This window comes from Heteronotia binoei, chromosome 15 (assembly GCF_032191835.1).
Source record: "Heteronotia binoei isolate CCM8104 ecotype False Entrance Well chromosome 15, APGP_CSIRO_Hbin_v1, whole genome shotgun sequence".
NCBI classification, from domain to species: Eukaryota; Metazoa; Chordata; class Lepidosauria; order Squamata; family Gekkonidae; genus Heteronotia; species Heteronotia binoei.
In genome coordinates, this window is record NC_083237.1 from 30646193 (window position 1) to 30717286 (window position 71094).

At 45.6% G+C, this 71094-nt stretch overlaps 2 protein-coding genes across 3 annotated transcripts; one reads left to right on the forward strand and one right to left on the reverse strand.

Moving 5' to 3' along the window:
- Positions 1-10731: 10731 nt before the first annotated feature.
- On the forward strand, positions 10732-33957 carry LOC132583351 (zinc finger and SCAN domain-containing protein 16-like). The gene is made up of 5 exons (XM_060255011.1): positions 10732-10852; positions 12780-13613; positions 16675-16801; positions 30692-30781; positions 33497-33957. The coding sequence occupies exons 2-5, from the start codon at positions 12825-12827 to the stop codon at positions 33955-33957; spliced, it is 1467 nt and encodes a 488-aa protein (XP_060110994.1). The 5' UTR covers positions 10732-10852; positions 12780-12824.
- A 5303-nt stretch (positions 33958-39260) lies between these two features.
- On the reverse strand, positions 39261-45630 carry LOC132584344 (zinc finger protein 500-like). Of its 2 annotated transcripts, none has more exons than XM_060256209.1 (3): positions 44634-45630; positions 42413-42614; positions 39261-40475 (listed from the first exon to the last, which is right to left on the reverse strand). In XM_060256209.1, exons 1-3 carry the CDS (start codon positions 45486-45488, stop codon positions 39829-39831), a joined length of 1704 nt encoding a protein of 567 aa, XP_060112192.1. In that variant the 5' UTR covers positions 45489-45630; the 3' UTR covers positions 39261-39828. The 2 variants fall into 2 exon arrangements, with proteins under 2 accessions (XP_060112192.1, XP_060112191.1); XM_060256208.1 differs by having other exon boundaries at positions 39261-40472; positions 44634-45619.
- Positions 45631-71094: the final 25464 nt, after the last annotated feature.

Sequence of the window (71094 nt, forward strand, 5' to 3'; positions counted from 1 at the left end):
CAGGGGATGAGGAGGGGGCGGAGCTCAGCCAATAGAAGGAAAAGGGGTTTTGATATGTAGCTCCTGTGCAATTGAACAAGCCTGGCAAAGCTATGACACAGAAGGAAGCAAGAGAGGAGAAGAAAGCAGACTTGCTCATGGGCCTGATAGGAACCCTCTGGGGGCCTGATTCAGCCCCTGGGCCGCATGTTTGACACCCCTGATCTAACTTGACCGGCCAGGCTGAACTTGTCAGATCTCAGAAGCTAAGCAGGAATCAGCCCTGGTTAGTATTTGGATGGGATACCACCAAGGAAGTCCATGGTTGGGGCACAGAGGTAAGGAATGGCAAACCAACTCTGAATGTCTCTTGCCTTGAAAACCACATTTGGAGTCACTATAAGTCAGTTGCAATGTGAGGGTAAAAAAATAAAATGAAAACCATTTAACTTATAGGGAAATTTCCCAGTGGGCCACTGTGTCAAGTCGGCTGATTCAATAACGAGACCTTCTTGATAAAAAGTTTCTAGTTTATTGATATCATTGTTCTCGACTACTCAGAGAGATTAAAAGACTGGAGACCATACAGTAAAGTGTAATCATATAAGGTATACTTCAAAGGGATTCTTTAGGGAGGGGGTACTATGCAGGGCACATTCACACATTGATGTTACAATTTCGTTCTCAGGCCTGTTGGCCTTGGGCGAGAAACCTCCCCCGGTGCCCAGCCTGAGAAGGCACCATAATCTCTTTCACATATTCCCATTTCAAAGCAAAACTACATAACAAAGGAAGGGAGGGGGGAAAAGGAGAGCTCAAGCTAGCAGCATTGGTATAAGTGTGGCTTTTACCCAGAATGCTTCCCCCTGAACCAAAGATGGAATACAGACTTGACCAGAGTTGAAGCAGACTTGACACACTGTCCAAGAAGGCAGACAAGAGCAAGCATAACCAAGCTGTGTCAGAGCCCCAGGGGCTGCTGGGCTCAGACTTTTTATTGGCAATGGTCACTGATGTCAGTTCATTAACTATCTTTTCCGATACTTGTGCCAGATTGCAGGAAGATGTGATCTAGAGACCAGTTCTACTTTGGGAAGATATCCAGGCTCTGTCTTGCAGTTGGCAACCCTAGCACAGAGGCCAAAGCCTTCCCCTGTTGTCATCTCCCCCCCCCCACAACTGGTATTCCCCACAACCCAGTAGTTCTAGTTAGTCATTATGACTAATAACAATTAGTAGGTTTATGCTCCATACACATTTCCTTTTCCCCTTTTCAAGCCAACTAAACTAGTGACCACTGTGACATCCTGTGACAGTGAAAGCCACAGTTTAATTACTTGTTAAATTGAGATGGACCTCCTTTTGCCTACACTGAATCTATTGCCTATCAACTTCAGTGGGTGTCCCTGCGTTCTTATATTACAGTGAGAAAATTTTCTCCCTATCTGCTTTTTCCACCTCATGTGATGCAGGAGTTAGGGATGCCAGTTGGGTCTTGGGGATCCCCTGGAATTACAGCCCATCTCCAGATTAGTGTTCCCTCTAAGCCGAGTTAGCATGAGCTAGCTCACAGATTTTTTTGTCTCCAGCTCACAAGACTCTGCAGCTTAGAGGGAACATTGCAGTCCAGACTTCAGAGATCAGTTCCCCTGGAGAAAATGGATGGTTTGGAGGGTGGACTCTGTGGCACTGTACCCACCCAGGTCCTTGGCCTCCCCAGGCTCCACCTCAAATCTCCAGGAGTTTCCCAGCTCCCCTCTCCCTACTGGCAACCCTACCTCCCTATCTCCTGTCAGTGGCCAAGGGGGACCTGGCAACCCTGTCTGTGACTGGAATTCCCAAATTATTATCTGGCACAGAAAGGGAACTGTGGGGGGACCCTACATTTGAATTAGGCCTGCTGTGTTGTGCAAATATTTTTAAAACCACTTATCCCTTCTCCTAATGCCATTGTTCTGATTTAACATATCTCCTCCTGATTGCTTTAAGTCCTAGATGGGGGAAAAGACAGATACCCTATTGTGCCTGTCTTTTTCCCTTGCCAGGGCTTAACACAATTCAGACAGGGTTCATTTTGTAGGTTTGCCAACCTTCAGGTGGGACCTGGTGATCTCTTGGCATTACAACTAATCTCCAGATATCAGTTTCCCTGAAGAAAACAGCTGCTTTAGAAGGTGGACCTATGGCAGTATACCTCAGCTGAGGACCCTCGCCTCCCCAAACCCCACCCTCTCCAAATTTCTAGGAATTTCCCAACCCAGAGTTAGCAACAGTATTCATCAGGAAATTGTACCAGAGGGAGAATTATCTTGCACTGTAGCCTCAGTCCATACGTCTCCCCATGCTTTTTCAGGGCAAATAGCTCATCAGGCATTCTAGTCATGAAGCTCCCAGGTTCCGTATGCACTGTGGCCTTCAGCTGGGTGAAAAAAAACACACTTCTTCACACAACATATAACTAATGTATGAAATTAGCTGCCCCCAAATATAGTGCTGGCTACTGTCTTAATTGGAGGTGGGGATGCCAATCTCCAGGTAGGGGCAGGGGATCCCCCAGTTTGGAGGCCCTACCCCCACTTCAGGGTCATCAGAAAGGGGGGGGGGGATGTCTGCTGGGCATTCTGTTATTCCCTATGGAGACTGATTCCTACAGGGTATAATGGATAATTGATCCATGGGTATCTGGGGCTCTGGGGGGCTACCTTTTGAGGTAGAGGCACCAAATTTGCAGCATAGCATCCGGTGCCTTTCCTCAAAACACCCTCCAATTTTCAAAAAGTTTGGAGCAGGGGGTCCAATTCTATGAGCTCCCAAAGAAGGTGCCCTTATCCATTATTTCCACTGGAGGGAAGGCATTTAAAAGGTGTGCAGTTCCTTTAAATGCAATGGCCACATTTATGCTTGTCACAACCTTGCTCCTGGCTCCATCCCCAATGCCTCCTGGCTCCAGGCTCCACCCCCAAAGTCCCCAGATATTTCAGGAATTGGACTTGGAGGACAGGCCATTCAATGGCTATTAGCCATGATAGCTAAATAGAACTTCCTTATCCAGAGGCAGTGTACCTCTGAACGTTGATTTTTAGGATACAGCAGCAGTGGGTAGCTATTACTTCCTTGCCCAGTTTGTAAGCTGCCTGCCTGAGTCCATTTCATGGCAAGGCTGATTATGCAACTTGTTAATAATGGAGATAAAAATGAATTGCCTCAGAGAATGAAATGGAAGCCACAATGAAATTAATCCACAGTGGGCCTGAGATGACAATCTATCTTGCAGGCAATGAGCCTCCCAGGGGTAATTAAGCACATGCTGAAACTCAGCATCTAATAGGAGGAACGCAACCAATAAGGGGGGAAATTGAAATATTTCCAATGCAATTCATTACCTCTTGTAGATCCTGCCTCACTGAATTACAAGAAGGCCATGCAGGTTCCGTAGTATAACAAATATGTCAAGAGTTGGGCTCCAGAGAGAGTGGATATGGGTTGGTAGCAGAGCCGCTGTTTTTTGCACTGAAACAACCAAGGTTTGATCCTTGGTATTTCCCATGAAAAGAAGGTAATGTTAAAGAACTCACTGAGCATCCAAGTACTAGGCAGTGCATATATGATGCAAACCAAGGTTTATTTGAATATGTTTGCATACTGTGCTCTTATTGGAATCCCATGTAAAGCGATCAACTGTGTCCCACAATAAATAAAAAATGTATTATTCAACAATATTTCTATGTCACTGTTATACAAGCAATTGATTTATAACATGCACATACTGTACCTCAGCAGAAAGCTGTTCCATAAACCAATTGCTTAAGAGCACTTAAGCCGCAAAAGAAAATTACTGTGTCTGTAAGGGCTTAAGCACGCAATAACAATATTCTTCATGGTAGCCCTGTCTAAGTAGGACATTGAAGATTTCAATGGAACATAACAGGATTTCTCCCAAAGTGGCTACATACTTCTTTCTTCCATTTTATCCTCAAAACATCTGGATGAGATAGGTTAGATTGAAAGTGTGTGACTGGCTCAACATCACTCAACAAGCCCCCATGACAAAATGATGATCTGAACCTGGATCTCTCAGACCCTTGTCCACTGTCCAGCACTGGGAATGACAATTGCCAAGACGCAGCCATCCTTGGCTCAACAAAATCAAGCCTGATGACTGTTTCACTGAGGAAATGGTGACCGTGCTATGTCACAGAACTTCCCCTGAAGAGCCTCCATGCCGTTATGGACAAGTTGTACGTCACAAGTCCCTTTCCACCCACCCCATTTTGAACAAGTTGCCAATTATTAATTTCTTTACTGCCTCTTTGTTCCTTTGGGGGCTGTGCCTACTCATTTGTTGAGACAGCAATGTAAGAAGGTGGTATATCTTTTTATCTCACCCTTCCCTCCCTGAAACAAAATTGCTGTGAAGTAAGTAGACAGCAATTGTCCCAAGATCATCCAGTGCAGTTCATGGCAGAGTGGCAATTTAAACCTGGGTCTCTGTACTAATCCAGCCCTTTCACTCTTAATATACAACTACTGGAGAGACTTCAGACATTCACCTGGTGAATGTGGTAGGGACCAGACCTGGGCTTCAGGAGTGCAAATGCCCACTAGCATGAGAAGAATACTCTGTGCCAATTGGGCATTTCTGTGTATAAGCATGACTGGTGTGTGGGCTAAGTAGGTGGCTGCCTAGGGTGCCACCTGGCCTAGGGGTGCTCCTAGGTGCCTCCTCTCCCCATGCGCAGTGTGTGTGCTCCTTGGAGTCTGCCTTCCCCAATGAAAAGCAGGCTTCATGGAGTGCAGACGCTGCCCAGCTGGTTTTGCATTCCCCAGGTCTATTACAGACCTGGGAAACACGAAAGCGGACAGCGCCTGTGCAGTGCGCTCCTCAGAGCCCGGCAGGGATAAATTAACCAATTGTAAATACTGAAGAAGAGTCAATTACAGTTTCTAAAATTGGCTCCTGTTGAAGTTGTATGGTGACATTCATCCTTCCTACTTTACTTTAACAGAGCCATGGGGTGGGAGCCATAGCTCAGTGGTAGAGCATATTTCTTTCATGCACAAGGTCTTGTCCCTGGCACCTCCAGCCAAAAAGATCAAGTAGTATTCTCACAATTTTATTGCTCAATCTCACTTTAAAAAATTAAAATAAAAAATGAATTAAAAATGTAAATAGTTTCAAGTTTCTTCATTTATCCTACAATTCTGTTTTTAAAATTGGGGGGGGGGGTGTTAGTGGGCAGTTCATCTAGGTCACCAAAAACCCTAGCACCGGCCCTGTAAGCACAACTTGCTAGGTATCATTTAAGGTTGCCAACTTCCAGATGGGTCCCAGAGTTCTGGAGAAAATGGCAGCTTTGGAGACTGGAGTCTAGAGTACCACATCCTGGCAGTGATCCCTCCTCAAACTCTGATGTCCCCCTGACACTGCCCCCAGATCTCTAGGATTTGTATTTTAATTCTATAATTCCATTTTCTGCATTGTTTGACATATCATTTGATGCTTTATGGTGATGAACAAATTCAAGTCCAGTAGAGCCTTTAAGACCGACACATTTTTTCCAGGATGTAGGGTTTCCTGAGTCTCAAAGCTTACTTGGCAGATACTGACATGTGTTTTGACTCATAAAACCAGACCTCAGATTCAGCAGGAGCTCACAGGAGCACAGCTCCTAAACCTTTCCGACATCCCCCCTCCTCCCCACCAATTTGTCCATTGAATAGTTAGGCACAGCTGCATAACAATCCCTGGTTTAGGAGAGCAGCCAACCAGCCAGCCACCAGAAGCTTTGCCATGCTCCCAGCAGCCCTCATTAACCCCTGGAGAAGCCCATGCCACTCTTTCTCCACTTCTTATGTGATTCTGGGCGGCAGGTAGCTTGCTGGCCTTTTGCCTGGGGAAGGGGGGCGGCCCAGGAAAGTCCCAGGCCTGTGAGACCTGCTTGGGCTGGCTGGATCTCTAGCTAGCCCAAGCAGGCCTCTCTCGCCTGGTGCTCTCTTTTCTTGCATCAGGTTGCTTTTGGCTGGTGAGAACAAGACGGGGGAATGTGACTTCACTAGTTTGGCTAGATCTCTCAGTGGCCTTTGCTACTATCAGCAATAGTATCCTGTAGAACCATCTCTCAGCACTGGGACTTCAGACTGCTAAGTGGTTTGAGTCTTATCTGGGGGGCTGGTCACAGAAGGTAGTGTAGGGAGATTCCAGCTCTGCCCTGTGGCCATTGACCTGTGAGGTTCTGCAGGGTCTGACCTTATCCCCCATGCTATTCAATATCTACATGGAGCTACTGGGAGAGGCAGGGCCGGATTAACAATTAGGCCAAATAGGCATTGGCCTATGGGCCCCCATGCCTTTAGGGATCCTGGGCCAGCTTTTCCCCCACCCCCGTTTCCCCCCAGCTTGCAGCCCTCCCAGCCTGCATGCGCAGTCAGCAACTGAGCCACTCTTTGCCCAATTTGCCTAGTGAGGCTGCTGCTAGCATCATCACCAAGTTTGCCCCCTCTGCTTCTCCCCCTCAGCTTTGTCAAAGGGGCTTTTGAGAAGGTGCCTGCAGGCTGCAGCAGGGGCACTAATAATTTGCAAGGGGGCCCCCCAAGATTTCAACTGCCAAGGGGCCTCCATAGGGTTTAATCAGGCAGAGGTTATCAGGAAGTACGAGCTGCAGTGTCCCCAATATGCAGATGATACCCAACTCTACCTTCATCCCCACCTAGTTCTGAGGATGCTATCGATCAGGGCTTTTTTTTGTAGAAAAAGCCCAACAGGAACTCATTTGCATATTAGGCCATACCCGAGACATTGCCAGTGTTTAGGCTTCCCAACCCTCCCGCCCTGGCGGGGGACCCCAGGATTTCCGCCCTCTTCCCCCGCTCCCCAAAAAAACGGAAGCGGGGGGAGGGGGGAAACGGCGCCGGGGAGCATGGCGAGCTGCCTGATCCTGGAGCGGGCGAGGCTGCCGCGCCGCTGCCGCCCCCTCCCCGCCCACTGCAGCTGCTCCTCCGAGATGGGCCCAGGCTGAGCCCATCTCGGAGGAGCAGCCAAGACCAGCGCAGCCAAAACCAGAGAAGGGGAGGGCGAGGCAGGCCAGGAGCATGGCGAGCCGCGAATCCGGGCCCTTCTAGGACCCGGACTTGCGGCTCGCCACCCCCCGGCCCGCCTCCACACCCCCCTCCGCTTCCACCCCAGAGGCGGAGCGGGCGAGGCCGCTGCGCCGCTGCCGCCTCTTCTCTGCTCGCCGTGGCTGCTTCTCCAAGATGGGCTCAGGCTGAGCCCATCCCGGAGGAGCAGCCACGGTGAGCGGAGAAGAGGCGGCAGCGGCGGGGCGGCTTGCCACACTCCCCGGCGCCATTTCCCCCCCTCCCCCCTAGCTCCACCCCAGTGTCTCCTGGCTCTACCCCCAAAGACGGCTGGCTCCACCCCCAAAGTCCCCAGATATTTCTGGGGTTGGACTTGGCAACCCTACCAGTGTTTCACACATTTTTTTAAAAGCCCAGCAGGAATTCATTTGCATATTAGGCCACAACCCCCTGACTCCAAGCCAGCTGGAACTGCGTTCCTGTGCATCCTGCTCAAAAAAAGCTCTGCTATTGATGTTCTCGTGTTTTAACAATTTATTGATAGCATATGGTTACAAAACTTAATTATTTCTTAATTATTTCAGTACTAACCCATATGACATTTCAATCCCCCCTCCCTCCAATGTTGACTTCCCGAAGTTATAAATTCAAGTTCAATACTAAAGGTACTACTGACTGATCAAAATTCAATGTATATATTTTCTTTTTTCTTTTTCTTTTTTCCCCCTCAATAATGCTAAAAAATTGTCCAATGTCTTTTTACATTCCACTCTTTCTCCATATATCCTTTAAATTTCCTCCACTCCTTGCTATTGATGTTCTGAACTGGTGTTTGGAGCCGTAATGGGCTGGATGACGGTGAGCAAGCTTCATCACAACAAGTCAGAGGTTCTCTGTGTTAACAGAAAGATAGACTGGGGCTTTGAGATGTTTCTTGCCTTGGAGGGGGTTATACTCCACTTGAAAAACCAGGTTCTCATGTTAGGAGTGCTGCTTGATAGAGCGATCACTTTAGAAAACCAGGTGGCTAAGGTGGTTTGGAGTGCTTTTGGCCAGCTTTGGCTGGTGCATCAGATGCACCGATTCCTTGTTCAGTCAGATCTAGCCACAGTGATCCATGTCTTAGCTACATCTAGACTGCACTTCTGCAATGTGCTTTACTCGGGGCTACCCTTGAAGAGTGTGTGGAAGCTACAGGTAGAGCAGCAGAATACATGTGACCCCACTACTACAGCAATTGCACTAGCTACCAATCTGCTCCCAAGCCCAATTCGAGATGTTGGTTTTGTCCTTTAAAACCCTGCATGGCTTGGGACCAGGATTTCGAAAGGACCATCTTCTCCCATATGTTCCGGTAATTCATATCACAAGGAGAGGCCCTCCTTATAGTCCCACCAATCAAAGAAACTAGTCTGGTGGGCACATGAGAGAGGGCCTTTTCAGTGGCAGCCCCACAATTATGGAACAATCTCCCCAAAAGAGGTGAGCTTGGCCTTCTCACTTTGGATCTTCAGGAAGTAGTCGATGACAGTTTTATTTTGGGCTGCATTTGACTAATTTAGTTCTTAATTGGCAGTCCTAACTGTGATTTTAAATTGTGCTTTTATGTGTTGTATAACCATTTTATTTACATTGTAAGCCTCAAAACTGGCCACCAGCTCCAGGATGATCCTGGGAGTTACAGTGCCAAAGATTAAGAGCAGGGGTGTTGAACTTATTTGTTATGAGGGCCGGATCTGACATAAATTAGACCTTGTTGGGCCAGGCCATGTAGGGTTGGGCCGAGTCATGTCAGGCCGGGTCATGTAGCAGAGATATAAATTTCTCTCGGGTCATGTAAAATTAAGTAGCAGAGATATAAATTTTACAAAGAACACAGATAAACACAAATATATATATTTTTTTAAAACTTAAAACGTCAGCACTCATGGGTCTTAAAGTTGCTTTCTTTGTATTTCTTCCATGGGATCCAAGGAACTGGGCAAAGGAAGCTCTAGCTCTTTCCTTCCTTCCCCAGGGGATTTTTTTGGGGGGGAGGGAGCCTCAGCCAATAGAAGGAAGAGAGGTTTGCCTCAGTAGCTCTGCTGTGTAATTGAGAGAGTCTGGCAAAGCATGCTATTCCTTCTTTCTTCCTCCTCAAGGGATGAGCCTCAGCCTATGGAGAAAATAGAGACTTTGCTCTGTAGCTCCTGTGCAATTGAGCAAGCCTTGCAAGCCTTCTGTTATGCAGAAGGAAGCAAGAAATAGGGAGAAGGAAGCCGATAACAACCAGTTGCTCAGGAGCCTGATAGGAGTCGTCTGGGGGCCTGATTTGGCCCCTGAACTGCGTATTTGACACCCCTGATTAAGAGAATCAGAACATCTTTGCCCCCCTGGTTATTATGAGAAACCCCAACTGACTTGCTATTTGTTATGGAAACTAAAGCACTCTTTTTTTGTGAGGATAACTCATCAGAATAAAGCTAGGGGGTTCAAAATTGGCCAGAACACCCCCCCCCCCTCCATGCTTTTTCCTTTGAGCACTATGGTTGGCTGTGGCAGGCACAACTCATCAGAAAATTAAAGGTAGGCATTTGAAAACTGGCCACCAATTTCAGGAGGATTATGGAAACTGCAGCGGAACATTCTGGCACAGATTATTTATCTCTGGGTGACCTTGAACTGGTTAGACATACCTACTTCACAGGGTTGTTGTGAGGATAAAATGGAGGAAAGAACAATGCAAGCTGCTTTGGGTCCTCCTGATTGGTGAGAAAGGTAGGTCATAATATTTATTCCAAATCTAAATTTGGCAGGGGCTACAGTCTACAAAAAAGGGTGACAGCGCTTGCTGTTGCTTCCTCTGCTATTGTCACAACTCTTTTGAGAGATGGGAGAACTGCTAATTCAGTACTATTATTTTTTTGCCATCAGATCACAGCTGATTTATGGTGACAATAGAGGGTTTTCAAGGCCAGAGACATTCAGAGGTGCCATTGCCTGCCTCTATGCAGCGACCCTGGAATTCCTCAGTGGTCTCCCATCCAAATACCGATGAGGGCTGATCCTGTTTAGCTTCCGAAACCTGACAAGATCAGTGTTCTAATGACCTTTAAATCTTGTCAGCACAGCGAACTGCAGGGTTGGTGAGTGGAGCAAGCAGGAGTGAAGCCTCAAAGGAATACATTTATTAAATAGCCATCAAACCAAATATTTTAGCTAAATAGGGTTACCGCTGGCAACTTGCCAGGTTCCCCCTGGCCATCGGTGGGGGATTGGGGAAATAGGATTGCCAGATCCAGTTGGGAAATTCTTGGAGACTTGGAGCTGGAACCAAAGGACAACAGGGACCTCAAAAAGCATTTTCTCTAGGGGAACTGATCTCTGTAGTTTGGAGATGAGCTGTAATTCCGAGGAAGGCTTCCCCAGGTAGGCTGGCATCCCTACACCAAACCAAACCATCCCAGGACTGGGTCTTGTGCAAGAATAATTCTAAAAGACAGATATTTTCCTTTTCTTTTCCTTGTTTTGGTTTTGTTGTTTAAAGGAGAGGCTATTGGAATTACCGGATCTCTCTCCAGGCTTGGATCAGCAGCCACTGTTTAAGCATGCTTGGTTGGGGTTTCATCTTTCAGTGGCTTTGCAGTGCATGAGATACTCCAAGGGTTAATATAATAGAGCTGGGGGAACGAGCAAGCCAGGTGGTGAAGGCAAGCCATGAGTAGCTCAACCTCCTTCCCGCTCCTCCTGGTTGGTTGGTGTCTCTCTGTGTGTGTTGCAGCAGGAGAATCAGCTACTTTTGGCGGAGACAATCCACAGGGTGAGTTGACAAGGTGGCGGGGAGGTGGGGGGGAGCAAAGCATCATGGGAAGAAACCTTAGCTGGAGGAGAGAGAAACAGGGGACCCAAATCCATCAAGACCAGGTGGTGTCTGTCTGTCAGCTCTTTCCCATGCTTAATTTCCCAAAGCATATATAGTTTTGTAGAAAGAGTAAGCTTTCTTTTCCTCCTCCCTCCTTTTCTTGGTCTCCCTTTTTTGAGACTAACAGTTGGGATGATGCAAACAGTCATTTTTCCTCTCAGAAAACCTGTGACATTTAGGCATAAATGAAGGCAGAACATTTTACCCTAAGGGGCGGCTAGGTAATAAAGAGATGCCCCACCCTAAAACCATTGCAGGAGAAAATAGTGTCTGTTGGAGGGGTGGATCTCATTAAGAAGCAATCCTGGAGGCAGAAAGAACCTGTCTTCTCCCAAGCCATTTCCAGGTACACAAAAGGGAGCCTTTTAAACCAGTTTGAAACTAGTTCAAATGCTATGAGTTTCCTCAAAACAACTACCAGGGTGTGGGAGCTTCAAGGCCGTTAGTCCTGTTATAGACCTAGCTCCATTATTCCTTGATTAGGGAATAATGGATTATGAATAGGGTTGCCAGGTCTGGGTTGGAAAATACCTGGAGACTTTGGGGGCAGAGCTGGGAGAGGGTGGGGTTTGGGAAGGGGAGGGTCCTCAGCATGGTGCAGTGTCATAGAGTCCACCCTTTAACGCAGCCATTTTCTTCAGGGAAGCTGATCTCTGCCAGCTGGAGATCAGTTGTAAGAGCAGATCTCCAGGCATCTCTGGGGGATGGCAATAGGGTTGCCAAGTCCAATTCAAGAAATATCTGGGGACTTTGGGGGTGGAGCCAGGATACTTTGGGGGTGGAGCCAAGATCAAGGCTGTGACAAGCATAGTTGAACTCCAAAGGGAGTTCTGGCCATCACATTTAAAGGGACTGCACATCTTTTTAAATGCCTTCCTTCCATATGAAATAATGAAGGATAGGGGCACCTTCTTTTGGGGCTCATAGAATTGGACCCCCTGGTCCAATCATTTTGAAACTTGAGGGGTATTTTGGGGAGAGGCACTAGATGCTATACTGAAATTTTGGTGCCTCTACTCCAAAAAACAGCCCCCTCAAAGCCCCAGATAAACGCAGATCAATTCTCAATGATTTTCTATGGGAATAAATCTCCATAGTAGGAGAGCGGGAAGGAGGTTGAGCTACTCAGACATTTCCCTCCCCTCCCCCCACTTTCTGACGACCCTGAAGCGGGGGGAGGGTCTCCAAACTGGGGGATCCCCTGCCCCCACCTGGGGATTGGCAACCCTAGATGGCAACCCTAACTATGAATGTCTGAAAATGGTTTCAGCATACTCTGAAAAGAGTGTTGGCACCTGTGAGAACTAGAATTGATGCCCGTCCTAGACCTATGCAAAAAGTTTCCTTTCAGCTCTCATCACCTCAGGAAGAATTGGTCTCATCAGTGAGAAATGACTGCAATTCCAAGGTAAATATGAGGGAAGTCACTCAGGTTTCTAAAAATCATAGTTAATATTTTATCATTGTTTAAATCTGTTTTTGACTAAAATGTGCATAGAAATAAAACAAAAATTCCGAAGAAAATTAGTATTTGCTCTTTGTTTTTAGATAATGCTCACTGATGTTGCATTTTGGAAGAGGTTTTTCCCTCCTGAGATGGAGAGGAGGAAAATCCAAGATGGCACTGACTACCCTTAGTTTTTGTGTTTGCCTTAATATCACTTGTCCAATTAATTTAATCAAGTCAACGATTTGTAATGACAGATCAGTAACTTTATTAACTGTCACAGACCCGATCCCTACACATGTCCCTCAGATGGTCTTTTGTGCTCACTAAATTACGTGTCCAAACTGGAGAGCCAATATATTTCCCTCTGTTTGCTAGTGAATATTGGCGGCATAGGGCACCAGAGGGTACCACTGAAGTGCCATGAGAGAGAAGATGGCCATGGAGGGTGGGGCCGAGACTGATCTGGGGACCTTCTTCCAAGTGTCTCTGGGGCAGCAAGGAATCCAAATGGAAGAGCATGCACTGGCAAGTCTCAAAAGGAGAGAGGCTCCACAGAAAGCAGGTCAAGCCTCCCATGTCCAGGTGTTGAACTGGAAAGCGTCTTCATTGGTGAAGGAGGAGCCAGAGGTACTGATGGTCCAGGGCTGGGAAGTCCAAAGCCAAGAGATGGAGCAGCCTCTTTTTTCTGGAAGGGGGGAGACACAGCTGTCGGAACTTGAACCCTGGGGTGACATGCCTGCCCTTTTGGCCTCCTTTGAACATGTGGCAATTGCCTGTCAGTGGCCCCAGGGAGAACTGGTAGCCCGCCTCTTGCCAGCCCTGAGTGGTGATGCCCGAGAGGCCTACCTCAGCTTGGGTGCTAGCGACAGACAGGATTATTGGAAAGTGAAGGCTGCCATCTTGAAGAGGGAACCCTTGACGACAGAGAAGCGGAGGCAGCGCTTCCGGCAGTTCCGATACCAGGAGGCGAGGGGTCCACAGGATGCATACAGGAGGCTTCGGGAGCTTTGCCATCACTGGTTGAATCCAGAGAGCCAGACCAAAGACCAGATCCTGGAGTTACTGATCCTGGAACAGTTCCTGACCATCTTGCCCCCAGAAATCCAGAGCCAAGTATGGGAACGAATCCCTCAGACCTGTATCCAGGCCATAGCCCTGGCTGAGAATCTTCTGGCCAGGCAGCAGGAGGCTGAGAGACAGGAGCTTCAGGTGAGGATCCCCCCTCTGCCCTGTTAATCTGAAGGGTCCTAAAGCCTGTGAAACTGTATTTGTTGTTGCCAGTCCATGACAGGAATGCCAGATATGTAATTTGGTCTCCAAGAATAGCTAGGGGGTGGGATGAGACAGATCAGGGCCACAAATTGCGGGGTGGTTTTTAACTCTTCCTATTTCACTTCCCCCTCTCAGGCTGCTTTTAGCTCCACTAGGAAAGAAAATGATCAGGCACGATTCAGTTGTTTATTTTACTTCAGTTGTTGCCCCATCTTTGTCCCGAATGGGGATCCAATGTGGATCACATCATTCTCCTCTATTTTATGCTCACAACAACCCTGTGAGATAGGTCAGGCTTCAGAATGTGTCACCGACCCAAGGTCACTCCGCAAGCTGTGATGGCAGATAGAGATCTGACTCTGGGCTGACACTCTAACCATTACACCACACTTCCTCTCAATGTCCTTTTCCTCATCAAGAGTTTCAAGCTACCTCATTTAATGAGGGAAGTATGGGGTGCAAGCTGGTAAGGGGGAGGAGTCAGCCTCCCCTCTTTCCTCGGTTCCATGACTCCAATCCAAGTCACACACATATGGCTGCTTTTAAGTCCAAATGGAGAACCAGTCATGTCTAACCCCAGCATCATCTTTGGCCCTGAGTTGAAACGGGAACAGAAAGGATGAGGAGCAGTTGCTTATGTTTATTGCTCGTATAATAATAGGAGAGGAGAAGTCAAGGTCTAGTGAATCCAACCCTATTTTCTGGTAAAGGCAGTCCTTACTAGCCCCTCCTATATCAGCCCACCACCAGGGCTTCTTGAATGCTACAATCCATGGGTGAAAACATTTGATTTTTCTGAAGGATTTAGTTTTCAGCTTGTTTAATGAACAAGTTTCTGGACCCCATGGTAAACAGGGAGGCCAGCCTGCAGGTGGGACTTAGGGAGTCACCTGGAATGACAGCTCATCTCCAGACAGCAGAGATCAGTTCCCCTGGAGGAAATGGATGCATTGGAGGGTGGATTCTGTGGCATTGTACCCGACTGAGGTCCTGTCCTCCCTAGGCTCCATCCCCAAACCTCTAAGTTTTGCCACTTGGAGCTGGCAACCGTTCCTCCATCTCCTGCTGGTGGCTGGGGAGGACCCATCAACCCTAATGGTGAAGAGGATAGGCGTAGGAGCATGTAGACAATGCCTGGAAGATCTCAAAAGCCCAGTTTGTAAAGGTGAAGGAAGAGGGCCTCAGTGTTCTTTACCGCCCCTCCCTGTATCTAGCAGAAACCAAATAAATTATGAAAATCATTTTTAAAAAAAAATCTGATAGACCCACAATCCTAATGACACTTTCCTGGGAATAATCTCCATTGAATAACATGGGTATTACTTTTGAGTAGGCTAGTGTAGCCTTGCTCCCCAAATTACTCAACATGGGTGTAAGCCAAAATGCCCTCAAAACGAGGTTGGGGAATTGTCAGGTGGACACCTGGCTTAATCAGGATCTTTGACCTGTGTATACAGGATTCCACATCCAGAAATTAATGCTTAAAAATATTAGGGACTCTAATTAAGTAAAACAATTAAAATTTATTCCAGAAAATATAGGCTTACATACAAGATAAAATAGTCATAAAATCATACATACAGTCCCAAGGAAAATAGAGAGAGAGATAGAGACAATACATGGGTAGACAAACAGGGTGATAATTACCGATCATAGTCTTCAAGAAGGCTCCAATGGCGATGATAGAGGACGGTAGAGGACGATAGAGGACGGGGGACCCAAAACTGATCAGGAATCGGGGATGGATCTAGACAGCGGAACTAGGGTACTGCTGGATGCACACGAGTAGAGTTGGGTCAGAGGTTAAATAGACTACCTTGGACCCTCAGGGGATGGGAGGTACAGGGGTTGATGACAGGTGGTCAGCTGGTACATGACCTCAGAAAAGGGGAGGCTCTGCAGTGACCATAAGGGCTGGACTAGTGCAGTAGCCAATAGCCAGTTAATTGGCAACCCCTGACTGGATGCTCATAGCTAGCCAATGAGTGGACTTGGCCTTAGTTACCTGATTGGCTGTCCAGGTAGTAATGGGCCAAGGGGGAGGCTCCAGGATGACTGTTGGGGAAAAGGATGGGGGAAATTACTGGGTGGAGGTGTGCTTAAGACTATTAAACTTATCTAAAAAGGTGACAATAGATGGCCAAATTGCTACCTAAGGTAACACCCGGTTTATACAAAGGAACTTTGCTCTGGCTGAAGATGGTCTTCCTCTTCTTCAGTGTTCTTAGCACCAGTCTTTGTCTTGAGTTCCATTAGACAAATGCTTGATTGCCTTATGCAGAAGTTGAAGCAGCTGTTGGATACGTGAGTCTCTTGCTTTGCTGTAATGGAGTCAGGAAAACAAGATGGATTCTGGTGGTGTTAGCCTTTGGTTCATGGAAACAGGCTGGAAACTGTTTGCCTGTACAGATCATGGCGGCGTGGCTTCTTCCACTGCGGCGGCCAAGACTGGGCACGCAAGGAGCAGCTGGAAGCTCATCTGTAGTTCTGGCTAACACCCATCCAGAGATGTAGAATGCTGCTGCAAAGCCTTAGAAACCGTGGGCAAAGTCCACTTTTTAGAGCAGATGTGTGCGAGTAAAAACTCCAGGCACCCTGGCAACCACACTGGTGATCACGATGTCCATGTGTATGAAAAGTAGGGGGCTTTTTCTTACATGGGAGCAGCTAGCATGCCTTCCATTGACATTTAGTTGGGCACAAGCCACCATAGCTACATATCAGAGACATACCAATAATCTCAAAAACAAGCCTTCTTGAGCACAATGGACACCCAAGGAAAACCTCTGGTAACTTCCAGAAGTGTATCCAAAGCCAGCAATGCTCAGGGCTCCTCCAGCTGTTCCAGGACTTTGGGCAGGAACTGTTATTTATTTATATCCTGCTTTTTCTGAGGACACCCAAAGCAGTTTACTGCACTCTCCCCACTTTCATTCCGACACTGCCTTCTGCCATCCCTGCTCCTTCACTCTGAACAGGTCCTTCCTTGCATTTTTAGGTCTCAGAGACGGAGAAGGACATCACTGTGAATCCTCCCAAGGCTGAGCTGCTTCCAACAGATGGTGGGCAGAGCCTCCTCTGCAGGAAGGTCAAGCAGGCAAGCGGTGGGGATGCCAGCTCCTTGGGTAAGTCTGCGAGGCTCTTCTGTTTCTTAAAACAGCTTCAGGCTGAGGCACTTCTTTCCACAGTGTCTGTGATTCTAGGCCTTTCTAGGTGCTCAAAAGGCCAAGTTGCCTTTAGCTCATAGCCTGATACTTCGGCAGGCCATAGTCAAACATGAATATGATGTCCCACCCCTGGGTAATGGGAGGTGGGAGATGTTGCATATCCTGCAACATATCCTGCTGCATACCCTGCTAAAAAATTGCTACAATTTTTTAAAATGAATCTGGACAAGATGTTTAACATGGGCTTAAGGTACCAGTAAGGCACACAGCCTGCCAGGAAACAGAGAGATGCCAGCTAGGATTCCATAAGAAATTTCAGGAAGGAAAGACAATTTGGAAATCCTCTCACCCTACTCCACAATCTTCTCTTCCAGATCTGGGTAAGGGCCTTAAACAAACTGACCAGCCCCCCTTTACTCCTCCTCTTTAACTTACTCTTACCTGCTTTCAGCATTACATTCCTCATCAGGCTGTGCTTTAAAATTTGTAATCATTTTGGTTAATTTACAAGGTCATATTTTCCTATGTATCTGCAGAGTGGGTAGAGAGCCCTACCTTGTCTGTGGGTGGTCCCATTATGCTGCTTTCATCATCTGTACAGAGACCAGCTGTTTTACTGGTAGATGGATTTTATTTTCTAATTAAATGTATAGGAAATAGGTATAAGGGTCTATCTATCCTACTACAGGTAATGGGCCAGCCCTGCCACGAGGCAAACTAGGTGATTGCCTAGGGCACTAGCCTTCTGGGGGCACTGAATTGGGCACCCCATGTGACTTGGTGACATTTTCGGGGGGGAGGGCACCAGAAGTTAGCCTTGCCTAGGATGCCAGACATTCTAAGGCCAGCCCTGCTTCCAGGAATTATTTAAGTTCTTTAAGATGAGATGTCAGGGGTAGAAATTGCTGTGACTTTATGTCAGAAGACATGTGGGTGACTTTAAACTTTACTAGTCTTCAATTTCTTTTTTAGCCCTATGAGGTAAGTACTTCAGTGCCTGGAGTTCAAAAGGAAGGAGTTACACACTCAACAAGAACATAAGATCTTTGAAGAACAAATAGCTGTACAGCAGAGCAGGTGCTGAGAGCAGATGATATCCAGGCACTAGCCAATAGAAGGAACACAATGCTGTAGAGTTTGACAATTGCAGGAGCAGTAGTAGATGCATCTCCAGAGAGGAACTGCATTTTCTCTAGTACAAAATGAGATTTTTGAACGCTAAGCACAGTACTAAGCTATTCCTGTGACAGCTGCGTAGCACTGAGAGATGTCGGTACTTATGCATTTATAGTGCTAGAAATTGATTACGTACGTAATTTTTCCAAAGTGAAGCAGAAGCTAAGCTGTATGCCGCTTTATGAAACGGGATGCCAGACTCGATGGCCCAGCAGGCTGTTCTAATGTTCTCTAGTGTTCTGGGAGAGAAAGAGACGAACAAACCCTCTGCTTGTTGCCTTTTCTCACTATGTGACCTTGGCTGGGAAAAGCACTGCAAATTAACACAGAATGCCTCCCTTATTGCAGGCCATTTGTTTGAGAATGGGGTGGGCTTATCTTTATCTAGGAGCTGACAAAGTAGCTGGAGGGGAGCCAGTACTGTAAGTTTCATCCTTTATCTGCTTATCTTTCCTCCTCCTACAAAGTGGGGTCCCTTTCCTCCTCCTACAAACCCCCCACCCAGCCTCCCAGCTCTAGGAATCTCCAGAGCTAGAAGCAAATCGCATTTTAGAAAAACAGTGGGGATACAGGAAAGAAGAGGGTAAAAAGAAAAAGTGGGCTCTGCAGCATAATTACATTTGTCGAAGAAGACGAAGATAATTCTTTAGTTCATAATGTATAGGACAGAAAATATTTTCCCTTTAATCCCCTTCATTACAATGTTTAAGGCATTATCTATAAAATACAATAATTCTTATATCTGTTGGGGTACAATTATATTCATCATCTAAGGGTTTTTTTGTGAGTATTGTGTGTGTGTGTGTGTGCCTGGGAGTCATGGCTGACTTCTGGTGACCCTAGTGGGGCTTGGAGGTTCAGAGAGGTGACTTGCTGTTGCCTGTCTCTGCGTCCCAGTCCTGGTTTTTCTTGGAGGTCTCCCATCCAAGTACTTGCCAGTGTTGGCCTTGCTTAGCTTCCAAGATCTAATGAGATGGGGCTTGCCTGGGCTATCCTGGTCAGTGGCATCATATCAGTGATTACGTTTCAAACTTCATAACTAATCTATTTTGACTGCAACACTGGTTTCATCATTAGTACATATTCAACACAACATATTTTCACCACTTCTACATATTCATAAGAAACTTTAAAAGTAGTATATTATGGTGTAAAAGAAGGTCTGTTATATATCTCATATAGAGAATCAATTTATATTCAGGATATTACATTTGGAACAGATTTTAATTCTCCTTCTGTTTCATTACCATACATTTGTATATATTTTCTCACTTTAGGTTTGTCTCCTGCTAGCATAATATATATAATACATCTTTCCTCAGATTTTGTAATAGTCCTGTTTTTCAAACAGGTTGTTAATTTTACCATTACTGTATATTCAGCAAGTTTATTTTCCCATTCTTCTAAATGTGAATAGTCTGTCTAGTTTCCATTTTGCTATGTAAATAGTTCTAGCCACTGTCACCAATCACCATGTATTTGAATAGCTCTTCTAAAAATTTTGATAATTTGTTTGGCAAAATAGCTAATAGCATGTCTTGGCATTTATTGGGAATTTAAACTTTAATATATTATGCATTTCTGGTATATTTCTTTCCAATATCTTTTTGCTTTTTTACAAGTCCACCACATCTGAAAGTTCCATCTATGCCTTAACATTTCCAGCATTTTCCTTTGTATTTATGTGCTTTCTGTATTTATGTGCTTTGCAGTTATATACCATCTGAAAAACTTTGTACCAATTTTCTCTTAGTGACTGACTGACTGTACACTTGATATCTTTCCCCCATAGTTGTTCCCATTGTTGCATAGATGTCTGTTCTCTAAAGTTTTGCATCCACTTTTTTTCACTTGTCTTCTGTTTCTAGCTGGAGTAAAATCTTATAGCCTTTGTAAATTCTTTTTGTTTTATAATCAGCTGCTCAAATTCAGTCGCATCCCTTAGGACTCCTCCTTAAGTACTCATGATCTCCTTTAGTCTTGAGAGTAATTAATAATATATCAGCCATTCAATGTTTCCACCTTAATTTTTAATATCTTGCCAAGACTTGATTTTCCCAAGTGTTTATCATCATGCTATATGTTTAAAAATAATTTTTATTTCTCCTATTCTTATCGTAAAGATCTGTTGGGGACATAAAGAGTTTGAGAAGCTCAATAAATTCCGCTGTGTAAACTATATTCTCAAAAGTCCATCTCTGATTATGTGACGTCTGTCTTGGGTTATGATCTTTTTAGTCGATTTCTTAATCCGTAAGTAACTGGGTAGCCTTCATCACGATCTGCTGATTCTAATTTTACTATTCTTTGTCTTGCAAATAACACTTTGGAGGGGCAGCTCAGCACTTTGACAGCCCTCGGGCTCTTCCCATGCCCAGAAATTAGTGGTAATAACTCTAGGGTGTCTGTGCCAGCTGTTGTTCCATTGACACAGGAAGCAGCTGTATCATACCTCTTGGCGTGAGCCTGATGAGAGCCAGTTTGGTGTAGTGGTTAAGTGTGCGGACTCTTATCTGGGAGAACCAGGTTTGATTCCTCACTCCTCCACTTGCACCTGCTAGCATGGCCTTGGGTCAGCCATAGCTCTGGCAGAGGTTGTCCTTGAAAGGGCAGCTGCTGTGAGAGTCCTCTCAGCCCCACCCACCTCACAGGGTGTCTGTTGTGGGGGAGGGAGATAAAGGAGATTGTGAGCCGCTCTGAGACTCTTGAGTGGAGGGCGGAATATAAATCCAATGTCTTCTTCTTCTTCTTCTCTATTTCCTGACTGTCAGGACTGGAACAGGGCTAATGGTGCCAGGATTGAAGTACCAGTACTCTAGCTGAAGATTTTAGGAATGCAGGTAGAAACTTGGAGGGGTCTAGATGCAATCTGAATACACACATGAAGCTGCCTTATACTGAATCAGACCATTGGTCCACTAAGGTCAGTACTGACCACTCGGACTGGCAGTGGCTCTCCAGGGTCACAGGCTGAGGTCTTTCACAGCATTCTAGTAGGGACCAGGTTAAGGATGCCAGGGATCGAGACTGGGACCTTCTGCATGCCAAGCAGATGCTCTGCCAAAAAGCCATGGCCCTGCCACTAAAGCACCCATCTGTGAGGTAGGTTAAACTGAGAAAGAGTGACTGGTCCAGGGGTCACTCAGCAAGCCTACACAGCAGGATGAGGATTTGAACCCAGGTTTCACAGATCTTAGTTTGACACTCTAACCACTGCATCATGCTGGCTTGTCATTTCTGGTCTTATGGTGGCCCCTCATGGGGTTTTCTAAGGAAGAGCCTGGCAGATATGTTTACCACTGCCTGCCTATGCATTGCAATCCTAGTTTTATTTGGTGGTCTCTCCCACCCAAGTACTAACTAGGGCCAACCATCCCTGCTTAGTTTCTGACCTCTGATAAGCTCAGGGTAGCATGGGAGGGAAGGGTTGGAGGTGGGGTGGCTCTGTATGTCAGAGAGGATATACAATCCAGTAAGACTGAAGTCAGAGAATTAAATTCCCTTTTAGAAATGCTTTGGGTTGAAATAGAGGGCCCAAAAGGAAATTTAACTATAGGAGTTTGTTATCGCCCACCAAATCAAAAGAGAGAGGATGATTATAATATGATGGAAGGCTTAAAGACAGCGGCTAAACGTAAAAACTGTGTCGTAATAGGTGATTTTAATTACCCGCAGATTGATTGGGTCAATATGTGTTCTGGTCGAGAGAAAGAGATTGAGTTTCTTTTTTTTGTTTTAACAATTTATTGATAGCATATGGTTACACAACTTAATTATTTCTTCACTATTTCAGTATTAACCCATATGACATTTCTATCCCCCCTCCCTCCAATGATGGCTTCCCCGAGGTTATAAATTCAAGTTCAATACTAAAGGTACTACTAACTGATCAAAATTCAATATATATTCTTACTACTAAAAAATTGTCCAATATCTTTTTACTTTCCACTCTTCCTCCATATATCCTTTAAATTTCCTCCACTCCCTTTTGAATATCTCTAAATCATAGTCTCTTAGTGTTCTAGTTAGTTTGTCCATTTCACACCACGATAAAACTTTCATGGTCCACTCCCATTTCTCCGGTATCTTTTCTTGCTTCCAAAGCTGCGCGTATAGTGTCCTAGCAGCTGATAGCAGGTACCAAATTAGAGTCCTATCTTCCTTTGGAAATTTTTCTAATTGTAATCCAAACAAAAACGTCTCTGCATAACTCTTAAAATCATAACCCAAAATTTTGGAGATTTCTTGTTGTATCATCTTCCAGTATTCTTTCGCTTTTTCACATGTCCACCACATATGGAAGAAAGAACCTTCATGTTTTTTACATTTCCAACATCTATCCGACATTTTCTTGCTCATCTTAGCCAATTTTTTCGGAGTCATATACCATCTATACATCATCTTAAAACAGTTCTCTTTTATACTCTGACAAGTTGATATCTTCATTGAGTTCTTTCAAAGATATTCCCATCCATCTATTTGTATTTCTCTGTTCACATTAATTGCCCATTTGACCATTTGGGACTTTACTACTTCTTCTTCTGTAGACCATTTCAATAATAACTTATATACTTTTGATATCAGTTTTTCATTATCACCAAGCAGAACCCTTTCCAATTCTGTTTGTTCTCGTCTAATTCCTTCCGATTTAATATCATTTTCCATCAAGCTTTTAATTTGTTGCATTTGAAACCAGTCATACTTGTTATTTAGCTCTTCCGAGGATTTTAATTCAATTTTGTCTCCTTGAATCTTGAGCAGTTGATTATATGACATTTTCCTTTCTTCGTCGGATTCAGCTGTTATTTTTATTACTTCTGCTGGCACTATCCACAGCGGTTTTCTCTCGTCTCCATATTTCTTGTATTTAATCCAAGTACTTAGTAAGGTATTTCTAATATAATGGTGAGAGAAAAAACCGTCCATTTTATTCTTCCCATAGTACAAGTACGCGTGCCAGCCGAATTTATTTCCGTGAGCTTCTAACCATGAAGGTTTTTCGTCTAACAGCATTATCCAATCTTTTATCCATGTCAAACAAACTGCATCATGATACAATCTTAGATCAGGAAGTTGAAAACCTCCTCTCTCTTTGGCATCCGTTAAGATCTTCATCTTTATACTTGGTTTCTTTCCGGCCCAAATAAAGTCAGAAATTTTCCTTTGCCATTTGTTAAATTGTTTTGCATCTTTTACAATCGGGATGGTTTGAAACAAATACATTATCCTTGGCAAAATATTCATTTTAATTGCAGCTATCCTGCCCAGTAAGGACAAATTAAGCCTATTCCATTTCATCAAATCTTTGTCCATCTTACACCACAGTTTTTCATAATTGTTTTTAAATAAATCAATATTCTTCATTGTTATCTCTATTCCAAGATACTTAACTTTAGTTGTGACTTCACAACCCGTCACCTTTTGTAGTTCTTTTATTTTATTTGGTTGCATGTTTTTACATAAGAATTTCGATTTCTCCTTGTTTATAAATAGTCCTGCTAATTCTCCGTACTCTTTTATCTTAGCTAGCAGCAATGGTGACACTTTTATCGGATTCTCCAATATGAACACTATATCATCTGCAAAAGCTTTGTATTTATAAGAGAATCTTCTAATTTTTAAGCCTTCTATTTCTTCATCTTTTTGAATTTGTTGTAGCAGAATTTCAAGGGTCATTATAAACAACAATGGTGATAGCGGACATCCTTGCCTTGTTCCTTTACTCACTTTCAATTCTTTGGTAAGATCTGCATTTATACACAGTTTTGCATACTGATCCATATATATTGCTCTTGTCATTTTTATAAATTGTTCCCCTAGATTAATTTTTTCCATTACCGCAAATATAAAGTCCCAATTCAAGTTGTCAAAGGCTTTCTCTGCATCGACAAAAAATAAGGCTGCTTCCTTTTCTGGATGCTTCTCATAGTATTCCACGACGTTAACAACAGCTCTTACATTGTCTCTTATTTGTCTTTTTGGAAGAAATCCGGCTTGGTCTTTGTTTATAAAATTGATCAGATATTGTTTCAATCGCTCTGCTAAGATTCTCGTATAGATCTTATAGTCATTATTCAACAAAGAGATTGGTCTATAATTCTTTATGCTTGTGGTATCTTTATCTTCTTTAGGAATCAAAGAAATTACAGCTTTCCTCCAAGTCTTTGGAATTTTCCCTTCTTCTCTTATCGTATTTAACAACTTCAACAATTTGGGTATTAATTCATCCTTAAGAGATTTGTAAAATTTTGATGTGAATCCATCTGGCCCTGGGGCCTTACCCTCTTTCATTGCTTTAATTGCTGCTTCTACCTCAATTTTCTCTATTGGGTCATTTAATGTCTTTTTCATATACTCCGTCAAAGGTGCCACCTGTATGTTTCGCAGATGCTCTTCCACTTTTTCTTTGCTTATGTTCACACCCTTGAATACATTTGCATAATATTTAAAGAATTCTCTTTTAATTCCTTCTTGATCTACTATTATTTTCCCATTTGCCATAATTTTATTTATAGTTTTCTTTTCCTTCTTTTTTTTTTAATTGCCAAGCCAAATATTTACCAGGTTTGTTCGCACTTTCAAGTGATTTATGTTTCAAATTTTTAAAATTCCATTCTAGTTCTTTTTTCAGCAAATGCTTAATTTGGGATTGTAATATCGTAATTTCTTTTATTAATTTCTTTTTCCCTGGTCTTTTTTTCAAATCCTTTTCTTTTTTATTTATTTCATTTTGTAATGCTGACAATCTTTCTTCTTTTGCTCTTTTGTCTTTATTATTCAATGTAATTAATAGTCCCCTCATTACTGCTTTGTAGGTGTCCCATACTATCGGAAATTCCATATCCTCCGTTTCGTTTATTTGGAAGAATGCTGCAGTCTCCTTTTCTAAGAATGACACAGTGTCTTTATTTTGTAGTAAATCCTCATTAATTCTCCATCTTCGTGTTTTCCTTTGCAATTTTGTAGACCAGCATATTGGGTTATGGTCCACCCAAACCTTTGGCAGAATCTCAATTTTTTTCGTTATGAGGCCCAAACTTTGGGAACCCCATAACATGTCTATTCTAGAGAAAGAATTATGTCTTGCTGAGAAAAATGTATAGTCTCTTACTTCAGGGTTGAACTTTCTCCAAATATCTTCTAAATTTTCCTGTTTAATCAACTCAAAGAAAGAATTGGGTAGCTTCCCTTCTTTATCATTCTTCTTTTGACTTGATCTGTCAAGATTATTTTGTATTGTCCCATTAAAATCGCCCATCATCAATACCTGATCATATGTCTTTTCATCCATTTGTCGATTTATATCTTTGAAAAATTTGTCTTTCGCTCCATTGGGCACATAAAGTCCTAATAGTAACGTTTTTTTCGCCTCCATCATTACCTCAACAGCAATATATCTTCCTTCTTTATCTTTAAAAATTAATTTTGGCTCAAGTTGTTCTTTGATGTAAAAAACCACCCCTCTTTTCTTTTGCTCTGCTAATGAAAAAAATTCCAACCCCAAATTTCTATTCCACAAAAATTTACTGTCTTTGCGTTGTATATGAACTTCCTGTAGACAAATTATATTACATTTTTGTTTTTTAATCCAATGAAATGTTCTTCTTCTTTTCTGTGGTGAATTTAGTCCATTTATATTCCAAGATAGTAATTTGTACTCCATTATGATGTTGATTCTTTGTTTTTTTTCAAAAAAGCTATGCATCTCTTGTTCGCTCCTTATTGTAATCCTCTTGCCGTTTTGTTCGAATCCAAGACCCTCCGGTATTATCCATCTATATCTTGTGCCCTCTGCACGCAGCTGGTCAGTTAGCCTTTTGTATTTCTTTCTATCACTGATCACTTGTCTTGGTAGCTCTTTCATTATTTTAACTCTGCTCCCTTCTATAGCCCAGGCTTTTTGATACCCTTTACTCAGAATCCTCTCTGCCTCTTCTTTTGACCTTAGTCTTATGACAATGTCTCTCGGCAGGCCTTTATTTTTCGCGTATACTGAGTTGACTCTATAGGCACCCTCCAGCATACTCTTAATTTTATCAGGGTCTTCTTCTAGGTATTCAGTGATGATGTTTGCCATAAAGCCCTTTAAATCTGCCTCTTCCTTTTCAGGTACCCCTCTCAGACGAACTTGTGTTTCCATCAACTTACAGTCATGTATTGTGACCTTCTCTTGAAGTTTTAACAAAGCAGAGGCCTGTATATCCACTTTCACCTCTACCTCCTTCACTCTGTTTTGGGTCTCTACTTTAAAACCCTCTATCTCTTTCCTAAGGTCTCCAACTTCTTTTTTAAAGTCTTTTTTCATTGCCATTTGTAATTTGTCCATTGCTTTTAACATTTTTGCCTCCAGAGCATCAAATTGGGATTGCATCTTGTCAAATGATTGGGCTCTTGCACGAGTTGTTCTTTCTACTGACATATAAAAAATCACCAAACCTCAAAAAAGTCACCAAGCAAAATTTAGCACCCAGTCCAATAGCTTAAAACAAGTTCTTTCAAATGAGACTAATTTCGTTTTCCTCCCATCTTCCTAAGCAAAGATATTGAATTTTAACAATTGTAACAGTTTTTCTCCCTTTTAAAATGGCAATCGTTCTTTCTCTATGGTAAAGTTCAAGTCCAGAGAGGTCTTTCTTGGTCTTGATCTTGGTCTCAATTCCTTCCTGGTTCAAAGGTCAGATGTCACAGCATTTGTAATCCTTATAGGCTCTGTATTATTAGCCCGTCCCTTTTATTTTCACTTCCTGGTACAGCTTACTCTGATCTCGTGTTTAAGTCTCGCAGTCTTTGAGCTTCATGAAGAAACCGCAGCCACAGAAATCCAAAACAATGTGTCTTACTTCAAATATCTTTCAAGGCTATTATTTTACAGCGTCCAATTTTCACAGGCTGAACTCTCCTCCTACTATGCCCCCCCACAACTCAGTCCGTTCAACAGTTCAGCAGTTTGTGGGCATGTATACACAACAAGTCTCTATTCTTCCTTATGCATCACCAATCACGAACTGCCAGTTCCTTTTCTTATCTTCAAATTCTTTTACTGCTGTTCACATCCAAATCCACAGAGCTCAGCTTAACAAGGTAATTTTTTTTTCAATTATGCTTTGCCTTCTTCTGTTTATAATCCACTCAATGTTTGAACTGTATTCAAAGTCTCTCAGAGTGAAGATAAGAATAGATTAATTTACCTTTTAGATATTCAGAACTCCCCGGCTGTCGTTCTCTTGCAGTTAAAATTAGTCCACTTTAGAGTGCTTGGATTCCGACAGACTTGAGTCAAATTAATGACTTTAGAATCACTGCAGATAATGGTTGACAGGTTCCACGCCAGACATCAAGAAATTAAGGAGACAGCTCCCTGCCTCTTTCAGATCGATATCAACAGCTAAAGGAAGACAAATGTCGTCTTGGATTAACCCTTATCTAGGGTTAATGGGCATAGACCCCTCTTACAGAGGTCTTTTATACCCTGAACAGTGAAACTAAAATCCCCCTTTGTTAGGGAGCTGCAGCCTGTCTTCCAGCCAAACCGGAAGCCCAAAGAGAGATTGAGTTTCTTGATGCTCTCAATGACTGTGCTATGGACCAGATGGTCTCAGAACCTACCAGGGGTGGGGCGATCCTGGATTTGGTCCTAAGTAATGCCCAAGACTTGGTGAGAGATGTAAAAGGGATTGCGCCACTTGGGAGCAGTGATCATAATGTTATTGATTTCACCGTTTGTATAAATACGGAGTTGCCCAAAAAGACCGACACAACCACGTTTAACTTTAAAAGGAGTAAATTCTCTGAGATGAAGAGGCATGTGAGGAGGAAACTGAAAGGAAACGTAAATACGGTCCAAACACTTGGGTAAGCTTGGAGACTATTTAAAACTATAATCCTAGAAGCTCAGATAAAATACATACCACAAGTTAGGAAAGGCATAAACAGGCATAAGAAAAGGCCTACATGGTTAACAAACAAAGTAATGGAAGCTGTAAAAGGTAAGAAGGACTCCTTTAAGCAGTGGAAAACCAGTCCAAGTGAGATTAGTAAAAGGGAACACAGGCTGTGGCAAATCAAATGCAAGACTGTGATCAGGCAGGCAAAAAGGGACTATGAGCAGCATATTGCAAAAAACATAAAGACCAACAATAAAAACTTCTTCAAATATATTAGAAGTAGGAAACCAGCCAGGGAGGCAGTGGGGCCCTTGGATGACCATGGGGTAAAAGGATTACTGAAGGAGGTTAGGGAAATGGCTGAGAAGCTGAATGAATTTTTTGCCTCCGTCTTCACTGTGGAAGATGAGAACTTTTTGCCCACCCCAGAACCACTAATTTTGGAAGGGGTGTTGAAAGACCTGAGTCAGATTGAGGTGACAAAAGAGGAGGTCCTACAACTGATAGACAAATTAAAAACTAATAAGTCACCGGGTCCGGATGGCATACATCCGAGAGTTCTGAAAGAACTCAAAGTTGAACTTGTGGATCTTTTGACAAAATCTGTAATCTTTCATTGAAATCTGCCTCTGTTCCTGAGGACTGGAAGGTAGCAAATGTCACCCCCATCTTTAAAAAGGGTTCCAGAGGAGATCCGGGAAATTACAGGCCAGTCAGTCTGACTTCAATACCGGGAAAGTTGGTAGAAACCATTATCAAGGACAGAATGAGCAGGCACATTGATAAACACGGGTTATTGAGGAAGACTCAGCATGGGTTCTGTAAGGGAAGATCTTGCCTCACTAACCTGTTACATTTCGTTGAGGGGGTGAACAAACATGTGGACAAAGGAGACCCGATAGATGTTGTTTACCTTGACTTCCAGAAAGCTTTTGATAAAGTTCCTCATCAAAGACTCCTTAGAAAGCTTGAGAGTCATGGAGTAAAAGGACAGGTCCTCTTGTGGATCAAAAACTGGCTGAGTAATAGGAAGCAGAGTGTGAGTATAAATGGGCAGTCTTCGCAATGGAGGACGGTAAGCAGTGGGTTGCTGCAGGGCTCGGTACTGGGTCCCATGCTCTTTAACTTGCTCATAAATGATTTAGAGTTGGGAGTGAGCAGTGAAGTGGCCAAGTTTGTGGATGACACTAAATTGTTCAGGGTGGTGAGTACCAGAGAGGATTGTGAGGAACTCCAAAGGGACCTGTTGAGGCTGGGTGAGTGGGCATAAACGTGGCAGATGCAGTTCAGTGTGGCCAAGTGCAAAGTAATGCACATTGGGGCTAAGAATCCCAGCTACAAATATGAGTTGATGGGGTGTGAACTGGCAGAGACTGACCAAGAGAAAGATCTTGGGGTCGTGGTAGATAACTCACTGAAAATGTCAAGACAGTGTGCGTTTGCAATAAAAAAGGCCATCGCCATGCTGGGAATTATTAGGAAGGGAATTGAAAACAAATTAGCCAGTATCATAATGCCCCTGTATAAATCGATGGTGCGGTCTCATTTGGAGTACTGTGTGCAGTTCTGGTCGCCGCACCTCAAAAAGGATATTATAACATTGGAGAAAGTCCAGAAAAGGGCAACTAGAATGATTAAAGGGCTGGAACACTTTCCCTATGAAGAAAGGTTGAAATGCTTGGGACTCTTTAGTTTGGAGAAACGTCGACTGCGGGGTGACATGATAGAGGTTTACAAGATAATGCATGGGATGGAGAAAGGAGAGAAAGAGGTACTTTTCTCCCTTTCTCACAATACAAGAACTCGTGGGCATTCAATGAAATTGCTGAGCAGACAGGTTACTACGGATAAAAGGAAGTACTTCTTCACCCAAAGGGTGATTAACATGTGGAATTCACTGCCACAGGAGGTGGTGGCGGCCACACGCATGGCCACCCTCAAGAGGGGTTTAGATAAAAATATGGAGCAGAGGTCCATCAGTGGCTATTAGCCACAGTGTGTGTGTGTGTATATATATATATAAAAAAATTGGCCACTGTGTGACACAGACTGTTGGACTGGATGGGCCATTGGCCTGATCCAACATGGCTTCTCTTATGTTCTTATGGGCTATTCAGGCTGCTGTCTTTCTGTTAGCCAATCCAAAATGTAACAAAAATAAAATGGAAAATAGCGGCTGTTCTACCTTTAATGGCTGAATCCTCACCCCCTTCCAATATTGCTTCTCATTTTATTTATTTGTTTATTATTTATTTATTACTTTCCATTTATATCCCGCCCTCTCCGCAAGCGGACTCTGCTAGGGTTGCCATGTCCAGTTCAAGAAATATCTGGGGACTTTGGGGATGGAGCCAGGAGCAAAGGTGTGACAAGCACGATTGTACTCCTGAGGGTGTTCTGGCCATCACATTTAAAGGGACCACACACCTTTTAAATTCCTTCTCTCCATTTGGAAATAATGAAGGATAGGGACACCTTTTGGGGCTCATAGAATTAGATCCCCTGGTCCAATCTTTTTGAAACTTGGGTGGCATTTTGAGGAGAGGCACTGGATGCTGAAAAATTGGTGCTGATACCTCAAAAAGCAGCCCCCCCCGCCCCGAGCTCCGGATGCCCACAGATCAATTTTCCTTTATACCCAGCAGACATTTCCCTCCCATTTTGCTTTCTGATAACCCTGAAGCGGGGGTTGGGGGGAGGGATCCCCTGCCCCCAGCTGGGGATTGGCAATCCTATTTTCTGCAGCTGTTTTAAGTTTGAGCCACACTGAGGTCCTTTTCTGATATAGGTTCTTCAGACACAGAGGCGATGTGGGACTCGTCTGCAGATGAAAGAGGTTCTGGTGGATCTGGAAAACGAGGCTTAACCATGAGGGCTGGTAAGTGGACTTCTAATTATAACCAGGGCCGGTGCTGGGGTTTTTGGTACCCTAGGTGAGCTGCCCACTAGTGCCCCCCCCCAATTTAAAAAACAGAATTGTAGGAGAATTGTAGGAGAAATGAAGAAACTTGAAATGACTTTCACTTTTAAGTTACAGTTTTTTATTTTTAGTTTTAAAAATTGTGAGATTAAGCAATAAAAATGGTGAGAATACTACTTGATCCTTTTAACTGGAGATGCCAGGGACAAGACCTTCACATGACCATTTCTATTCAATCCTTTTAGTTGGAGGTGCCAGTGACAAGACCTTGTACATGCAAGAAAGATGAGCTATAGCTCCTACCCCAGGGCTCTGTTAAAGCAGAGCAGGAAGGAGGAGGGGCAGCAGACAATTTTAACCAGAGCCAATTTTTAGAAACTGTAATTGGCTCTTCTTCAGCTTTTACAATTGGTTAATTTATCCCAGCCGGGCTCTGAGGAGCGCACTGCACAGGTGCCATCCACTTTCGTGTATCCCGGGTCTGTAACACACCCAGGGAACGCAAAACTAGCCGGACAGCATCTGCACTCCATGGAGCCTACTTTCCATTGGGGAAGGCAGATTCCAAGGAGCACACACGCTGCACATGGGGAGAGGGTAGGCTTCCCAATCCCCAGGTCCCAGAGGGGGATCCCCCAGTTTTACAGGCTTTCCCCCTCCTCCAGCCAGCTGGCCAGCGGGGGAAGCCCTGCCCCCACAGCCATCATGCACCTCCATGAACGATTCCCATAGGGAATGATGGGGAATTTATCCGTGGCAATCGGGGGCTCGGGGGGGGCTGTTTTTTGAGATAGAGCCACCAAATTTTCAGTATAGCATCTAGTGCCTCTCCCCAAAATATCTCTCAAGTTTCAAAAAGATTGGACCAGGGGGTCCAATTCTATGAGCCTCAAAAGAAGGTGCCCCTATCCTTCATTATTTCTTATGGAAGGAAGGCATTTAAAAAGATGTGCAGTCCCTTTAAATGTGATGCCCAGAACTCCCTTGAAGTTCAATTATGCTTGTCACACCTTTGCTCTTGGCTCCACCCCCAAAGTTTCCTGGCTCCACCCCCAAAGTCCCCAGATATTTCTTGAATTGGACTTGGCAACCCTAGGAGACGGGGTGCCTCGCGGTGCCCCCTAGGCCAGGTGGTGCCCTAGGCAGCCACCTACTTGGCCTACTCCCACGCACCAGCCATGATCTTAACCTCATGGGAATCTGGACTTGCACTTCAGATGTTTACTGGAAAAGCCCAGCTCTTTTCAGAGTATGTGACCTTTTAAGCACAGAAGTTTCTTATCTAGCCACTGTCGAGCTATACGCTTGTTCACATGTTCTGAAAGCGGGTACACCAGCAAGAGGACATTGGGCCATGTAATTGCTATTTTTTGATCTGACTGGCAACAGTTCTTCAAGGTTTCAGGCAGAGAAGGGTCTTTTCCAACACCTTTGACCCTTTTCACATGCCAGGGGTTCAACCTTAGACCATCTACCTACAAAGTATAGATTCTAATGCTGAGTCACAGCACATCCTACAGATAGCTTAGTTGCATAGGAATTATTGGGCTTTTTAAAAATAAGTAAAATATATATTAAAACTTTTTACATAAGTTACTTAATTTTTAAAAACTCCTTTGACTAAGTTTCTTTTTAAGAAATAGATTAGAATCCAATTCTCCCAGTATACTGCTGGGATTTTCATGCATGTCTGTGTAAAGTGCCATCAACTAGCAGCTGATTTAAGGCAACCCTGGAGGGCAGGGGTGGCCACATTTACTTAACCACATAGGATAAACGTCAGGTGTTTGAGAGCTGCAAGACAGTGGCTTATCTTTATGTTGAGAGCTTTCCACAGTGACTGAAATCTTTATGTTGGGAGGCATTTGTTCCAGCATTTCCCCAAACATTTCTGTACACGTTGAATATTCTCTGACTCTTTTGGTTTCCAGAAGGCTGGTACACTCTTTCCAGTACCCAAACCCCTTCTCTTGGAACACCAGTACGTGTCTCTAGTTTTTAACTGATTCTTAAGGTCTCTAAAGGCAGTTTCTAACCACACCAGACCAGGGATCTCTGCAGTCTCCAGAACTAACTCCCTATTTGACTGGATAGCACATTTTCTTCTCTCTCTAGAAGATCAATCCCCTTTCCTTGGCCCAAATGGGAGTCTTTACCTACTTCCCAAACTTTCTTGCCAGTTTCCCCCCAGTTCTCCATCTGTGTTAAACTGGTCTCAGCTCAGGCTGAAATCAGACTGTATTCTCTTCTTCAGCATGGAACTCTCAAGTCTTTCTCTGCTCAGCTGATGCTAACCAGTCAGATTTCTTTGAACAGTCTGTCAATTTAGGCTCTCTGGCTCTGTGGAGAATTAATCCTTCACGGTCCTTTATCTGTTTACACAGCACTTCTAAACTTTTAAAAGTGCAATTCTTCAGAAAAATAATATTATTTTGCTGTAAAATATATGACAATCTTGTGAAGCCAGTGTTATTATCAGTGATTTTGATACAGAACACAAAAATTTGCCTTAGAGCAAGTCAGACCACAGGTCCATTTACCTCAGTATTGTCTGGCAGTGGCCCTTCTAGGTCTCAGCCAGAAAATGTTGTAAGCTGGTGTCAGTTCATCCCTTTCTTTTTTTATCACTGGGAACTGAGAGCTGTAGAATAACATCTGGATTCTCTGCCTTAGCGGTTCACAGGGCAACGCCAGGCCGAACCGAGGAGCACTTTCCACAAGAACAGTATGGGCAACAGTTTATGGAAGCTGAAGGCCTCCAGACCCACACTGAGCCTGCCAGCAGAGACAGCACTTACTTGTGTGCCCAGTGTGGGAAAGGATTCCGATGGCCATCGGCACTGGCTGTGCACCAGAGGACACACACAGGCGAGAAAAGACACCGCTGCACTGAGTGTGGGAAGCGCTTTGGCCAGCGCGGACACTTGACTGTACACCGGAGGATCCACTCAGGAGAGAAGCCATATGTGTGTCCTCAGTGCGGGAAACAGTTTGTAGACTCTTCCCATCTCACCAAGCACCAGAGGACCCACTTGGGGGACAGGCCCCACCACTGTGCTGAGTGTGGCCGCAGGTGTGCAAATAAGCGGTCACTGGTACAACATCAGAGGATTCACAGCAAGGAAAAACTTTAAGCAGCAGGTGTTTCCTGGCTTCTCAGAGAGCACTTAAGTGTGGTTACAGTGGCTGAACTGAGAGGAAGACAGCCACTCTTTCTCTCCAGGCTTTTATTTTTTGAAACTCAAGTATGGATCCCTTCCTGTTTGCTGCAAAGCCCCAGCGCCTAATATCTCCCGTTCTAAAATAAGTGATGCTGTGGTGCTCTTTCCCTCTCATCCAGTGCACGTCTTGGGTCCACCATATATCCCAGAGAGGGATAGTGTAATTAGGCAAAGGAAACTGAGGGTCTCTACTGGTGCACCCATGGCGGGGAGGTGCAAATTGGATGGACTGTGTCTGTATCAACCCCCCCTCCCTCCGATTCAAGCTTTGACTTTTAAGTAAGTCTTAAATGGTCAAGTTTGGGGAAAGAAAACGATTAAGGCATTAAAAAATGCTCTTTGCAGGGTGGTCTAGGGGGAAGGCAGCCTTTGGCAGAACATCTGTACACAAAATACTCCCCAGGTAAAAGAAGTGAGGCCTAATCAGAAGGAAGAACAGCACATCTCTATGGTACTTTTTAAGACTAACAAGCCCTCTCTGGTAAAGACAGGCTTTTGCCTAAGGCAGCACAAGCTGCAGTCTACTGACTGATAAAATAGTTGAATGTGGGCTATGTAAAAAGTACATTAAAACATACCCTTGTGGTGCTTTGAACTCTCATTTTTTATGTTCGTGTGCCTGTAAGCATGTGAGCAAATCTGATACTGATAAGATACTGGGGCTGCTGTATCTTATTTCTTCATCCCTTGGCGGGGCATGGGGGGACAAGAAGAGAAACCTTCTCTTGACAACAGCCATATGGCAGCATTGAGAAGATGTTTTCTTTGCCTTTTGAAGAAGAAAACTTGACTTCTGCCCTTCACTACCCAAAAGTCTTAGAGCAGCTTACAATCTCCTTCCCTTCCTCTCCCCACAAATCCTGTGAGGTAGGTAGGGCTGAGAGAGCTCTGAGAACTGCTCTTGAGAGAACAGCTCTGAATGACTGGCCAAGTCACCCAGCTGGCTGCATGAGGCAGGGGGAAATCAAACCCAGTTCTCCAGATTAGAGTCTGCCATTACTCCACAGTTGCTCACCTGCAACCTCACCACCACCTAAGGAGGTGGTAGAGACTCTTCCCAAGGCTCCACAAAGTGCATCTGGCTTGGGTTCTCCTTCTCTAATTCTGAGGTTTTGGTTGACACCAGAAGAGACGAAGTGGGAACTCTGATCGGTACCAGTGTTTGTTGAAAAACCAGAGTCTCACTGGTTCCAAAATAAAAGGGGCATGATGTTCTTCAAGGAAATATAAGTGTGAGAGTCACTCAGCAGCTCTGGAAGGGCCCTACCTATGTTGTTTCATTTCCATACAAAAGTTATCCAAGTCTGAAGTATCAGTCAACTTATTGTGCACAGCACTGATTGGTTGGTCCTCTGAGAAACCCCTCCTCTATCACAGCAGTTTTGCACTTTTTTTTTTTAAAGCATTCTTTTAAAAAACTGGAATTTGCCAGTGTGTAAAAAGCTGACATAACAAACCAAACCAATGGGTTACACGCATCCACAAATTTAAGGTGTTATACAAGGTAACAGAGTGAAGAGTGCTGGTGAGCTTGAAAGCTTGCATAGTGTTTTGTAGTTACTTGGTCTTAATAAAAGGTATTGCAAATTTTGTTCTTGTTTCTGGATGTGTCATGGACCAATGTGGGTGTCTAACTTTATTTTTCTATCTGTCAGTTTCTCTCTGCACTGCTGGTTGGCGGTGGTGTGGGTAGAGGAAACGGTCTCACTCATTATGGATGCTGTTGGCTGAGTCTGAGCCAAGTGGATTAATAATGTTGATAAATATGCTGAAAGTTACCTTCATTTACTGAGGGACTAAGCCCCCCCCCAAAAAAGCCCTTCTGGAACAGACCAGTGGTCCATCTAGTCTAGCATCCTGTTTGCTACCTAGACCAACCAGAAGTTAAAGGCAGGGAAGAAGCAGAGCATGTGGAGATTCCCTTTAGATGTGGAGATGTACCATTTATTGCTCATTCTCTTCTGCAGATGGGAGGGTTCCCTGCCTATTGTCTTGCTGTCAAGATGTTGGAAAAGGAATAGCTCCAACTTCCACCATTTCTGCTACAGTGGAAATGACATTTTTCCCTACCCCTTCAGTTTTCCTTTGTGATTTTTATGCTAATGTTGCCTTGTAATTATCCATTTAAAAATGTTCACATTTGTTGGCATTTCAGGTTCTTGCATTTTCTCTGTTTCAATAGATCCCAAAACTGGGAGGGGATCTCCTCACACAGCAAGGGAGTAGCAATTGACACATCCCAGTGGAAAGGAGCCATTGTCCACTAAGAAGAAACTGAGAGTACATCCAATAGCCCTCTTTAAGAAAAAAAAAAGGTTCTCAATTCTTGTCCAATTTGAATAAATATTCCTTTACTTACCACAGTCGCAGCCATGCCCAAAGGGAATATATCAGAAACATCAGCATACACACTAAAAATGTGAGATGTTTAATTTTCTTCAAAATTAATTCATACAAACAAATGAAAATAAAGCCCAATCGTGTTTATTTTAAAAGGAGCTGTCCAACAGGGTCAGCCCCAAGATCCAGATTCTAGTCAAATAGTTACAGTTGAGGAATTATGATCTGTCTTGGTCCTAACAGATGGCAGTGACCAAAAAGAGGGTATGGGATATGCTGTGTTTATGTTCTTTGGCAAAAGATCTTCCAGGTAATGATCGCAACAGGTTTCCAAGTCTTCTTAAGTCCCATCAGTCCCTAGGTGGCTGTTTGAAGAAGCCCTACAAAGAAGCTAACAGGGTATTTACTCTGGAGTAGGGCTGCCAAGAACAATTATGTTTTTAGACTTTTAAAATAGAGATGGGGGACAGGGGAGCCCGATGGAACTTTCGTAAGAGTGAAGCTGCTTGAAACACTTGGTATGCAAAGCTTGTAAGTTTTATGTTGTGCTGAATGAATGAGCAGAGGATGAAAAAGATGTTCGGGGAAGGGGGTAGAAGCCCCACCATTTTGCCATGTTCCTCCACGTGCCGATCCAGACACTGGGAAGCTTACGGCAAGATCACCTGCCCTCCTCTGCAGCCAAGCCAGAAATAATGACCTCAGGGAAGGAGTCTCAAAAAGGAGTGAGACATCTTGAGAAAATGATGGAGGATCTTTCGGACCTCATGCTATGCCTTGGAAAGGCTAAGGAAACAAGACATCACATTGCTTTTGGGGCATTCCCAAACTCAGCCTGGCCCTATGAGATTTTCATATCTTTCTCCATGCTCAGGAGGAAGGCAGGAGAAATCTCTGGCTTTATGCATATTTCTGGAATGCCTTGCTGCTTCCTGAGCCTCAGCCCAACAGGAAGGACAGGATCTTGTCTCCTGTTACCAAACTGTCATATTCATGGAATTAGAATAATCACGCTCACTGAATTATTCCTCCCACAGCTTTGTCCAACCTCTTTGTCCAGATTTAGGAGTGCAAAGGAGCTACCTGGAGAGAGACCCCTACACATACATACACACTGATGGCTCTGGGAATGTTTGGGAAAACAGCCGCTCTCTGTGAATGCTGGACTTTGCTACATTGCTTCAAGTCACAACTGCAACACAAACCCCCAGATTTGGTACCAAACAAATCCCAATTCCACACCTCAAGAAAAAATACATTCTGGAGCTGATATGGAGATCAAGAATACCTGCACGTTCTGCTGTGTTAATCATGGGAAGGTATCAGCTTCAATGAAGATCCACCCCCAACTGATAGAAACTGGAGTGGAGCCAGACTTAATTTTGCAATGATGGAATGAAATTTTCCTGCCCTCCTCCCATGGCACCTCAGTGATCCAGAAAACGTTGCTCCTGGTGGATTGGGGCCTTGAAGAATTATATGGGAAGGGGAGGGGGAGTCTGAAACAGGAAGGAGAACTTGACAGAAACTGTCAATTCAGTCTGGATCCAAGCCAATATCTAGGTCTTTCCCCCTCACCACCACTTGTTTGCATGTATGTTTGGAGCTGACCTTCAATGCCTTACGGGTTAGCTATTAAAATGCCCCCCCACCCCCGCAAAAAAAGAAACTCCCAAAGCAGCTGAAATCTGCATCCTAAACCAAATTCCTTGTTTGCTCAAAATCACTGAGTAAACACAGAGTCCTGCCTAGGCCAAGAAGCTGCAAGCACACTCTACAGAATGGATTGAGAGCACCAAGAAACTAGCCTGTCTCCTGTTTTGACTAGGCTGCCACTCTATGGTAAAACTAACAATAAAATCTTGTAGCTGTAAAGGGCAAGGCAGGAAGTTCAGCTAACATCATTCAACAAATGGCTGGGGTGGAAGGAAAGGATCAGTAATTAAAATTACCATCTTGGCTTGTGCCTGACATGGCGGTGTCTCCAAATCTAGTGTTTATCTGTCATCTTTGATAGTCCTTAAGAGCCCCTCTGGTGGACTTGTGAATGGCATGGCGTTTTGTTCACAGGAGCAGTCTTGACTTTACCAGCAGTGCTCCAAAGACAGAAATAATTCATTCTGTAGGCAAGAATATTAAGAAATTCACTCCTTTTTCCCCTCTGACTGGTAATATGACCCCTTATGGAACCAGACCTCTGGTCAAAAGCGCCTTTTTAACAGGGCCATGTTTTCAATTGAGCAAGGGCTGACAGACTCATCCCCACAAGCCAAGACCTACCAAAGGTCTCTTTAACCCCTTTCTTTCCCCATCAGAGCATTCCCAGGGGCTTTGGCAGAATCTTCCCATAATGCATTTCAACTGCTCACTACCACTTGTCTGTCCCCTCACACACAGGAGAACTAATAGCCTAAGTGTGAGGAAATCCGTGTTGTAGTTTTCTCTGTGTATCAAAGAGGCCTTTGTGTTTTGGCTCCTAAGGGAGAAAGAAGCTGAGGGGCACAGCAAAGAAGTACAGGGGTCCTTGGGAGCAGTGGTGAAGCTGAGGGTCAATGAAAAGCCTGTAGGACTGAATCAACTCCCCCCACAAATGTCAGTGGCCTATTTATAACTGTTGTGAAATATGTCTCCCCTTCCCCAAACATCAATTAACCAGAACCTCTCAAATATTATCGTATCCTGAGTCTGACACCACAGATGCTACACACCTATCTCTGAACAGCTGTCTACAAGAGAAAGGACTAGCAATATGAATTTCATTGCATTTTTGCCCATGCCATGGTTCCTAGAACTGCCGTCATTCACCCTCACATAGCGCTGTAACAGCTCTCCCATTGATCAGCCTGGTAAAATTTCTACCAGAAGCACCAAAGCAATTTCCCCGAGAGGGATCTCCATTGTTCTGAAATATTACAGATTGGGCATTTCTCTAAAAAGATAAATCATTTTTGTCTCACTACAAAGATATGGTCTTGGGTCAGAGAATATAGATTGTTATGTAACAACAATCCTGTCTAGATGACTAGAAGATCTATCTCCTTTTCTAAAAATAAAAAAGAAAGAAAAGAAAGAACCAAAAAGACATCCAACTGGTGCTGCTAAAAATGCTATAAGTTCAGTGTTGTTCAAGAATCCATCCTAAAGCAGGTCTTGGCCCCTTCCTTCAGTCTGGATCTGTTGCCAATCTCCAGGTGGAAGCCGAAATAGGATCTGGGCCTGGTCACATTGTCCATTCTGCTCTGCATGGAAACAGAATTCATTCTAACTAAGCCATCCTCTGAAAGATAGTTTATCTGTGGATGCAGGGCTCAATGACCATCAGACAAAAGTCATCTGGCCTGTCACAAGTCCGAGCTTGGCAAAGAATATGTCCCGTGCTTTGGCTCCCAGTGAACTCTTGGTGGTGAGAAATGAAGATTTCACCTCCATCAGGGAACAGCTTGGTTAAGTCGTGTGGGTTCTCCGATGTCGAACGAGGTGTGAGTTCTGCCCAAACTTCTTCCCACACTCAGGGCATTTGTACGGTCTCTCTCCCGTGTGGGTGATCTGGTGCCGGATAAGATCAGAACTCCACCGGAATTTCTTGCCACATTGGCTGCATCCATATGGGCGGTCTCTGGCATGGGATGCCCGATGCCTGGTCAACTCAGAGCTCTGGTAAAAACTCCGGCTGCACTGGGCACAGCGGTAGGGTCTCTCTGAGGCGTGGGTCCTCTGGTGCCGAGTCAGCTGGGAGGTGTGGCCGAAACGCTTACCACACTGTGGACACTGATGGGGTTTCTCCCCCGTATGGATTCTCTGGTGGGTGAGCAGGTGCGAGTTGCGGCTAAAGGTTTTCCCACACTCCAAACACCGGTGGAGGGGCTTCCCTGTTCCCTGGGGAACTCCAAGGGGGTTGAGGTGTGTGGCTGGATGCTCTCCTGTCTCGCAGTGTCTCTCCTCATGTTGCTGACTTGCTCGCTCACTATGATTCTCAGAGGACACATTCACCTGGGGGTTCCCAGCTGAGAAAGCCCCATGGGGCTCCAGTTCCAGAGGACCTCCATGCAGTGCGTTCAGTTCTCGGCTTCCATTAGCCATCAGGACACCTGCTGTGGGAAGAAACACAGCAGCACTTTGAAATTCTTATTGCCTGGAGGTCCACCATCTTTGTCTTCTACACAGGCAAAGCTGATGATTTTATGATGGTTGAGAGTACAACAGAATTTACTGATGTTTACAGTCCACTGTTCAAGGCAGATTATGTAGAGTAAATTAAGACAGTCAACAGGATGGGACATCCAGTAAATAAGGAAATAGGATTTGGATTGCAGAAATCTGGACCCAACCAGAAATCTGAAAACAAAACTGAAGCACACTGTAAGTATTAACAAAGTCTGAGTCCAGGGGCACCTTTAAGATCAACAAAGTTTAATTCTGGGCACAGGGTTTTGTGTGCACGCCCACTTCTTCAGATGCCGATGAAGGAGCAGATACTGATGAAGTATGTTAATCAGATACCAATTAAGTGTGCATGCAGATGAAAGCTTATACCCGGACATGGAGCTTTTTTTTGTAGCAGAACTCCTTTACATATTTGGCCATACACCCCTGATGTAGCCAATCCTCCAAGAGTTTACAGTAGGCTGTTGTGAAAGCAGCATCACTCAGAGTCAGAAACGACTGGTGTTTGTACAGGGGACCTTTCCTTTTTTCTGTAAGCTCTTGGAGGACTGGCTACATGAGAGGGGTATGGCCTAATATGCAAAAGAGTTCCTGCTACAAAAAAAGCTCTGTCCAGACTTAAGCTTTGTTGGTCTTAAAGGTGCCACTGGACTCTCAACGTTGTTCTGTTGCTTCAGACTAACATGGCTATCCACCTGAATCTATTAACGTGGCAGGTTAAGCAATACAAGAATTACATAGTAAGATCCCACTAACAGCAACAGGCAGTACAACCAATAACCAGTAGTGTAGACCACATTCCCTAAACCCTTACCCAAGTAGCTTTCAAAACCATTCTGTACAGTCGAACCCTATTACCCATGTAGAAATGCCCTCTTGAATAATTCAGTTTTGTGCAGGTTGTGGAAAATCAACTGCAGGACATTTAACTTCCCCAGCCTTTGCCTGTCCATCTCAGAAGCTCTTCCTGTTTTCTCATCCCAGCCAAACTACAACTCTTTACCTGTCTAGAAACATTTGACCGCGTAGTCACCCACCTAATGGGTCCCCCACAAAGGGTCCCCCCAACAAAGCACATCAGCGGCAAATCAACCAATGGCCACTCTTTCCTGATACGACAAATCAGTATGTGCTACAGGGGTGTCGACGATGTAAAATGAGTGGAGTTAGCTGAGAACTGACGTTATCATGACCAATGTTATGGAGACCAAAAAAAATGAGTGCTTGAGTATACATACTATGTGGCTGCCCTGGCACCAAAAAAGGCTATTAGCCCACACAATGGCCACACATATGCTTGAGTTGTATGGAGGGCTTTTTTTGTAGCAGGAACTCCTTTGAATATTAGGCCATACAACCCTGATGTAGCCAATCCGCCTGGAGCTTACAGTAGGCCTTGTACCAGGAGTCCTGTACGCTCTTGGGAGGATTGGCTAGATCAGGGGTGTGTGGCCTAATATGCAAAGGAGTTCCTGCAACAAAAAAAAAGCCCTGGTTGTATGGCTTGAGTTGCAGGTGTACTACCCAACAGACACTGTTGAGCCACAACATTTCAGTGAGCTCTCAGTGTCTTCTGAGGAGTTTCACAGGAAAGAAACGCACACCTTTTTACCAGCCAGATTCGACTCCAGGAGCACCTTGGAGCTCCACAAAAATTGTTTTGGGGAAAAGCTTTCGTGAGTCAAAGTTTCCTTCTTTAGATCCTTTTCACAAGGATTCCTAAGGGCTCTGCTTAGCAAAGCTGAAGTTGTTCCCTGAGAAGAAGGCCACTGAGTTGCTCAATGAGTTGGTGCATCTTTTCTATGAGGAAAGGCTTGAGAGGCTGGTGCTTTTCAGCCTGGAAAACTCGCTGCCAACATCTTACCGGTTTCCTGAAGGCCTCGAGGCTCCTGTTTGGGAACGCAGGGCATCTTCAGAGCAGGAACTGGAGGAGGCTGGCTGAGTGTCATGTCTGTTGGGAGGCACTCGGGATGGGGCAGCAGTGGGGTGGATGGCTCCCACGGGGCTCCAGGCAGCATCATCATCTCTTGGGGGCTCACCTGCTCAACTTTCACCCGCACTGTCACCTGGCAAGGAGAAACGATACATCACCAAGGAGACAGAGGCCTCCTCTTTTTTGACATGTGGAACTGAAAATAAGTCTCTCTCTTTTCTTTTTTATTTTGCTGTCAAGTCACAGCCGACTTCTGGCAACTGCATATGATCTTGCAAGGCAAGAGACATTCAAGGGTGGTTTGCCATTGCCTGGGTCTGTTTCATAACCTTGGCATTCCTCGCTGGTCTCCTGGAGTCTGCTTCACAACCTTGGTATTCCTCAGTAGTCTCCTAGTTGGGACGGTGGCTCAGTGGTAGAGCATCTGCTTGGTAAGCAGAAGGTCCCAGGTTCAATCCCTGGCATCTCCAACTAAAAAGGGTCCAGGCAAAAAGGCATGAAAAATCTCAGTTGGAGACCCTGGAGAGCCACTGCCAGTCTGAGTAGACAATACTGACTTTGATGGATCGAGGGTCTGATTCAGTATAAGGCAGTTTCGTATGTTCATATGTTCCAAATACTAACCAGGGTGACCCAGCTTAGCTTCCAAGGTCTGAGAAGATTGGGCTATCCAGGTCAAAGCCCGACATGTCTACTGAATGCTTCAAGCCACCTTGACAGCTTCTCTTGAAATATTCATTTAGAACCCTCAAAGCTCCTAGGGGACCTACCATCCAGGAGTGCTTGAAGAAGCTAAATACTAAGTCAGACCCAAAGTCAGTCTTATGTATACAGACTGGCAGCAGCTCTCCAGGGTCTCTCCATCACCTGCTACCTGATCATTCTCACTGGAGATGCCAGGAACTAAACACGAAACCTTCTGGGTGCAAAGCAGATGCTCTACCACTGAGCAACACTCCCCCACCCCCAAATCCCTGCCTGTGCATGCTTTACAAAGACTCCTGAGCTAAACTTGGCTGAGTGAAAGAAGACTGCAGATTTATACCCCGTCCTCTCTCTGAATCAGACTCAGAGCAGCTTACAATCTCCTATACCTTCTCCCCCACACAACAGACATCCTGTGAGGTGGGTGGGGCTAAGAGGACCCTCACAGCAGCTGCCCTTTCAAGGACAACCTCTGCCAGAGCTATGGCTGATTCAAGGCCATTCCAGCAGCTGCAAGTGGAGGAGTGGGGAATCAAACCTGGTTCTCCCAAATAAGAGTCCGTGCACTTAACCACTACACCAAACTGGCTCAAAGGATGTTCTTGGGGCAAGGCAAAAGGCAAGATGCATGCTTTGTATGTGCAGGGCCTCAGGTTCCATCCTCAAGCCTCTCCGGTCAAATTAAATTACATTGCTGCTCTCCGACAGTTCACACGTGCAATGGAATGTGCCTCTAAGGAGGTAGCAGAGACCTGAAGTGGCAGAACAGAGAAATCCCACTTTATGCTGCAAGGAGAGGATCATGTTTTGGAATGACATTAAAACTCCTCCCAAACAAAACTAGCACCGCAAGCAAAATGGTGGGGTGGGTCTCCCTGCTGGGCTAGTGTTCCGGGAAGATGAGATGCATAGAAATGTCTCGATGAAAAGAAAGAAAGCACATATAAACCTTCCTGCTCAGAACAGGGATATAGGTTTATACTCTTTACATTTCCCTTCATCTTAGACTGTAAGCTCCTTGAGGCAGGGATTTGTTCAAACGTCCATGGAGGATCCAATGTATTTACTGACACAGGATGGTAGTCAGGGCTTTTTTTGAGCAGGAACGCACAGGAACACCGTTCTGGCTGGCTTGGCATCAGGGTGTGTGGCCGAATATGCAAATGAATTCCTGCTGGGCCTTTTCTACATAAAAAGCCCTGCGCGAAACAATGATGTGTCAGGGGTGTGGCCTAATATGCAAATGAGTCCCTGCTGGGTTTCTTCTACATAAAAAGCCCTGACGGTAATGAAAAGACACCAAAAAAAGTTTAGTGGGTGTCTGCTGGAGGATGGATTCTACGGAGACTGTGGCTGAAGGCAGCCATCCCCACGTCCTTTTCCCTCACTGCCAAGCTATCATCTTTGTCTGGTCACCTGAACCACATGGATGAAAAACCCCTCTCACCTGTTGTTCCCACATCCCAGCATCTCGCCTTCCCATCTGGTAGCCCTCCACCAGGGCCACTGCCTGGGCGCAGGTCTCGGGGCCTCGCTCCCACACCCAGCTCTGGATCTCCTGGGGCAAGATGGTCAGGAACTGCTCCAGGATCAGCAGCTCCAGGATCTGCTCCTTGGTACGGCTCTCTGGCTTCAGCCAGCGACGACAGAGCTCCCGGAGCCGCCGGCAAGCCTCCCGTGGGCCTTCGGCATCCTGGTAACGGAACTGCCGGAAACGCTGGCGCTGCATCTCTGTGCTGGTGCCGCCTTCTCCTCGCAGGCTGGAAGACTTGGCCTTTCTGTGCTCGCTTCGGCCGCTCCGGGAGTCCAGGCCATTATGCGGCTGCTGGGCCTTTCCGCTGAGGGCCGGCATGAGCCGGGTCACCCACTCTCCCCTCGGCCATTGGCAGGTTTCTGCCGCCCTTTCGAAGGAGGACAAGTAGGCCTCAATGTCATCCACAGGGGCCAGCTCAGGCAGCTGAAGGTTCCCCCAGGCAGGGGGTGGGGGTGGGACAGGAACGGGTCCTGGCACAACGTCTGCAGGTGTCCGCAAGCTCTGCACCATCTCCTGGCACTGCACTTCCCACAGCTGGGGCATTGGGTCGCTCCTCACCTGTGGAGGAGTCGCCCACCTCAGAAGGTCACTAATGGTGCCTGCCTGAACCACAAGGGGGGCCTTCGCCGCTGCATCCCACTCCCACCCAGCCTCTGGGCACGGTGGCCCAGGCTCTTCCATCTTCACCCTCGGGGGCATTGTTTCTTCTAACGGGTACAAAAAATGGAGGCCCAGTGCTGGTGGAGGCACCTCCTGGGTGGCAGCCATTTTCTTCTTCTCTGAGGGAAGCAAGTTTGTGGCCTGTTGAGAGGTGAACTACCCAGCTTCTGGCAACTTGAACCAATCCAAGGACGTTCTCCCTTCAGCTCACAATCTCAGGGAAGCAGAGGAGCATGACACGACCCAAGAGGAGCAGGTAGTTGTCTCGCAGGTGTGATGGACTAAGAGGACTCCTTCCTAGTACAGTAAGAGAAAAAACATCACTCAGAACTGTATTCACAAGAAAGGAAGAACAGTTGGATTTATACCCTGCCATTTGCTACCTGGAGGAGTCTCAGAGTAGCTTACAATCACCTTCCCTTCCTCTCCCCACAACAAACACCCTGTGAGGTAGCTGGGGCTGAGAGAGCTCTGAGTGAACTGTGACTGGCCCAAGGTCACCCAAGTAGCTGCATGTGGAGGAATGGGGAATCAAACCCGGTTCTCCAGATTAGAGTCCACCGCACTCAACCACTACACCAAACTGGCTCTTGATTGTTCTTAAAGTATTAAAAACCTCTCTTAAAGTATTCCACATTTAGTTAATAGCTAGATGCAGTCTTATTGCTGTTGAGTTTGCCGCCTATCACCAGGGGAAGTCTTCTGTTCTGCCACAGATAGTTTACTGCTGTCCCCGTGGGATGCTCAAGTGATAGATATGGAGCAGAATGGAAATGCAGCAGCTGGGTAGAAACACTTGGGAAGGGGGCTTTTCTTCATAGCATAGGATCCACTGCTGCTTTTCTAGCAAGCAGCAGAGCAGAACGGGGGAGACCCAGGTTCAAATCCCCGTGACTTTGGACCAGTCGCTGTCTCTCAGCCTAACCTGCTTCACCCAACTGTCATGAGGCTAAATGGGAAACCTACACCCAGAGCTGTGAGTCAAAGTAGTATCTGCCACTGTTAAAGATCATAGATACAAGGGTCAAAGATTCCCTCTGATGCAAACAGCTCTGCAGTGATTCCCCCTGGTCTACTACCACTGTTTTGTCAGCCTCTATGGGTATGTCTCTTAAAGACAGATTGGGCTAAATATATATCTAAATGTTTTCAATGCACAACTGCTTTTCTGGAGCCCACCAAAGCTCAGCAACATGTCCCTGGCAAGCCTGAAGCCTCTGAAAACATTGCCTGCGCAGGCTCAGGACCCAAAAGAAGTTTGTGGCCTGTTGAGAGGTGAACTACCTAGCTTCTGGCGACTTGAACCAATCTAAGGAGGTTCTCCCTTCAGCTCACAATCTCAGAGAAGCAAACTTCTACTTCACATAAAGGGTCATTAATTTATGGGAGTTGCTGCCTTGAATAAGGATCAGTGACCTTAAAGAGAGAAGAAACAGATTAACTTGAAAAGAGGTCTGTCTGTTTATCAGCCACAGACTGACACAGACTGTGTATCAGCCATAGACAGCTAAGAGGAGCATCTCACCTCTATTGGAAGCTACATGTTCAGAGGCAGCACCAGAATCTGCACATCTGCACAGGCATGCGAAATGACTGCACATATTACTATCTTTACGCATACATAACATAGTAAAGTCCTGACCAAAGAAACCTACACTGCAGTCATTGGAGGTGAGCATTAGTGGCTCAACGAGCACCGATGCAGCATCCTCGCATTGGGCGAGGGCAGGAAACCATGCCGCCCCAAAAGGGGACAATGGAGCTGCGTATCACACCCAAAGGGCTCCATTCCCCCCGCCTTCTGCTCCAGCTCATTTTGAGGCAGTCATGAGAGAGATCCAAAAGTCGCCGCTGGAACATCACTGCTCCCCCCCCCTCCCCACCGCCCAGCACACACTGCCTGCCAGAGTTCGGACTCCCAGTTTTTCTGTGCTTCCTGGAAAGTTTCCCTCCCTTCTCGAGGACCCCCCGGGAGTCCTAGCCGCAGAAGCCCAGGCTCCCCTCTACCCCCGCCCCCCCCCCCCGGCCCTTCACTTCTTGGATCCCAGCCCGGTTTCGCTTTCCGGAGGGGATCCCGCTTCTGCTCTCCAAGCCCTTCTTTCCCCCCACTCCAGCCGCAAGACCAAGGAGCCCTTCCGACTCCAGCCTCCTTCCTAAAGGCGTCCTGGCTGGGATCATCCCCGAGCGCCGCCGGGCGCAGGAGTCCCGGCTCCATCCCTCCCTCCGCCCGTCCCCGCCGCCCCTTTGTTCCCTCCCCGCCCGCGGCTGGGGGTCATCCCCTTTCGCCATGCCCCTCGCCGGCCAGCTCTCCCCATCTTGGCGCGCCCCGGGCCCGGCTGCGCTACCTGGGCCGGGGCGCCTCCAGCGCGGCTCCGCTTTAAGGCTCCGGCGGCGGCTCCGCCTTGGGTCCCGCGGCTCCCATCGCGCCCTGCCCCGCTCGGCCCTGCCCGCCGCCGCCGCCGCTCGCCTTCGCCCTCGCCCGGCCTCGCCTTGCCCTGCCCCAGAGGTGGCCACCAGGTTGATTCCCGGGCTGCGCCGGAGAGGCTGGGGTTAGTCCCCCCTCCGCTGGGCGGGCACTGGCTGCGATCTCTGTCAGTCACCGCCGAAAGGAAGGGGAAGCCGGCTTGGGACAGCCCCTCGCCCAGCGGGGGGGGGGGGGGAGACGGAGGGGGAGGCTGGCCGGGCTGCCTGTGCCACGATTGCGCGCCTCAGCCCAGCCGCCTGGCCCCGGCGCAGCAGCCCGGCAGAGGCGAGCAGCGGGCCAAACCGCTGCCGCCAGACCCCTGCAGCCGCCGCCGCCTGGATCTGCCCTTCCCTTTTCGGCCACATCCTGTCGCCTTCCTCGCCAAACAAAGAGGCGCTGGGCCAAAAAAAGGCGACAAACTTCTGCAGGAGAAAGAAGAGCCGGCGCTTGCTGGCCTCTGAGGGTGTGCAGAGTGCTTTTCGTGGCGGGGGGAGAAGGAAAACCAGCTGCTGTGGCAGAGTGGGTGCAGAAGGAGGCCCTGGATCGATCCTCGCAGCTCCTCTGATGGAGACTTTCGGAGGGGAGCTGCCCCTCGGTACAAACTGTGCTGACCTCTAGAGGAGCAAATTGGTGACTCAGCATTTGGTTTCAAGATGCAGGCGCTCAGGGGATGTGCAGTGATTTTGAGAGCCTGGGGCACACATGCATGCAAGGAGGAGGCAAATAGTGTCCAGAAATATTTCTTAGAAGGGACAGAGTTCCACATGGCAATACAATCCACTTTTTCTTTTTTTGCATTTTCAGTGTGGCATAATGCTAGAAATGGAGCCACTACCTCCAGTGCTCCCTTATGATGCCAGTGTGTTCCCACTTGCATTTTTACTTTCTGGCAACCAGCCAGGAAGCTGAAAAAATAGCCCTGCTAGAAACGCAAGGGTTTTGACAGGGAAAGAAAAATCTCATGGCAATTCTACAGTGAGTTCAGAGTGGAGAAAGCTGTAGTTTTCTAAATAGAGAGGTGCTGGTGTGGATTCAGCATTCTTGGAGAGCAATATCTTAGCTGGGAAGGAGCTGTGGCTCAGTGGCAGAGCATCTTCTTGGCATGCAGAAGGTCCCAAAAACATAATGTGATAGGTGGCCTGAAAAACCCAGGGACTCTGGACAATGGATGCCAGTCACAGCGGACAATACCAATCTTGATTGGTTAGTGACTGGCTAAGCAGAAAGCAGCACCATGTGATCTTCTAGTATTATTTAAAAAAAAGCTGTGTTAGAACTCACTATGAATTTATCTGTAATGGGCACTGTGCATGTGTGTAAAGTACTGTTAAGTTGTAGCCAACTTATAGTGATTCCAGCAAGGGGCTTTCAAGGCAAGTGAGAAGCAGAAGTGGTTTTCCATTGCCTTCCTCTGCGGAATCTCCATTGGTGATCTTGCTTCCAAGTACCAACTCTGCGTAGCTTCTGCGATCTAATGCGATCAGACTATACCAGGGTGTCAAACATGCGGCCTGAGGGCTGAATCAGGCCCCTGGAGGGCTTCTATCAGCCCCCCGAGCAACTGGCTCTTGTCTGCTTCCTTCTCTTGCTTCCTTCTTAACCTCAACTTGCTTTGCAAGGCTTGCTCAACTGCACAGGAGCTACAGAGCAAAACCTCAATTTTCTCCTGGGGAGGGAGGGAAAGAGCTAGAGCTTCCTAGTTCCCTGGATCTCATGGGAGAAATACAAAGAAAGCACCTTTAACACCAAAAAGTATAAATGTTTTAAGCATGTTTTATTTTAAGTTTTTTAAAAAAATTGTAGTCATGTTTGTGATTTTTAAAATTTTTATATCTCTGCTAAAAAGGTAAAGGTAGTCCCCTTTGCAAACACCAGTCGTTTCCGACTCTGGGGTGATGTTGCTTTCACGTTTTCACAGCAGACTTTTTACAGGGTGGTTTGCCATTGCCTTCCCCAGTCATCTACACTTTTCCACCAGCAAGCTGGGTACTCATTTTACTGACCTTGGAAGGATGGAAGGCTGAGTCAACCTCAAGCTGGCTACCTGAACCCAGCTTCTGCCAGGATCGAACTCAGGTTGTGAGCAGAGTTTAGGACTGCAGTACTGCAGCTTTACCACTCTGCGCCATAGGGCTCTTATTATATCTCTGCTACCTAATCTTAAATAGGTACTCACATGGCCTGGCCTGACATGGCCCAACCCGGCCCGACAAGGTCTCATTTATGTCAGACCTGGCCCTCATAACAAATGAGTTCGACACCCCTGGGCTATACCATGCCACCTTCCCACGAAAGGGCATTCTGCCTGTGCTCAGTAGGATAGTTGCCTTTTCTTCTGGCAGAGCTTCTTCATGACAAATTCACATTTTGGCAACTGGTGCTTATCCCAGCCTGTGGATACACAGAATAAGAAATGTTTCATGTTGGGTCAGGCTAAGAGGTTGTTACCTCTTCCAACCATGTAATACTGGCTGGTGGCAATTCTACTGAGCACTGGCAGAGTGCCTTTTGCATCACCATCTAGGAACATTGTGCTATAGATTCCTTGTATTCCGGCTTGTCGATCCCCTCCCCCCAGCTCATATGTGCCCATGTAACATAGTCTCCTTTAGGGAAACCACAGAGCTAGCTGGTCTGGAGAATTTTCCCCTTTGCATTCTAGAGGGGAGAGATCACAATTAGATAAAGGAAACTGGGCCTGTAGGTGATTCCCACCCACCCCCCTCTGCAAAGAGGCCCTCCTCCCCATGTAACAACGGTTACAAGACTAATACCATGGTGATAGCAGTTAAAAAGAAGCCAGTTTTATTGCTTTACAGGAACAATAATCTGTAGGCAGCCAAAGGCAATAGACGTGAGGTCACATCTGTGGTATTTCTGCTCACACACCTTTTTTTTGCAGCGTGCCAATGGAGATGCAACTGGGAAGCAATTTAACTCAGTGCATTTTCTTTGCCTGTACGGATTCCCGTTTGTCACCAGTCTAGATTAGAAGCATTTTATGCATGCTTTCAGCTGGCCTGGAGCCACAAGAGACAATAGGTATATGTAGGCTCCAAACGTTATCTGGTTGCAAATGGCATTCAGTCATGGCTTCCAACACAAAAAGCTGGCTGTCACGGGCTGGGGCCGGGTCAGGCGAAGTCCAGGGTCAGTCCAAGGTCTGTAGCTGGTGAGCAAAGAGGGTCCGATGCGCCAAAACCAAATCACAGTCCAGGTATCACAGGTCAGGGGTCCAGGGGCCAAAGTCAGGGGGTCCAGAAGTCAAAGCCAAAGTCAGGGGGGTCAGAAGCCAAAGTGGATGCTAGAGCATCAGGTAAGTGACTAGTTGCTTCCACAAAGCCTCCTCCCAAAGCCCACAGCTATATAGCCCTCTGCTGTCTGTTGCCCATTTGGGCTAAGTGCTGACTCAGAGGGCAGCCAGGATCCTGCTGAGACTCAAGCATCCTTACTCCTAGAAGAGCCAGGATCCTTTCAAAACTCAGGGCTCAGGGAGCATCTTGCTCGTGAGCGTGCCGCCCTCCTCCGCTCCCTGAGGTCCTGACGAAGGCAGTCACGCACCCGAGCCACCCGAGAGGGCGAGGCAGGGGGGCTTGGGTCTTCTCCCGCAGGAGGCAGGGGCACTGGTGCAGGTGGCAGGGGCACAGTTTCTTCTGCAGGCTCAGCTTCTTCTGCGGGGCCCCCCGCACCCATGACACTGGAGCTATGAGCATTAAGGGGAGGGGCTGAGAGGTCTGCAGCCCTCTAGCAGAAAAAGGGGATTGGAGAGGGGGAACCCTGAGGGCTGAACTGTGTTTGTAGCAGATATGCCAATCCAGGGTTGGTTAGCTTTTTAATTTGGAGCATTATTAAGCTGTGCCTTGCCAGAGACTGAGCACATTGCAGAGACCTCTGGAAGAGAGCAGAGAGTGCTTCAAGGGTGAGACTTGGCAGCTGGGGGAATTGCTGAAAACTTTTGAGTTCGTGTGAAGGGCTGAAGGTGATTGTGGCTGATTGATTAGAGTGGCTGTGTTGCCCACCCAATTGCATTATTAAGCTGTGCCTTGCCAGAGGCGCGAGCCGAAGGGTGAGAGCTAAAGGGCTCTTGGCCTGTGGCTCTTAGCCTGGGGTCTGTGTAAGGACCAGGAACCCAGATCCCTATTTCCTTGTGTTCCCAATAAGGGAAGTAGACTCTCCAGACAGGGAGCCACATAAACAAACAGGGTTTAAAAGGGGACTGTATATTTTAAAAAAGCTATTGTGAAGGTAGAATGCCAGCAGGGGGGTGGGGGCTTTCCAGTGTTTTGCACTGAGTGTCACATGTATGACTATCTGACCACAGGACAAAAGTCTTGGGTGTGTGCTCGATGCAAGGAGGTCCTGGTCCTCAGGGAACGAGTTCGTACCCTTGAGGCTGAGGTGACTGACCTGGAGAGGTGACTGACCTGGAGAAGCAGAGACAGTCAGTTAGGCACTCACAGAAGACTCTCGGGGACGTGTTAGTTGAGCCCCACTCTGAACGTGGCAGCCCCGTTGCTGCCAGGGAGCATGAGGGTCAAGAGGGAACAGGGCACTCTTCTTCGGTTGGTGAACGGGAATCCTTTCGTGCCAAGGAACCATTCCTGGGTGGGGAGAGAGGGGGGGTCTTGGTAGTTGGTGATTCAATCCTTAGACAAGTAGACAGCTGGGTGGCAAAACTGCGTACTGACCGTATGGTGACTTGCCTGCCTGGTGCGAAGGTAGCGGACATTACGCATGTAGTAGATAGGCTGATAGACAGTGCTGGGGAGGAGCCGGTGGTCGTGGTGCATGTTGGCACCAATGATGTGGGGAAATGCAGTTGTGAGGTCCTGGAGGAAAAATTTAGGCTGCTAGGTGGGAGACTTAAGGCCAGGACGTCCAAGGTAGCCTTCTCAGAAGTGCTACTTGTTCCACATGCAGGGCTGGAGAGAAAGGCACAAATTAGAAGTCTTAATGTGTGGATGAGACGGTGCAAGGAGGAAGGGTTTAAGTTTGTTAGGCACTGGGATGCTTTCTGGAACAAGTGGGAGCGGTACAAAAAAGACGGTCTCCACTTGTCCCCGGATGGAACCAGGCTGCTGGCGCTTAAAATCAAAAAGGTGGCAGAGCAGTTTTTAAACTAAATCTAGGAGGAAAGCCGACAGGAGATGAAATGTCTCTGGTTCGGGAAGCCTCATCTCAAAGAGATGAAGGGTCCTTTTATAATTAACTGCTGTTCTCTGGCTTCCCGCCACACCTTTTCTTTGACCATCCTTCGGACAAATCTCACATGGACCTCTCTATCAAGACCATTCCTTCTAGCATACGAAGTATTTACTCTGTGAATCCAGTCAATTTCTCTTTCGGCTTCAATCTGTTCTATCGACAAAAGGTCTGCAACTGCCTCAGCCATTACTTCAACCAAGTTTTCATTCTTTTCCTCTGATATGTTTAGAAACCTTAACACATATTCAGCTTGGCCCATTTCCATTTGCATACTTTTATTCTCTAATTTAACCTGATTTCCTTCAAGATCGTTTATTTTCCCTTCCAGTAGTTTGAGTTTGCCATCTATGGATTTTGTTACTTTGACTACTTCAGTTATGTCTTGCCTTGTTTCTCCAAATTTGTCATCTAGTTTATCCAATTTGGCAACCATACCCTCCATCTGTTTGGTTAAGGTTTCCTTCATTGAGTTTAATGCATCTGAAAAATTCATTTGTATGTCTTTAAGTGCATCCTGGGACAGAGCAGTTCCAACCGCCTTGGGTTGCCCTGGCGAAAATTTACCCCTACCTGCCTGAGACATTATCTTTAGATTAGTCAACAATCCTAAAATCCTGATTCTTGCTTCTTAAATTTCACACATTCAAAAGCTCGACTAACTCTTCCACAAACTGTTACACTGATTTTGAAATAAATCATTTAACAAACATGTCTCTCAGAACTGATATCAAGTCTGGCGACCGGGTAGACAAGGACCTTCTCTGCAGTTGGAAACGCCTCCTGTCAGCCTATAGAAAACTTTCACTTCTAGGCTTAAAGAAGAAAAATGACGTATGGCACAAAACAAAACGCAGTCAATTGAGGACTTGCGAAACACAGTTTAAATGAGTCCTCCGCTTTCAGATCCCTCCCACGATTGCAGCCTATCTTCACGTACACCCTCCGGCTCACCAGATATTTCTTGCTCTTCTCCGTCTTATGCAAACTTGGATCAGTCCAATTAGAAATTTAACAAGTGAGCGCCGTTTAGAAGCCGGCTGTTTTCACCCCGAATGTCAGCTTGGAGTCGTAGCTCGTCCCTACGTGCTGCGTAAGACGTCACCTCTCCAGCTGCTCTGGTTTAACCCTTTACAGTCAGCCTTCAAGCCTCCACGCCTCCTCCGCGACGGGGTCTCGGCAAGAGCTAGAGTTGTTCCCGCCCAACTCCCCGCGCACCTCGGCACCTCGGCAAAGCAAACTGTCCGCACCTTGCTATCAGCTCTCAGCGGCGGACTCAGCCCTTGCAGGGTTATGGATTCGATCAGACCTTCTCTTCAAACGGCCGTCCCGCCGTCCCGCCGCCCTCGGCTCCTCCACCTTCTCTGAAACCAACGTCCGGGTCTCGTCGTCTGGGCTTGGCTCAGTTTATCTCAGTTCTCAGTTCTCCGTTTCGGCCCCTTCACACTTTAAACTGCCGAGACAGTCTCCAACACCTCCGTAACAAACCAGGTGTGGCCAGTCACAGCATAAAAATAAAGAAGTCCCCACCAAATACTTGTTCAGTTGCTGTTGTTCTCGACACCAACCAACTGTCCTCCTTCGCCTTCCACGGCTCACCTCCGATATCCGGTGGCTGGAGCTAATTCGCCATTACGCGCTTCCAACCTCGGCGTTGAAGAAGGGGTAGAACACTTGGAGGCTACCACTTCGAGCCCCCACTATTCCCCGCGCTCTTCTTGCACACCTCCTCCTCCGACTGGAGTTGGTGCAGACCCGAAGGCCCCCCTAAAAGGTTGGAAAACGGCTCGTCTTGAGGAGCTCTCTCAAAACGCTGCCGCACCGCCCCGCCGGAACCGGAAAACCACTTGTCCCCGGATGGAACCAGGCTGCTGGCGCTTAAAATCAAAAAGGTGGCAGAGCAGTTTTTAAACTAAATCTAGGAGGAAAGCCGACAGGAGATGAAATGTCTCTGGTTCGGGAAGCCTCATCTCAAAGAGATGAAGGGTTAGCTGATATTTTTCTACCGGGTAATGGAACAGAGTTGTCCACTGAGATGGTGACAATCAGAATGGACTGCCTGCCAGAGTCTCAAGGCGGCAGGAGGAAGGTGGTGGGCCTAGCTTGCCTAGGAAATTATAGATGTTTGTACGCAAATGCTAGAAGTCTTCGAAGTAAAATTGGTGAGTTGGAATGTTTAGTGTTGAGAGAAAACATAGACATTGTGGGAATTTCAGAAACTTGGTGGAATGAGGAGAATCAGTGGGACACGGTGATTCCTGGATATAAGTTATACCGGAAGGATAGGGAGGGAAGGGTTGGAGGTGGGGTGGCTCTGTATGTCAGAGAGGGCATACGGTCCAGTAAGACTGAGGTCAGAGAATTAGACTCGCTTATAGAAATGCTTTGGGTTGAAATAGAGGGCCCAAAAGGCAATTTAACTATGGGAGTTTGTTATCGCCCACCAAATCAAAAGACAGAGGACGACTATAATATGATGGAAGGCTTAAAGATGGTGGCTGGACGAAAAAACTGTGTCGTAATAGGTGATTTTAACTACCCGCAGATTGATTGGGTCAATATGTGTTCTGGTTGAGAGAAAGAGATTGAGTTTCTAGATGCTCTCAATGGCTGTGCTATGGAGCAGATGGTCACAGAACCTACCAGGGGTGGGGTGATCCTGGATTTGGTCCTAAGTAATGCCCAAGACCTGGTGAGAGATGTAAAAGGGATTGCACCACTTGGGAGCAGTGACCATAACGTTATTGATTTCACTATTTGTATAAATTGGGACTTGCCCCAAAAGACCAGCACAACCACATTTAACTTTAAAAGGGGTAAATTCTCTGAGATGCGGAGGCATGTGAAGAGGAAACTGAAAGGAAAGGTAAATACAGTCAAACCCCTTGGGGAAGCTTGGAGGCTATTTAAAATGACAATCCTAGAAGCACAGATAAAATATATACCACAAGTTAGGAAAGGTACAAACAGGTATAAGAGAAGGCCTGCATGGTTAACAAACAAAGTAATGGAAGCTGTAAAAGGTAAGAAGGACTCCTTTAAGCAGTGGAAAGTTAGTCCAAGTGAAATTAATAAAAGGGAACACAGACAATGGCAAATCAAATGCAAGACTGTGATCAGGCAGGCAAAAAGGGACTATAAGGAGCATATTGCAAAAAAACATAAAGACCAACAATAAAAATTTCCTTAAATATATTAGAAGCAGGAAACCAGCCAGGGAGGCAGTGGGGCCCTTGGATGACCAAGAGGTCAAAGGATTACTGAAGGAGAATAGAGGAATGGCTGAGAAGCTAAATGAATTTTTTGCCTCCGTCTTCACTGTGGAAGATGAGAAGTGTTTGCCTGCTCTGGAACCTCTTCTTTTGGAAGGGGTGTTGAAAGACCTGAGCCAGATTGAGGTCACAAGAGAGGAGGTCCTACAACTGATGGACGAATTAAAAACTAATAAGTTACCTTCTCGGAAGTGCTACCTGTTCCACATGCAGGGCAGGAGAGACAGGCACTAATTAGAAGTCTCAATGTGTGGATGAGACGATGGTGTAAGGAGGAAGGGTTTAAGTTTGTTAGGCACTGGGATGCTTTCTGGAACAAGCGGGAGCTGTACAAAAGAGACGGTCTCCACTTGTCCCCGGATGGAACCAGGCTGCTGGCGCTTAAAATCAAAAAGGTGGCAGAGCAGTTTTTAAACTAAATCTTGGGGGAAAGCCGACAGGAGATGAAATGTCTCTGGTTCGGGAGGACTCGTCTCAAAGAGATGAAGGGTTAGCTGCTATTTTTCTACCAGGTAACAAACCAGAGTTGTCCACTGTGAAGGCGACAAACAATATGGACTGTCTGCCAGAGTCTCGAGGTGGCAGGAGGAAGGTGGCGGGCCTAGCTCGCCTGGGAAATTATAGATGTTTGTATGCAAATGCTAGAAGTGTTCGAAGTAAAATTGGTGAATTGGAATGTTTAGTGTTGGGAGAAAACATAGACATTGTGGGAATTTCAGAAACTTGGTGGAATGAGGAGAATCAGTGGGACACGGTGATTCCTGGATATAAGCTATATCGGAAGGATAGGGAGGGAAGGGTTGGAGGTGGGGTGGCTCTGTATGTCAGAGAGGATATACGATCCAGTAAGACTGAGGTCAGAGAATTAGATTCACTTTTAGAAATGCTTTGGGTTGAAATAGAGGGCCCAAAAGGAAATTTAACTATGGGAGTTTGCTATCGCCCACCAAATCAAAAGAGAGAGGACGATTATAATATGATGGAAGGCTTAAAGATAGCGACTAAACGTAAAAACTGTGTCGTAATAGGTGATTTTAACTACCCGCAGATTGATTGGGTCAATATGTGTTCTGGTTGAGAGAAAGAGATTGAGTTTCTTGATGCTCTCAATGACTGTGCTATGGAGCAGATGGTCTCAGAACCTACCAGGGGTGGGGCGATCCTGGATTTGGTCCTAGGTAATGCCCAAGACTTGGGGAGAGATGTAAAAGTGATTGCGCCGCTTGGGAGCAGTGACCATAATGTTATTGATTTCACCGTTTGTATAAATAGGGAGTTGTCCAAAAAGACCACCACAACCACGTTTAACTTTAAAAGGGGTAAATACACTGAGATGAGGAGGCATGTGAGGAGGAAACTGAAAGGAAAGGTACATACGGTCAAAACCCTTGGGGAAGCTTGGAGACTATTTAAAACTATAATCCTAGAAGCTCAGATAAAATACATACCACAAGTTAGGAAAGGCACAAACAGGCATAAGAAAAGGCCTGCATGGTTAACAAACAAAGTAATGGAAGCTGTAAAAGGTAAGAAGGACTCCTTTAAGCGGTGGAAAACCAGTCCAAGTGAGATTAGTAAAAGGGAACACAGGCTGTGGCAAATCAAATGCAAGACTGTGATCAGGCAGGCAAAAAGGGACTATAAGGAGCATATTGCAAAAAAACATAAAGACCAACAATAAAACTTTCTTCAAATATATTAGAAGTAGGAAACCAGCCAGGGAGGCAGTGGGGCCGTTGGATGACCATGGGGTAAAAGGATTACTGAAGGAGGATAGGGAAATGGCTGAGAAGCTAAATGAATTTTTTGCCTCCGTCTTCACTGCGGAAGACGAGAACTTTTTGCCCGCCCCAGAACCACTAATTTTGGAAGGGGTGTTGAAAGACCTGAGTCAGATTGAGGTGACAAAAGAGGAGGTCCTACAACTGATAGACAAATTAAAAACTAATAAGTCACCGGGTCCGGATGGCATACATCCGAGAGTTCTGAAAGAACTCAAAGTTGAACTTGTGGATCTTCTAACAAAAATCTGTAATCTTTCATTGAAATCTGCCTCCGTTCCTGAGGACTGGAAGGTAGCAAATGTCACCCCCATCTTTAAAAAGGGTTCCAGAGGAGATCCGGGAAATTACAGGCCAGTCAGTCTGACTTCAATACCGGGGAAGTTGGTAGAAACCATTATCAAGGACAGAATGAGTAGGCACATTGATGAACACGGGTTATTGAGGAAGACTCAGCATGGGTTCTGCAAGGGAAGATCTTGCCTCACTAACCTGTTACATTTCTTTGAGGGGGTGAACAAACATGTGGACAAAGGCGACCCGACAGATGTTGTTTACCTTGACTTCCAGAAAGCTTTTGATAAAGTTCCTCATCAAAGGCTCCTTAGAAAACTTGAGAGTCATGGAGTAAAAGGACAGGTCCTCTTGTGGATCAAAAACTGGCTTAGTAATTGGAAGCAGAGAGTCAGTATAAATGGGCAGTCTTTGCAGTGGAGGACGGTAAGCAGTGGGGTGCCGCAGGGCTCGGTACTGGGTCCCATGCTCTTTAACTTGTTCATGAATGATTTAGAGTTGGGAGTGAGCAGTGAAGTGGCCAAGTTTGCGGATGACACTAAATTGTTCAGGGTGGTGAGAACCAGAGAGGATTGTGAGGAATTCCAAAGAGATCTGTTGAGGCTGGGTGAGTGGGCGTCAACGTGGCAGATGCAGTTCAATGTGGCCAAGTGCAAAGTAATGCACATTGGGGCCAAGAATCCAAGCTACAAATACAAGTTGATGGGGTGTGAACTGGCAGAGACTGACCAAGAGAGAGATCTTGGGGTCGTGGTAGATAACTCACTGAAAATGTCAAGACAGTGTGCGTCTGCAATAAAAAAGGCCAACGCCATGCTGGGAATTATTAGGAAGGGAATTGAAAATAAATCAGCCAGTATCATAATGTCCCAGTATAAATCGATGGTGCGGTCTCATTTGGAGTACTGTGTGCAGTTCTGCTCACCGCACCTCAAAAAGGATATTATAGCATTGGAGAAAGTCCAGAGAAGGGCAACTAGAATGATTAAAGGGCTAGAGCACTTTCCCTATGAAGAAAGGTTGAAACGCTTGGGGCTCTTTAGCTTGGGGAAACGTCGACTGCGGGGTGACATGATAGAGGTTTACAAGATAATGCATGGGATGGAGAAAGTAGAGAAAGAAGTACTTTTCTCCCTTTCTCACAATACAAGAACTCGTGGGCATTCGATGAAATTGCTGAGCAGAAAGGTTAAAACGGATAAAAGGAAGTACTTCTTCACCCAAAGGGTGATTAACATGTGGAATTCACTGCCACAGGAGGTGGTGGCGGCCACAAGTATAGCCACCTTCAAGAGGGGTTTAGATAAAAATATGGAGCACAGGTCCATCAGTGGCTATTAGCCACAGTGTATGTGTGTATATAAAAAATTTTTTGCCACTGTGTGACACAGAGTGTTGGACTTGATGGGCCGTTGGCCTGATCCAACATGGCTTCTCTTATGTTCTTATGTTCTTACCAGGTCTGGATGGCATACATCCAAGAGTTCTGAAAGAACTCAAAGTTGACTTGTGGATCTTCTGACAAAAATATGTAATCTTTCATTGACATCTGCCTCCATTCCTGAGGTCTGGAAGGTAGCAAATGTCACCCCCATCTTTAAAAAGGGTTCCAGAGGAGATCCGGGTAACTACAGGCCAATCAGTCTGACTTCAATACTGGGAAAGTTGGTAGAAACCATTATCAAGGACAGAATGAGTAGGCACATTGATGAATACGAGTTATTGAGGAAGACTCAGCATGGGTTCTGTAAGGGATGATCTTGCCTCACTAACCTGTTACAGTTCTTTGAGGGGGTGAACAAACATGTAGACAAAGGAGACCCAATAGATATTGTTTACCTTGACTTCCAGAAAGCTTTTGATAAAGTTCCTCATCAAAGGCTCCTTAGTAAGCTCGAGAGTCATGGAGTAAAAGGACAGGTCCTCTTGTGGATCAAAAACTGGCTAATTAATAGGAAGCAGAGAGTGAGTATAAATGGCCAGTCTTCACAGTGGGGGACGATAAGCAGTGGAGTGCCACAGGGCTCAGTACTGGGTCCCATGCTCTTTAACTTGTTCATAAATTATTTGGAGTTGAGAGTGAGCAGTGAAGTGGCCAAGTTTTTGGATGACACTAAATTGTTCAGGGTGGTAAGAACCAGAGAGGATTGTGAGGAACTCCAAAGGGAACTGTTGAGGCTGGGTGAGTGGGCGTCAACGTGGCAGATGAGGTTCAATGTGCCCAAGTGCAAAGTAATGCACATTGGGGCCAAGAATCCCAGCTGCAAATACAAGTTGATGGGGTGTGAACTGGCAGAGACTGACCAAGAGAGAGATCTTGGGGTCGTGGTAGATAACTCACTGAAAATGTCAAGACAGTGTGCGATTGCAATAAAAAAGGCCAACGCCATGCTGGGAATTATTAGGAAGGGAATTGAAAACAAATCAGCCAGTATCATAATGTCCCTGTATAAATCGATGGTGTGGTCTCATTTGGAATGCTGCGTGCAATTCTGGTCACCGCACCTCAAAAAAGATATTATAGCACTGGAAAAAGTGCAGAAAAGGGCAACTAAAATGATTACAGGTTTGGAACACTTTCCCTATGTAGAAAGGTTAAAACGCTTGGGGCTCTTTACCTTGGAAAAACGTCAACTGCGAGGTGACATGATAAGAGCTTTACAAGATTATGCATGGGATGGAGAAGGTAGAGAAAGAAGTACTTTTCGTGGACATTCAATGAAATTGCTGAGCAGTTGGGTTAGAACGGATAAAAGGAGGTACTTCTTCACTCAAAGGGTGATTAACATGTGGAATTCACTGCCACAGGAGGTGGTGGCGGCTACAAGCATAGCCAGCTTCAAGAGGGGGTTAGATAAAAATATGGAGCAGAGGTCCATCAGTGGCTATTAGCCACAGTGTGTGTGTGTGTGTGTGTATATATATATATATACACACACACACACACACACACACATTTTTGGCCACTGTGTGATACAGAGTGTTGGACTGGATGGGCCATTGGCCTGATCCAACATGGCTTCTCTTATGTTCTTCTGGAGGTTATTATGCACGCAGTTGCATATGTTAGCCACTAGAGGGAGGACTAAGCCTGGGCCGGGGAGGACATTTGCTAATTTTCCCACCACATGCAAGGAATAGTTTTTTCCTGCTCCAAACTTGAATCTAATTGGTGGTTTAGGCACAAGGGCAGTCTTCCAGCTGTATGGCCCCATGGCAAGGCGGTTGTAATGCATGTGCAGGGTTTAAGCCACATCCACCCTATTTTATTGTATACAAGTGTGGTTGCTTGAAAAGTACACTCCTGAGAGTATAGCTCTGAAATGCCCAGCTGGAAAGGGCGTTCACAAGGAGCAATGCAGACCTTCCCCTGTTTGATTACAAGAGTGGCAGCCATAGTGGTGGAGGGCAAAGAAAAGGGTGGCTCAGTGGCAGAGTATCTGCTTTGCATGCAGAAGGTCGCAAGTTCAATCTCCAGCATCTCCATTTTAAAAGATCAGGTGGGAAGTGACATGAAGGGACCTCCGCCTCTGAGACCCTGGAAAGCTGCTGCCGGTGTGAGCAGACAATACTGATCTTGTTAGGCCAATGGTTGGATTCAGTATAAAGCAGATGCAGTGTATTCTTGTGAAAGGCAGACAGAATCCCAAGTGGTTAACAATACAGTCTTCAACGTTGCACCCTTCTAAGTCCATTGAAGGTAGTGGGGCTTAGAAAGATGTGACTCTGCGGTCCCTGGTGCTAATTCTGTTCAACATACTAAGCTGTTTCATTGCAAGGCTGCCCATTTGTCAGTCTCAGTCTTGCCAGTTTCTGTCTGGTAGTGGCTCCCCAGGGTCTCAGGTAGGAAGGGGGTCTGCAATCCTTTAATTGGAGAAATCAGGGATTGAATGTAACCCGTCTCTCTGCAAAATGTGTGTTCTGCCCCTCAGTTACATCCCCTTCCCAAGTGAGTAAGAAAGAATTGGTGGATCTTTTTACTGAATGAATAAAGACACCGGAACAGGTTTGACAAGGCTTGTAATTGGATCAGCCCTAGTGGTGTCCAGGTTAGCTCATTGGAGTAGAGTCCTGGATTTGAATCCCTACCCAGCTCAACCCTAAGACCGATTCCCCACTAGGCTTGTTCTGGCATTGGAGCTCTCTCCCCCCTGATGCTTCTGTCCAATTTCACACAAGGTGCCCTGTGACTGTGACCTGCTTCTTTCCAGTGGCAAGCAGAAACCAATTTTCAGAGGATCTTGCTTGCTGCGGGAAAGAGGAGGGCTAATTTGCTGCAGCGTGGCAGCTTGTGCGAAATCAGATGGAAGCATGGAGGGAGGGGAGAGCTCCAACGCTGGTACCAGCTTAGTAGGGAATTGGTCTAACTCTTGCCTGTGAGTTTAAGTGCAGGGGCTGCTGTTGTGAGAATAAAATGGTGGAAGGGAGACCCATGCATACTGTCTGGAGCTCCCTGGAGGCAGGGTGGGATAAAAATGTGACAGATGAGCAAGTCTTCCACATTGCACAGGACAGGAGAATACTCCCTCAGTGAGGAAGCAGAGCTCTGTGCAGTGCAATGACTCCTTTACTGCAGAAACAAAGGATAACATTTCAGATTTGATAACGATTCAGATCTGGAAATTAAGAGTCTGAATTCAAGCCATGACCATAAAGTGTGCATTTGCAATTCTGAATTTGGCTTCAGTTTAAAAATAAGATGGATTTGTTTATACTGTCATTCTCTGGGGTGCTTGGTTTCTGTATGGTGGTAAGTCATTCTTTTGTATTTGGTTCAGGTGATTGGCCATGTTGGTCTGAAGCAATAGAACAAAGTTGGAGCAAGACCAACAAAGTTTTATTCTGGGTATAAGCTTTTGTGTGACCCTGAATAAAACTTTGTTGGTCTTAAAGGTGCCACTGCACTCCATCTGTGTTCTTTTGTATTTGGGTTGGTGTTGCTGGTTCTATTGTCCTGCTCCTTTGATTTTCTGGTGTGGATCGTGGTTCTCACCAGTACCAGCTAATCTCACACCCTGCGCACACTTTTAAAATCCTGATCCTAATCTTTAATTATTGCTGATTTTATTGCAATTCATCTCTTTGATTTAAAAAAAATGTTTCTGCTTTGTATAATTTTCCATTGCAATTTTAATAACTTTTTGTTGCTTCTATTATTACTTTTTAAAAAAGATTAGAAACTTCCATAATAACCAGGGTTGCCAACAGGTTATGTCATTTAACTCCTTAGAACATAAGAACATAAGAGAAGCCATGTTAGATCAGGCCAATGGCCCATCCAGTCCAACACTCTGTGTCACACAGTGGCAAAAAAATTATATATATATATATACACACTGTGGCTAATAGCCACTGATGGACCTCTGCTCCATATTTTTATCTAAACCCCTCTTGAAGGGGTTGCTTGTGGCCGCCACCACCTCCTGTGGCAGTGAATTCCACATGTTAATCACCCTTTGGGTGAAGAAGTACTTCCTTTTATCCGTTTTAACCTGTCTGCTCAGCAATTTCATCGAATACCCACGAGTTCTTGTATTATGAGAAAGGGAGAAAAGTACTTCTTTCTCTACTTTCTCCATCCCATGCATTATCTTGTAAACCTCTATCATGTCACCCCGCAGTCGACGTTTCTCCAAGCTAAAGAGTCCCAAGCGTTTCAACCTTTCTTCATAGGGAAAGTGTTCCAGCCCTTTAATCATTCTAGTTGCCCTTTTCTAAACTTTCTCCAATGCTATAATATCCTTTTTGAGGTGCGGTGACCAGAACTGCACACAGTACTCCAAATGAGACCGCACCATCGATTTATACAGGGACATTATGATACTGGCTAATTTGTTTTCAATTCCCTTCCTAATAATTCCCAGCATGGCGTTGGCCTTTTTTATTGCAAACGCACACGGTCTTGACATTTTCAGTGAGTTATCTACCACGACCCCAAGATCTCTCTCTTGGTCAGTCTCTGCCAGTTCACACCCCATCAACTTGTATTTGCAGCTGGGATTCTTGGCCTCAATGTGCATTACTTTGCACTTGGGCACATTGAACCGCATCTGCCATGTTGACACCCACTCACCCAGCCTCAACAGATCCCTTTGGAGTTCCTCACAATCCTCTCTGGTTCTCACCACCCTGAACAATTTAGTGTCATCCGCAAACTTGGCCACTTTACTGCTCACTCCCAACTCTAAATCATTTATGAACAAGTTAAAGAGCATGGGATCCAGGACCGAGCCCTGCGGCACCCCACTGCTTACCGTCCTCCACTGTGAAGACTGCCCATTTATACTCACTCTCTGCTTCCTATTACTTAGCCAGTTTTTGATCCACAAGAGGACCTGTCCTTTTACTCCATGACTCTCAAGCTTTCTAAGGAGCCTTTGATGAGGAACTTTATCAAAAGCTTTCTGGAAGTCAAGGTAAACAACATCTATCGGGTCTCCTTTGTCCACATGTTTGTTCACCCCCTCAAAGAAATGTAACAGGTTAGTGAGGCAAGATCTTCCCTTACAGAACCCATGCTGAGTCTTCCTCAATAACCCGTGTTCATCAATGTGCCTACTCATTCTGTCCTTGATAATGCTTTCTACCAACTTTCCCGGTATTGAAGTCAAACTTGACTGGCCTGTAATTTCCCGGATCTCCTCTGGAACCCTTTTTAAAGATGGGGGTGACATTTGCTACCTTCCAGTCCTCAGGAAAGGAGGCAGCTTTCAATGAAAGATTACCGATTTTTGTTAGAAGATCCACAAGTTCAACTTTGAGTTCTTTCAAAACTCTCGGATGTATGCCATCCAGACCCGGTGACTTATTAGTTTTTAATTCGTCCATCAGTTGTAGGATCTCCTCTTTTGTCACCTCAATCTGACGCAGGTCTTTCAACAGTCCTTCCAAAATTAGTGGTTCTGGGGCGGGCAAAAAGTTCTCATCTTCCACAGTGAAGACGGAGGCAAAAAATTCATTCAGCTTCTCAGCTATTTCCCTATCCTCCTTCAGTAATCCTTTTACCCCATGGTCATCCAAGGGCCCAACTGCCTCCCTGGCTGGTTTCCTACTTCTAATATATTTGAAGAAATTTTTATTGTTGGTCTTTATGTTTTTTGCAATATGCTCCTCATAGTCCCTTTTTGCCTGCCTGATCACAGTCTTGCATTTGATTTGCCACAGCCTGTGTTCCCTTTTACTAATCTCATTTGGACTGGTTTTCCACCGCTTAAAGGAATCCTTCTTACCTTTAACTCCTTGCCATGAAAAGGTTCGACTACCCATTTCTACTCTCTAGCAAAGGGACAGGACATTTTTCTCCAGGCCTCTTAGCAATCCTAGCAATAATGAGTACTTGGAGAGTGTGGGATGTAACATTTTTGAAGATATAAAATTAATCACCATCATAACATCAGGGTTCCAGAGATAAATTCCCCCCACTCCCTTCTACGTGCAATGTTATGTCTGTAATGTGTTGACTATTACATGTGTTTAATTTATTTTCTTAAAAGATTTTTATCTTGCCTGTCAGTTGTCACTTCCTGCAGCTGCATATAAACAAGAGGTTGGATCCAGAAGGCGCTTTCACTCAACCTCACTCTCAATTCCCTTCGTTATTACAGTCCTCTTCCCATGTGGATTTGGTCCATGCAACCCCTCCTTCCTTTTTTTACTAGCAGAAAAATGAGTTAGAGCCTACTCAGGGTTTTCCCCTCCTCCCCCAGACTTGAATAGAAAGCTTATGGAAAACCAATACTGAGACAATTTGCCCTTTGGGAGGAAAAAAAAACATCAAATGTCACAATCATCTTCCAGGTTCAAAACAGGTTATGGAATCCAGAGGCAAAACTTTTCTTGGAGTGCACCTCTTTGGCTGCAGGTGCTTGAATGGTCTCCCACTTGAAAACAAAACGACACCCTCCTGGTGTGTAGAAAACTCCCATGCCAAGACGAAGGCCAGTCTGAACCCATCTTCTCAACATGCTGTTTTTTTTTTAATATGCAGACATTTTGTCAAGGTGATCCAGTTGTGATCCAGTCTGTACTTTGTTGTGATCCAGTCTGTACTTCCTCAGAAGTAAGCCCTGAGTTCAATATGACTCACTCCCAGATAGGTATGCATGGGTTGTAGCTTTAGGATGGAGTTACATTTACTAGCATGAATATTTCTCCAATTTTTTTCTGCATGCTTTTTAAAAAACAAAAACAAAAACTTTATACCCCACCTTCCTTTCCAATGGGCTTTATCTTCACAACAGCTCTGTGAGTTGTTTGCACTGGTCCAGAGTCACCCAGCAAACTTCCAGGGCACATGTGGGGATTAGAACCTGGATTTCCCACATCCTAGACTGAAATGACTGAACCTGGATTTCCCACTTCCGCTGTACTGAAATTCCCCGCATTGAAGTTTGTAAAACTGCACATAATGTGAAATTTCAGAGTAGATTTTTCCTCAACAAGTGCAAACCTGAAGCTCTTGCCTGACATTTTCAGAACTCACTAAAAAACGGGGGATTCCGAAAACGAGGGGTAAGAAGGAGAAAACTTTGGGTTCGTTCCTGGTGATGAAAAATCTGTGGAAAATTTCACATAACGTGCAGTTTTAAAAACATCAATGCAGGAAATTTTACTACTGCAGAAAAGGTCCTAGTTTGACGCTTTAGCTACTCCACCACACTTTAGCTGGCTCTCAGTTTATGCAAAGAATTGTAAGGATAGAATTGTGGGGTGGGGAGCCCATTTTCACCAAATGATGCCAACAGGAGACCAGACATTTTCTCTAGTCTGGGATAAAAATAGTTTTGAGCCTGGTGATTTTGGATGGAAAAACAATGCAAGGCAAGAGTTAAATAGGCTCTCTTCCCCTGAGCCAGTCTTCTCTCCAAATTGCGCCCCTTGCAGGCACATCCTGGTTTTTAAAAATCAAGAGAAAATAATCATGGTATTATATGGTAATGTGAAATTCTACCCTTAGGGAGTAAGATTGCCACCTGCCTGGGGGGAAAATATCCTATCCCTTTAGAAGAACTTTAATTTTCAGACATGAAGACTCTGTTATAGGGAGGTAACATCTCGCCCCCCCACCCCGTTCCAGTTTCTTTATTCAGCCATGAAACTTGAGGCTCAAACTGCACAATGCTAGAATTCTGTGAATCAGACACATTTTGGGGCCTTGAAAGGTAGTCCACAGGAGAGGACCGTGATTATGGAATTGTGGTCATGGAACTCAGAATGGAATTAAAACTCTTCCCCTTGTGCTATTTCCCATACTCAATGTGGCCCTAGGCTACTTTAAGGAAGGTATAGTAGGAAAAAAGACAGGTACACTTGTTGTGCCTCTCTTTTCCTCTTAAAGGCAGCTCGGGGTTGATTTTGATTGAGCAAACAGGACAAGGGAGAGAATTAACTCTTCTTTCCCCAACACCATAGCCCTGTTTTGTTTCCCTCTCCTCTCTCCATGACTGTTTTCTAAGGCCAAAGACCATGACTGGAGGAGTTTCAGTCATGGAAATCCAGTATCACACAGCATTACTCTTTGGATTCTCAACCTCTGTACTGCAGTGTTGTCATGGAGATCTTATGTATGAAAGAAAGGTGTGATTGAAAATTGTAGCACACAAGTTCCTCACCAGCAGGAAACACTGTGATCCTAGGGGAAAATGTGTGTGCGTTAAATGCTCCCAACTCATGGCGACTGTACGAGTTAATGGCCCTCAAAACATCCTCTAACTAACGGACCATACTCAGGTCTTGCAAACCAAGGGTCATGGCTTCCTTTATTGAGGCAATCAAGCTCACATTGGGTCTTCCTCTTTTCCTGCTGCCTTCAACTTTTCGTAGCATTCTCATCTTTTCCACTGACTCACGTTTCATGCAGAGGAAAGCAAGTGGTTCATTGTATGGCATATTTTATGAAGTGCAGAATTGGGGAAACTCTCTCACTCTCTCTGCTTGCTAATGCCATACATTTTATACCATGTCCAAGAGTAGTTACATGAGTCTCTGTGCACAAATTCTCATGTGTTATTTGAAGCACATTTCAGCTCAACTCCATTTTACTCATGTGAACCAAAGAATGGCAATTTGGAAGGTACATGCATTAAGTTTCTGAATGAATTGATGGCCCCTGCAAGGAGGAGAAGTCACAAATCCATTTCCAGCTTCCTGGATGTTACAACACATGCATGAGTTGGGTCTACAAACACTCCCTCCATAATGCTAAAAGGCAAAGAACTGGCTGTAGTAATTAGTTGATTCAAAAAGCTCATGAAATCAGACACTTTTCAGTGGATTAATAAAAAGGCCCATGATTAATCAGGAAACAGAGCTCCTAAAATTGTTAATATTTCTCTTCCAAAAATTTTCAGCAGGATGCCATCTCTGAAGAGGTCTCCTTTCTCAGCCACCCCACAGAAACTATTTAATTGGTTAATCAGTTTCAATTCAAATGATCAGCTAAGATGTCTTTAATCTGCTGACAGGCTCTAGGTGTATTTTCCACCTCCTGGAAATCCAGGATGTTATTTATTTGCGGCATTGATAGTCCACCTTTATCATGGAGGCACAAGGCAGATTGCCAGCCAGTGAGGTAGCATTGTTAGGATGGACCCAGTGCTCTAACCATTTTACCACACTGTGACTTGGGTCCCATCAGCCTCATCTACTGCCTATTGTATCTCACTTTATCTCAGCCTAATCTACCTCATGGGCTTGTGAGGAAAAAAAACAGAGGGAAGAATCGTGGGATGACAGAACACACTGAGAAGTTGTAGAGTTTTCAAGGCAAGAGATGTTCGGAGGTGGTTTGCCATTGCCTGCCTTTGCACAGCAATCCTGGATTTCCTCAGTGATCTCTCATCTAAGTATTAACCAGGGCCGACCTTGCTTAGCTTCACGAGATCTGAGGAGACTGAGCTAACCTGGGCAGTCTAGGTTAGGGGAAGAGCCATGTACTCGCTATCTGATCTACTGAAGAGAATTGAAAAGCTTGCATAAAAAGCTTCCTTGGGTCTTTGTCACCAGGACAGTGGGGCAGAAGTTGTTGAGAATAAGTATTCCTGCCTCAACTTGGTCAAATAAAAAATGTCTCTGTGGGAACAATGGGACACCCCAAGTTGGGAGGTCATCCCTGTGAAACCCCAGTCCTCTTCCAGCCCCATCACCTGGCTCTCAGCACTCCAGCCGCCCCCCTCCCGGCCCACCCCTGCTTCCACAGCACCCAGTTTTCACAGCCCTCAGCCCCCTCCCACTCTGACCCTCCCTTCTTCCTTTCCCCCCAGGCCGTCTCCTTCCACACTTTCTCATTAAGTGGCTGTCTTTTGCATGCCGATTTCAGGTTGGGGCAGACCAACCGGTTCCTTTGCCAGAAGGAGGGGAGTGAGGGAAGGAGGGGGGGGAATGGATCCAGCTCAGCATTGTTCCCCCCACACCCTCGACATACACGGTCCCCCCAGGACAAAATGGCAGAGGCCCACAGGCTGAGGCAGCCTTTCTGAGCACCCAAATTCTTTCTAGCTGACCTCAGCGTCCTTACACTCTTGACTCTTTGACGCACACATTTGGCAGTGGGGATGTAGTGACAACTGATTGATCTGGGGAAAGGCGAGGGGAGACTCTGGGCTTCTGTGAAGCAGCTGTGTGCAAGGGGGGGCAATTGAGACAGATTGGGTGACACCCCTCTGTATCCAAAGATATCCTATTCTTTTAGAAGATGTTCATCCATGAGACTGCCTGGAGGAACTCCACCCTTATCCCCAAAGTATGGCCACGTTTTTCCTTGGAAAACAGAATTGATTTTACATTTGAATTCCACTCCCCTGCCACTATACATATTACTGAATCTTTATTAGCGTGCACTTAACATCCAGGATTTTTGAAGCTCTTGACATTATTAGCAGGAGGGCAAGTCTGTTTCTTTAATGGTTAGGGTGCTGGAGAGACCCAGATTTGAATCCTGACTCTGCCATGGAAGATTGCTTGGGTGACTTTGAGCTATTCATAGTGCAATCCTAAGAAGGTCTACTTAGAATTCTACTAAAGTCTGCTTAATGGGTCTTACTCCCAGGGGAGTGTTCTTGGGATTGCATTGTTGGTCTCTTTCAGGTGAAATTTCCTGACAGGAAGACAGATTCAGGTGGGTAGCTGGGTTGGTTTGAAGCAGCAGAATGAAAGTTTTGAGTCCATTGGCACCTTTAAGGCCGACCCAGTCTAGGTAGAAGCTTTCATGCAAAAAGATGTAAGCTTTTGTGTGAAGAAGTGCGCATGCACTCAAAAGCTTGTACCTTGAATGAAATGGTTGTTTTAAAGGCGCCACTGAACGCAGACCTTGTTCTTCCTCGTGCTGCTATTGTGATGAATGATGCTAAACAGGGAGGAGGGGAGAACAATGTAAGCTGCTTCGGATCTCCATTGAGGATCAAAGCTCAAGGTATAAATATTTAACTATAAAAGAAGTTCAGCTTTGTGTCCAGATGCGCTGGTGGGCTTAACAGGACCGCGGCAATTCTGCTGCCACAGATGAAACTTCTGATTTCTCAAGCCCAAAGATTTCTCTTCCGTTTTAATCCTGCCCTTTCTCCTAGGGGCTTTGGGAAGCATACATAGATCTTCTTCGTGGTCTCTGTGCAGTCCCACACATGGGGTCTTGCCATTGGCAACGGATCCGTACCTCGGAGTCTCTAATAGCTCGCCTAGAGCGCTTTTTGGCGCGCTTCCCACTC

Coding starts and splice junctions, on each gene's coding strand:
- LOC132583351 (XM_060255011.1), top strand. CDS start 12,825: ATGAGAGAGAAGATGGCCATGGAGGGTGGGGCCGAGACTGATCTGGGG. Junction 16,802..30,691: donor TGGGGATGCCAGCTCCTTGG/GTAAGTCTGCGA, acceptor TTTCTGATATAG/GTTCTTCAGACACAGAGGCG. Junction 30,782..33,496: donor AGGCTTAACCATGAGGGCTG/GTAAGTGGACTT, acceptor TCTCTGCCTTAG/CGGTTCACAGGGCAACGCCA.
- LOC132584344 (XM_060256209.1), bottom strand. CDS start 45,488: ATGGCTGCCACCCAGGAGGTGCCTCCACCAGCACTGGGCCTCCATTTT. Junction 42,615..44,633: donor CTGGGATGTGGGAACAACAG/GTGAGAGGGGTT, acceptor TCTCCTTGCCAG/GTGACAGTGCGGGTGAAAGT. Junction 40,476..42,412: donor TCGAGGCCTTCAGGAAACCG/GTAAGATGTTGG, acceptor TTCTTCCCACAG/CAGGTGTCCTGATGGCTAAT.